General features: G+C 38.6%; 3 protein-coding genes across 3 annotated transcripts in view; 2 read left to right on the forward strand and 1 right to left on the reverse strand.

The window, feature by feature from the left end:
* Positions 1 to 10,672: 10,672 nt before the first annotated feature.
* On the reverse strand, positions 10,673 to 43,068 carry LOC121868849 (ribonuclease Oy-like). The gene is made up of 7 exons (XM_042369838.1): positions 43,019 to 43,068; positions 36,512 to 36,587; positions 31,556 to 31,699; positions 27,961 to 28,181; positions 20,472 to 20,626; positions 14,921 to 15,066; positions 10,673 to 11,807 (listed from the first exon to the last, which is right to left on the reverse strand). The coding sequence occupies exons 2-7, from the start codon at positions 36,562 to 36,564 to the stop codon at positions 11,759 to 11,761; spliced, it is 768 nt and encodes a 255-aa protein (XP_042225772.1). The 5' UTR covers positions 36,565 to 36,587; positions 43,019 to 43,068; the 3' UTR covers positions 10,673 to 11,758.
* Positions 43,069 to 49,327: 6,259 nt separating this feature from the next.
* LOC121870335 lies at positions 49,328 to 52,419 on the forward strand. The gene is made up of 3 exons (XM_042372121.1): positions 49,328 to 50,050; positions 50,773 to 50,900; positions 51,667 to 52,419. Exons 1-3 carry the CDS (start codon positions 49,328 to 49,330, stop codon positions 52,274 to 52,276), a joined length of 1,461 nt encoding a protein of 486 aa, XP_042228055.1. The 3' UTR covers positions 52,277 to 52,419.
* Positions 52,420 to 63,100: 10,681 nt separating this feature from the next.
* The window catches only part of LOC121870345 (sericin-2-like), an 11,930-nt gene continuing 2,941 nt past the window's right edge, over positions 63,101 to 72,089 (forward strand). Inside the window, exon 1 of the mRNA XM_042372132.1 lies at positions 63,101 to 63,280. Coding sequence (XP_042228066.1) covers positions 63,101 to 63,280 — 180 coding nt within the window. The remainder of the gene's footprint in view (positions 63,281 to 72,089) is intronic.

The following is a 72,089-nucleotide window of genomic DNA, read 5'->3' on the forward strand; positions in this document are numbered from 1 at the left end:
TAAATACCATGCAACTCCATTATCTCCTTGGTGACTCTTAGATCCTTGTCCACACCTCGGACATAAATCGTCTGCTGTTTGACAGAGATGATTTTCTTGTTGCTCTCCAGAGCAAGAAAATGAAGAAAAAAAAACAGCATTGTGTCTTTGAGTTGCAGGTGAACATCTTTAGCTAGTGATTCAACATGCTGAATAACAGTAACAGTGTCACCTGCCTAAAAAATTTGTATACTATTGATGGTACTACAGGGTATATGGAAAGAACTTAGAATTCAATCCATAAACTTTAGCCTTGTGAAATAAGTCCAAAACATTGAGGATTAAAAAAATATAAAATTCTACAAATACTGTAATACTGTACACATGTAATGAGGTGAACAGGTAAATAGTAAGGGTGTTTTAAGTCAGGTTACAATGAAACTGATAGTTGTAAGAGTATACAGTATAATACAGGTAATTACAATGGCAGTGCATACATAGCACCAGAGTTATAATGCAATATCCATGGGGTGCATATAAAGTGAATAAATTTGATGTATTTAAACCTATTGAAATATACAAATAATAATAATAACAAATATACTATGATTACTACATCTCTTAATACCCTTAACTGGAATTTAGTAACAATGGAAAAAAAGTATTGTTTGAATTAAAATAATTTTGGACCAACCCATCAGTGTAATACGGTACCATAACCAAATACTGTACATACAATGCCGTATTACCGACTACATTATAGCAGTTGCTATGCATAGGTGTTGAAAATAAAGTAAACTAACATATGTAAACTTGGTTGGGTGATTGTGGCAATTGTTTTGTCCCACTGGACTTGAGTGACTGACCTAATACAGTAGGGTCGGGATATATACAGGTTGACAATCCCTTATCCGAAATCCTTGGGACCAGAGGAATTTCGGATTTCTGAATTTTTCGGTTTTCAGAATTTTTTTTTTTTTTTTTTTATATTAGCCCACCCGGGCATAGATCACTGACCCACATCAGGACCAGGGGATATAATAAAAATTATAATAATAATAATTCATAGGTCTGGGTCGTGTTTCTCACTTTTGATCTTTTTTTCATTCTTGTATTTCTTTATTATTATTATTATTATTAATATTATTAATGTTATCATATTTTATTTTGGTGTATTTTTATTAAAATTTTTATTTACTATGAATAATTATTATTATTATTATTATAATTATTATTACAATTACATTTTCGCCCCCCAGGCCCTGATGTGGGTCAGTGATCTATGCCCGGGTGGGCTAATCCCTGTTTAAAAAAAAAAAAAATTGCCCCACAATAAAAACTTTCGGTTTTCGGAATTTCGGATAAAGGGTTGTCAACCTGTAGCGATTTTTTACTTAAAACAAATTGTATCGCGACTACCAATATTATCGACATTTTCCAATACATAGCGATAAATCTATTTATTTCGCGAGGGAAATCGGGCAAGAAACATTTGAAATTTACCGCCATGGTAAACAAATGCGTTATTTGCTCACCAGAGGTGCCACCGTGGCTGCTCACTCACTCATTCACGTTCGCCCGCACAGTCTTTCTGAGTTAGTGACAAGTAAGCAGCCGACTCTGCTGCAGATTCCGACTTCTAAGGTGAGTGTAAATGGGTAGCTAGTGACATGAAAAGTGAAGTGAAGAGATTGGAAAGCTAAATAGGAAAGATTTAATACCTTTACTAATATTTTTGGTTTGTTCGTTAATGTAGGTGTAGGATTGTCAAGTGAGGGTTGCAGTGTGGCGTCTGGTTTTCCCGGGATGGTGCGTCAGCTGCCGAGTCTGGTGTTCCTTGATATTGATATTGAAACAATCTGGTGTTCCCGAGTCTGGTTTTCATTGGTGCTTTAGTTAGTAAGAAAATAAACTCATTAAGTCAAGTTTAGTCACTTTTATTGGCCTCCAGAACCTAACCCCATTTTCCCCATTGGTTACATGTAATTATATATCGCGATTTAGTACAGTATATGGCAAATATCCTTGGACCCTATCTCGCGATATATCCCGACCCTACTGTATTATGTATGTATCTTGTTACAATGCCAGTTGTTAAAATATTTAAATTATATGCATGATCAGATTTAGTTCAGGTAGGTTGTAGCACTTATTACCATTAAGTATATGAAGATATTGCCACTTGTACTAATGCCATCCACCACCTGCTGGAATACCAATTAGCCCATGGTTTCATACCTTTCCTAAAGACGGGTACATTTGGAGTTCAGGGTGCCATTTTTTATATATATATATATATATATATATATATATATATATATATATATATATATATATATATATATATATATATATATATATATATATATATATATATATATATATATATATATATATATATAATCAGAAGGTAATCTATTCCCTGTCAGTGGTGATAGGACTATGTGTTGTAGTGTTCACGTTCGATTTTATTTATTCATTGTACAGTACAAGTATTTTCATGTGATCAGCCTCTTATGGTGTATAATTCATTATTAATAATATAAAATATTAAATACAGTATAGTCTGGATTTACGCGGTTTTTGTTTATGCGTTTGGTCATTTACACGGTGCCTTGCCAGAATGGAATGTTTTAATACGCGGTAAATTTCATCATTCACGCGGCGAGCGGCTGGAGAGGTCCAGACGCGCCATTTTTTATTCACGCGGTCCATTCTTGACCATACGCGGGAAGCGGCCCGGGGAGGGGTGCGCAGTATGTCGCTGTTGCGTTATCGCTGACGTCATATGATGTATCGGACTGTGATTGGGCCACTTATCCTTACATCCCTCCGCCACTAGCTGTGATTGGTCTAATGTTATATGACGTGGCCTGGCATGGGAGAGAAGCTACTGACCTAGTCGCGCCAGTCTCATTGTTCTCAGTCACCGCGTATACTGTTCTCTCTTGTGCCCGCTATTCTGTTCAACAATGGCTTCCGCTGGACCCTCACCACCCCAGAAAAACCTTGCATTACCTGGACCAAGCCGCCCCAAGCCCAAGAAGATACGACGCGCCCTAAGTTACGAAGTAACGTACAAAATTGTACAAGAGTTGGAGAAAGGAACGAGACAAGTTGATTTGGCGCGCCAGCAAGGCGTGAACGAATCTACGATCTGGATGATCAAGAAGGATGCTGCCAAGATTAAAGAACACATGAACATCACAAAGTTTGCAGGTGCTTCAATGGTGAAGTATTGTCAGAATAAGGTGCTGCTCAAGACTTGAGAACTTACTGGTGAGCTACTTAATTCGTCAGGCAAGACGTAACATGGCTGTGGACACGCGGGCAATGCAGGACTACGCTCGTGAACTGTACTCATCAGTGGCGCACAAGATGGGAATTGCAGAGCCCAAATCCTTCACTGCTTCCTCTGGGTGGCTGCAAGGGTTTAAGAAACAGAACAAGATTACCAACATTAACACTGTTGGTGAAGGAGCCAGTGCTGACCGTGCTGCCGCCATGGATTTTCCTCCATTCTTACGAGAAGTTATGGAGGAAGGACAGTACACCGACGGCCAGGTGTTCAACATGGATGAATCTGGTCTGTTTTGGAAAAAATTACCTTACAAGATCTTCGTTGTCAAGTCTGCCAGCAAGTGTCGGGGCCGAAAGTTGCAGAAGGAGCGCATCACCGTCCTGTTTACCACCAATGCCTCCGGTACCTGTAAGCTCAAGTTGTCGGTGATCCACACAGCCCGCAAGCCGCATGCCTACAAGAACATGGACATGACCAAGCTAAATGTCCACTGGCTAACCTCACGTAAGGCGTGGATGTTCACTGGTCTGTCCCTCTCCTGGTTTGACGACTGTTTCATTCCTGACGTGAAGAAATTCTGCGCGCAAAATAGTGTGGCATTCAACATTTTGTTGCTGCTTGACAACGCACCAGGACACTCGCCCCTACTGTTGGATCGTCACCCCGGTGTAAAAGTGGTCTTCCTTCCTCCCAACACTACGTCGTTAATCCAGCCCATGGACCAGGAGTTGATATGCAATGTGAAGGCTGCATTCTTCGCAAAGAAGTTTTAGCTCCTGAACGACTACACCAACACCTAGGATGAGTTGCGTAACCTTCTGAGTGGCACAGATAGAGAGAGCGACGATGACGAGGATCCAGAACAAGAGTTGGCGGAGCATGAAGTGCGAGTTGAACAGTTTTGGAAAATGTTTAACGTAAAGAAAGCTGTTGATTTCTTGGTGGAGGAATGGGGGGCAGCTGTCTGTGGCAATGATTCATCACCTGTGGCGGCATGTGTTGCAAGGTATCCCAGGTGGGAAGCAGAGGCGACCTGTGGCTGGTGAGGTTCAGTCTGTTGCAGTGGACCTTGCAAGAGAAGCTGCACAGAGTGTTACAGCTGCAGGCTTCTCCGAGACCACCAACGAAGACATCATGGAGGTAATCAGGGATCCTGAGGTGACTGCCGACGAGATGTTGGAAGACGATGACGTCAGTGAGGAGGCAGGTGGTGCGGCAGCACGAGAACAGAAGTTAACACATAGTGATGTAAAGGATGCCATCGAGTTTGCCGAGAAACTCAAGCTCACCCTTTCCAAAGACCCTGTCAATCACCGGTATGAAGTCTTCAATAACCTTCTAGACCAAAGTATGGAGCAGTACATCAAGATGTATCACGACCACATCAACACTAGCCGTCAACGTAGCATCACCGACTTCTTCGCCCGCAACCCACTACAGCCAGCCCAAGTCAGTGATAGTGATGGTGATGGTGACTTTGAGGGGTTTGTCAGGGAGGCCCTGACATCTGTGGTGGATAGTGATTCACCTGAGGGCCACTAATCTGCCCTCTGCCTCGGAACCAGCCCCCATCCTCGTATACCGACCCATCTCTTCTACTAACGTAAGTGTTAAACCTTGATTTTTCTTTTACCTGGTACAGTATATTATTCTCTTATTGATATTTCTCTTCTAATTATGTGTGTGTGCATACCATCATAAAATTAAGATACTATTTTTACTACAACGTAGGTATTGTGTTGGAAAAAGTGGAGTTTGGGGGTTGGCCCAGTCTCTATTTCAATTAATTCCATGTTCTGTTATTTCGTTTACGCGTTTCTCGTTTTACGCGGACCTCTACGGGTTCAATTGACCGCGTAAATGCAGAATATACTGTATTAGAAAAAATAGGATATAGAATTTGAAATTTGACTTGAAAATAATGGAAACAGATGGACTGCGCCAGGTTTGTGTATGCGCACACATGTAACATGGATGATGCAATACGAGCTTGTCTTCTGTTGTTCTCTTCCTAGGAGGATTACCATCACTATTGTTTGAATTATTTTACCTAAATTCTTAAAAAAATTTATGTCAGTGAATGTGTGCTGAACTTATAGCTAACCATTATGGACAAGTCCATTCTAAAAGTGGGGGAATAAAGTGTTCACTCACAGGTCCAAGAGGAGGAAAAAAGTTGAGAGATTGCTCGCTGGTGGGAATTTCAAATGATCACGCACAGTGGCAATTTCAAATGACATTATTTAAAAGTTTGGAAAATTTTTATTGCCCAGAAAAGGTCTGGACTATCTGAAATTCGGACTTATGGGGTCCGGACTTTCGAGGGATTACTGTACTGTTACGGTCGTCTCCCCTTTCCCTCAATATTTGTTTCAGTTACCAATTGTATTTAGTTTCTGTTGTTTCCCATTTTTCTTTAGAATCAAATTTCCAAGCTTATGGTAGACTTTGAAAAATGTCTTGATTATTTTATATAAGTATGTATACTGTATTAGTATTTGTTTCATTATGTAAACTTTGTAGAATGTATTCTTATTTTTATACAGTTATGAAAGACTGTAAGAAGCAGGTGTGAAGTATAAAAAGACTTAGAAATTATATGTTGATGAAACAAGAAAGAATTGGAACATTGTTTTGGTTTTGGTACATATTTATCTATTATTATCTGGGCAATCATGGATAATTATGGTGTTAACTAAAGTGTAATATGTTCATTATAGTCTAAAGTAGTGAGAGAGCATTGTATTTGGTGGAGATAACATTATTCAGAGTGAATTGATTTGTGGCCTTTTGTATGCACATGGACAAAGAGCACACATTAATTATATTTTGTCATTAAATATATTTTTATTGTAATTTTAAAGCTGTGTTTTGATTAAACGAGTTTCAATGGGACAGTGGTAATGAAATAAACACCTGTCAGCTGTCAGGAGGTCATTAGCCAGAAATAAGGTAAGGGTCTGTGTTTAACATTTAATCTCTGTTAACAGAAGCTGTTATTACAGTTTCCTCTGATATAATGGGCCTATGTGAAGGTTGTAACAGTACATTGTATGTTTATAACATCCCATCACACAAAAAATTGTGAATACTGTATATGAAGCAAAGTGATAACAAATTACACCATTACCCCATTATCAATTTTATTAACAAATAAAATATACTTTAGAAAAAAGAGAATTGATGGTGACAGCAGCTGACAAGACTAGAGTTTCCTGATAACAAATGATGAGCATTGCCAGGTTTTCACACAAAGCCATCACCAGCACTGTATTTGCATTTACTGCTATATTTATATATGAGACATATAGAACACAAAGGGTGAACGCACCACTTTCCCAATTTTCTCACCACCTGGTAGCCTCTATCGTATCCTTGGGAACCTACAGGAAAGGGGAAATTGGGAAAGAGGCGAGTTCGCCCTTTGTGTTCTATATGCCTCATATTTCCTTAACTGTCATTATTTTTATGAGTGATATTACAGTGGTCCCTCGGTTAACGAGCACAATCCGTTCCAGCAGGTTGCTCGTCAACCGAAAAACTCGTTAACCGAAACCATTGTTTCAATGGGCTTTTGGGTAATTGGTTCCAGCTCACCGAAAATTGCCTAAATTCAACAAAAAAGGTAGAAAAGTACACTTACTTTGAGGTGTGTATGTAGAAGGCTCCTGGATGATGATGATGATGGGAATTAGAATGGGGGTGGAGGAGAAGGAAGAAGAGAAGGCATTGGGGTGGAAGAGAAGTCACCCCATGGCACCATTTCACCCATAAAATTTTAGTTCTCTTGGTGTATTTCAAGATTATTTTCTTTAAATCAACACTGCACTGCATTATATATTGTCAATATGTAAAATATATTTCAAAATGACCAATAATTTGCTTGGAAACACAGAAAAAAAGCGTTTAGTTGAAGAGTCTCAAGCAAGATGTTACCTCCACTGAAAACAGAGAGAGACTAACGCCTGTCTGGTGTGTTAACAGGCTGGATGGCACGCCAGAAACTAGTTTCTTTACCTTCAATTATGTTCAATAATTGTTAAAATGACTAAAAAAGTTAATATTAAACTTTTAAAATTATTGAATAGTATAAACTTCTTGATATTTACTAAAATAGTAAGGAATTTAAGCCCTAAAACCGATTACTGTATTAGCGGACTAATACTACAGCTGGTGGACCGCCAAATACAAGCGAAAACACGTTGAAGTCGGCTCATAAAAAACTCGTTAATCGAGGGATTGCTCGTTAACCTTAGTTAAGAATCTTATGGAAGGTAAATCGTTAACCGAAATCTCGTTAACCAAGGCGCTCGTTAACTGAGGGACCACTGTATACGACAAACACCCAGAATGTATAATCCTCTTACCATGCCCAAGTCCTCTTTAAATAAATTTGCATACTTTCAGTCTTCATATGATGTACTACAGTACATGCTACAGTACGGTATAAAAATTTCTACTGTCCTGGCAATAGTCATCACTTAACACTCTCAATGTCAGGGGGCTGGGGAGGCAACCATACCCCTTGTTGTCAAGTTGTAGCCAGGCTACTCACCGAGTCATTATTACTCAATAGAATTTATATCCTTGTTTTTAAAATTCTTGAACATTCTAAATTAGGTAAAACCCTTTTTTAAACAAATTGAAGGAATCTAGTTCATCTAGAATGTTATGTTATTTATTTATATATATATATATATATCATACAATCAACACCTCAACCGCCATTGACGTTCTCATGACTGTATTCAAGGAACACTACCTCTGGACCACCAGGTGGTCCAGAGGTAGTGTTCATTGGTCAAGTCATGATGTATCCGTGCTTTATTGATAATATATATATATATATATATATATATATATATATATATATATATATATATATATATATATATATATATATATATATATATATATATATATATATATATATATATATATATATATATATATATATATATATATATATATATATATATATATATATATATATATATATATATATATATATATATATATATATATATATATATATATATATATATATATATATATATATATATATATATATATATATATATATATATATATATATATATATATATATATATATATATATATATATATATATATATATATATATATATATATATATATATATATATATATATATATATATATATATATATATATATATATATATATATATATATATATATATATATATATATATATATATATGTTGATAACACAAAAGGACGAGTCAGCGCTGTGGTCTCACATCTTCAGGGTGAGTACAGACTGTATTCACCCCTGAAGATGTGGAATTACACGAAAGCGCTTTGGGAACTTCGTGGTTTTCTTTTCCTTGTGGTTATCAGCATATACCTAGATCACGTGCACCTACAGTGATTTATTTGCATATATATATATATATAATATATATATATATATATATATATATATATATATATATATATATATATATATATATATATATATATATATATATATATATATATATATATATATATATATATATATATATTTCATTAGCCCAATAAAGCACGGATTTCTACATTGAGCTTTGTCACATCTCGCTAGATTAATCCCACGGCATTGGTTGCCATGATGTGACCGGGAACGCTAACCGCTGGACTGGTCACAGTCATAGGTTTGTGCCGTGGGTTCAATCCCATGGTTGAGGTGTTGAAAATATATATAAATATATATATATATATATATATATATATATATATATATATATATATATATATATATATATATATATATATATATATATATATATATATATATATATATATATATATATATATATATATATATATATATATATATATATATATATATATTTTTTTTAATTAATATTTATATTTGAAAATGTGATGAATAATATAATTCTGTTTTGAAGCTTTTACATTTTTCTATGGAATAAAAAAAAATTATTTTAATACAAGCATAAATATAGGTATGAGAGTAAATCAATCAAATAAAATAAAGACAGAAAGAGAAAAAATAGTACAAAGGCATGTGCTACTTTCATGAGTGTGCTTTAGCATGAATGAGAAGTGCAGCTGTCAAACAGACACAAAGATAATCATTCCAATACTGTACTTTGCAAACCCCTTTGGGGGCGAGAGAAAACGATTTCTAACCTTTTGCAGCAATGAATGCATAGTCTCTCCTCATTTAGAGTCATTGCTGTAAGGATGGCTGGTATATCTAAATAAATTAACAAATTAAATCTGGCAGACACTGGGGGACCTGTCATAAGGCAGAATCACATTAGCACTTTTTTCATAATTTTCTTGCATAAATTTTCCTAGGGACTGTCATTTCTCTGAGTGCGACTTGTCACACATGCCTCTAGAACCAGAATGCCAGTCATTCTGTGCTTATCAACTGTAAACCCAGGCACTCTTAATGTAAACAAACATACCTGTATCTGATGTATTTAGGAATATCAACATTAGTAAAAATATATACAGTCAGCCTAAGATGCACCGACCCCACCCTGGGTCTCGTGCTCGCAATTTTACCTGGCAATACTTGGTAAAGTAAGGCTGTATGTAAAGGTGATTGTGATTGGTGGATCTGTTTTTGGCTGTATCACTGTCAGGATAATTATAAAACAAACCAAAGGTAGAATTTTTATAATAATAAACTATTCATTGTTATTTAAGGTCATGAGAAGTTTCAAAATGTTCGTATACTTGCTTAAATAATGAAGAAAATTATATTAATGAATTGGCAACTCAACTACAACTACAGCTGTCACAAATTTCACATCAATTTTTTTTCATTATTTAAGCAAATATACGAACATTTGGAAACTTCTCATGACCTTAAATAACAATTAATAGTTTATTATTATAAAAATTCTACCTTTGGTTTGTTTTATAATTATCCTGACAGTGATACAGCCAAAAACAGATCCACCAATCGCAATCACCTTTACATACAGCCTTACTTTACCAAGTATTGCCAGGTAAAATTGCGAGCACGAGACCCAGGGTGGGGTCGTTGCATCTTTGGCTGACTGTCCATTTAAGCAATTAAAAATGTGATGCTGAATAATTTTAAAATTAAATTGAGTTACTTTATGTGGCTCAATGTTTAATTTAACATAACTTTCCAATTATTGAGTATGGATTTTGATTTGACCATGGAAATTTGGTGCAAGCCAATCGGGTGGAAATGATATGTATCATCTGAATGATACTGCATCTATGACAAAAAATAGAAGTGTTGATGCAAAACGTGTTAGTGAAACTGCCTTTAGTAAGTTACCCTAAATCATGAGAAAGATTCTCATGAAAGTGCAAAATTATTATTTACAATGAGAATTGTCAATTATGAGAGAATACTGTATATATTAATTCTTTTATTTTACGACAAGAAATGTGGATCTGGATGGATATAAGAACCTGTTTTAGTGTAGAGAATCCTTGAGTGTTAAGTTAAACTCTTGACTTGAAACCTCTCTAGCTAATAAAACCACCTGTAGATCTGGCAATAGTTAAGAGTTATGGGAAAAAATTATATATTGACTCTGGTTAACAGAAAAACATTATCTAAAAGATGGTTTACTTGGCCATTAAGGAAATAAACCTGTAGGAGTTTACCAGATTCTACCTTATGGTACTTACTGGCTGGATTTCACCTAGTCACTAATGAGGTCCCTTAGGTCATAAAATAAAGCCATTGTTAATAAAAAAATGACAGAAGATTGTAAGTCAACAAGTGACAAGTACCATTAGCATCCTTGCAACTATCATAACTTCAGTCATTATTTCCTACCATTTACCTAGTAAACTACATGACTGAGATAAGTTTGTCTTTACTAACACATTTTCTATCCTACTGATATACAGTAGCCACTACCTATGCGTCTAGCTTTAATACTGGTACAGTACTTGAAAATTTAATTGAAATAGAAATGAAAAAGTTCTATTTGTAAAATGTACATGTTAATATTTCAACAACCCTATCATTCATAGTCTTTATAATGCTGAACCAACATTAAATAATAATAATAATAAATTAGCTATTAAATTAAGTGGCTAAGATAACTCTAGCTTAAAAATGAATTTACAGGTATTGTATTTCATCTTAAGATTACTGTATAATGGTTTATGAACACAGTCTTTACATGATATTGTCTGAAAGACAATTTAACAAATAAATTTTAGAAGTTTCCTGTTATTGTATAAGCAGTACAAGTTCATAACATGTCATTATTTATCAGTATTAAATAAATTGAAATGTTTAAGAAATCTGTCCTAAATTGTAAAAATAAAAAATAAAAAATCTGACAGTTATTAAAGATGGAAGAAAAGTTTTTACTAAAAGTCAAATTCCTGTCTAGAGAGTAATCCACATGAGAGAATAGACCATCATCAGAGCATGACACGGCCAGGAAACACAAGTTGCTTGTGCATCCTCCCAACGCTGGGTTCAGAACTTTGCCAACTTGCGGGAGTAACTGTATTCCTTTCCCCCTGTCCTAGTGGTAGGAAAAATATATATTAGTGAAGTATATTTCTAAAGTAGTTTTTAAGATCATCTTCTGAGAATTTTGAAGTTCAATGTGATTTCAAATAATTTTTACTAAAAATAAAACAGCATCATGAATCTGTAGGAAGTGTGGTATTTAACACTTACACACCGCCTTCTTTGTAACATCATTCCCTCCCACATATGGGGCTAGTTGTGACCCTTAAACACGTAAGAGCCACGCTGAATCTTTTTCCTTCCGATTGATTTTTTGGCAACCGGCAAATTTTTTTGCATACACTGTACTATCAACTATGGTGATCTCCCCGTTAGCCAGAATCCCCAGTCCCCAGAACTCTCTAATAGCTGGAATTGATTTTGAACCGGAAAAATTCCAGGAAAACTCTCTCCATTCCGGGCATGGGAACGAGTTTCCAAGGATGAAAATCACGTGCATTTTCAATAAAAATTCTGATAAAATCTGCTCTGGTCATGGGAAAATTTTTTCCAGGAGTTCTGAGAGACTGCATCATGCTTCGATGCATCCCCATATGCCGGTGAGCAGGTGGGCTAGTTGCTTGGGTAACTCATGTGGTTAGTTCATAATCTGCCACTGTACAAGGCTGATTCCCCCTTTGCTGCTTTTTTATGTACAATTTGTGTTGTGCAATATTGTACATTACTGTACCTGGACATCAACTAAGAATACAGAGTTAAAGCATTGTTAAGACATAAAAAGTGATTACATTTACAAATAATGTAATGTACATTAAGCAGAGTGGACAGTGAATGCCTACTGTAGGCTCAAGACCACAGCATCTGCTGGTGATTACAGTATATGAGGCACTTGTAAAGGATTGCCAACAAGGTTTTATGCCGGGGCACTCCTGTTTAACACAATTACTCAAGGTACTGGATATTTCGACCCATATTCTGGAACAGGGTGGTAATATTGACAATATATACCTAGATTTTGCAAAGACTTTTGACATTGTACCCCATGAAAGGCTAAAAATTAAACTGGAAGGATATGGGATTCAGGGAAATGTCCTAGCGTGAATCGAAGACTTTCTAAATTACCGGAAGCAGTGTGTGGTGATAATGGCACGAAATCATCATCCGTACCTGTCACAAGCGGGGTACCACAGGGCAGTGTATTGGCCCTGTTGTTTGTTTGCTTCATAAATGATATGCTTGATGCTGTACATTCCTCCATACAAATGTTTGTGGATGATGCCAAGTTATTTCGGGAAATTAAGAACCAAGCGGACTGTGAAGAGCTGCAGAAGGATCTCTGTGAGCTCCAAGAAAGGTCGAAGAAATGGCTGCTAAGATTCAATGTCACAAAGTATAAGAGGATGCACCTGGGACGTACCAACAGTAAGGAGATGTATCGTATGTCCCAACGGGATGAAGAAACTGCATTAATTGAGACTCAATGAAAAAAGACCTAGGTGTGTATGTTTGAAAATGAGCTGAAGTTATTGGGCCATTGTGAGAAGAAGGTAAATCAGGCAACTAAATTGTTAGGTCTTATATGAAGGTCGTTCAGATATCTAGACGGTCCATCCCTTGTAACAATCTTCAAGAGTGAAGTGCTTCCCCGTCTGGAGTACTGTCACCCTCTCTGGTCCCCAAGATATGCAAGGGACTGTCAGTTGATTGAAAATGTCCAAAGGAGGGCCACCAGACTGGTGCCTGCACTACGGCACCTGAGCTACCATGAGATTGAGCGCCTGAACTTGCCTACAGACGGGCAAGGTGGAGACCTAATTGAGGTGTATAAGCATCTCAAAGGGCGCTAATCAGTCTCGAGTGCCCTTACCTGGAGCTGGCGGATGCTCACCCCACAAGGGGTCACAGACCAAGTTTGAAGAAGCCACAAGCCCAGAAAACTGTGAGGTGTAACTTTTTTGAAATGAGAGTTGTGAACTCTTGGAACAATCTGCCAGAGAGTGTTGTGACGGCACGGAGTGTGAGCTCTTTCAAGATAATACTTGACAAACACCGGAGCAGGTTCAGATACATTCAAGAGCCAGTGCATGCCCAGTATTTGCCAACAGTGCATAACAGACGTGACCGATCGCCCAAGCAGCTACGAGCCGATCAGTGGTGAAGAGGATAAAAGTAAAATAAGTAAATAACCTGCTAAGAGCCATATACTGTACTGTATTGCAGAAACCAGTTATGTATAGCATTGTATTCCCCAACCTTTCCTCTGTCCCAAGGGTAAGTTAACAAGCTGACTGAGAACCTGTTAGATGAATCCACATTAGAGAAACTTGACATCTTAGAAGATTAATAGGGATAGAGGAACATGGCCATGGAAATTCACAAATTATTATAAAGATTTGTAGATTTTTTATATGGTATTATAAAAAACTGTACCTATATTGTATTGCATAAAAAAAAATATATATATACATATATAATAAAATCAAACAAAGACAATCACATAAAGAGAAACATGTACAGTACTGTACACATAAATGAAAAAACTTACCATTATTGAAAAAAACAATTGTAAAAGCAATTATAAAGACTTTCACATTCGATAAAATAAAATAAATGGAATACTGTTTAAGAGTACCTTCAAAAAAATCAACTTGGACAGCACAGTTCTTAGCAATACTACAGCTTATATGACTGTTATATGAGACTGAGGGTAAGAGAGTGGTGTGGAGAGGGAGAGGAAAGTGGAGACCAACTGATCCAGAAAGTACAACTGGCTTACTGTAAAAACCCAAACGATTCACAAATACGCAGACACTATGGGGATATAGATCAACTACTATATCTCAATCTGTCTCTAATGTAACATCCTGCCCATGTGAGAGACACCTTGGGCCAATTCATCAAGTTCATTGTAATTCCATTGTATATTAGGCAAGCCTAGCTTGAGAAGTCACAATGTCAGAGTACACACTGATGTGTACCTTCTAGTCCTTAAAAAAAAAAGTAATATTTAATGTTGCTTATAGTTTGGAATGTGTAATGTAGATAGGATGTTATACTCTTAGCATAGGCAAATTATTTTGGGTAGTTTAAGTCAAGGAAAGTTGACATCATAATGTCAGACTATTAACATTAACACTCAATTGCATGCCCTATTATAATACATACCTAACTGATGCAGGATATGTAATTCCAAGCTGTGGGCAGTTTCCAATAATTTCTTCATTATAACCAATAATTCCATCACAGTCCACCAAGTGTAAAGATTGGTCAAAGCATAACTTGATCTGTGACAATTCATGTTGTTTGGTTTTCTGAAAATAAATAACAGGAAGTAAAGTAGCAGTTTTGAATGGAAAAGCTTAAATAGTTGCTAAAGAAAAACCTCTCAAGTCTGGCATGCCAAAGTATAGTTATACCTGAAAAGTGTTTTTGTTTTGTTTTAACGAATATTACATTTAAAAGATACTTAGCTATGTGAAATCTTGGCAGTCCAACCAAAATGTGGAACTTCTGCTACCTCCTGCTTTCAATTTCTTCGACTTAATTCATAATTTTACCTAAAACATTTTTGCTCTCAACTATAGATTGTGGAAGTACTGTAATGTGCATACTTGGTGGTGGTGGTGGCTTACGTTTCTGAAAACTGGAAATTTCCCAAATCTGGCAACTGCTAAATCCTAAGGGTGATGACTTTGGGAGACTTTACTGTACTCGAAATTTCAACACTTCCTAAGTGCTACTGTTTAACTGATATACAGTAGTAGTGTCTAATGAATCCCAAATAATCATTAGCAAATTAAGAATGTATTTTTTTTTTACTATAGTACAGTATAGCTGGTATAAAGCAGTTCAAGTTTTGCTGTTAAGTGATGTCAGATCTAGCAGGGGTGAATTAGGTTTGGTGAATTCCCTTTTTATACAATTAAGAAATTACAGTACAGTACTCTGCAATAGCTTAAACAAACAAAACCATAAATCTATAGAAAAGGTATATTTCCATAAGTTTTGAAAAGCACAAAATCTAAGAACTGTATTCATTAAGATTCATATACAGTAATTTATGTTTTAAAACATTGTAAGATACAATACAGTCACTGTAATTACTACATGGTTTGATAGGATGTGTTTTTTGCCAATACAACAAATAAAGAAAAATTTTTAATACTGGCATCTCTGAATCATTGTGGTTTCTGTCCCATTTTTATATTTTTTTGGAGGGGTGGGGGGAAACGGTATAGTACTGATATCTACCATCATTATTATAGATGGACTCTATAAGAGTATTGAGTAGTCCTTATTTGTGACAGAAACTGCCAGCCACCCAGCCTGTCTGTAGCACCATGTTTGAATATCAGAACACTATAAATCCCCGTTTCCCAACCCTAGGTCTTGGGGTCGCGAAGCACTTCTGCCACTTCATGGAAAATTCCCACAAATCTGTAAGAGAAATAGGCCTATGTGGGAGGTGTTGAATGAAATTAACGTCAACCAGTGGAGTCGCGGTCATGGCTAGAGGTGCGTGATTGGGGTCGCTAGAAAAAAAGGTTGGGAACCACTGCTATAAATATTCAAATTCAGCACAGAAGTAATTTAATACTAAATACTATGCTGTACTCATAAACAACATTCCCTGCATTGTGACATGAATTATATGTAACATCTAGAAAGTGATTCCCTACCACAACAGTTGAGTGTCAAATGAGGTATGTGTAATGTATGGTGGAGGTGTGAAATGTTGTCCTCGAGTTGAATTGGTTGCTGAGCAGTTGAAAGATCCCATTATTTAGATACAATTTAATCTAAATCAAATTATGAAAACTACAGCATAAATAAACAGTACTGTACAGTCAACACAATCCACATTTAAGTACAAACTCATACAGGTATACGTCTATACACAAAAAACATTCTTACATTTATATACTGATACATATCATCATCAATGTTTATATCAATTATTATCCATGCTTGCATAGGTTAGCAGTGATTACCTGATAGCAACTTTCTATGCTACAGAGTCACTTGCAGCCTATTTTGTCAGGTTCTTAATTCTGATGTCTTTTGTTAAAATCTCTCCCCCCACATAATATTTTGGCCTACCCCTAGCTCTCCTCTCTTCCACATTTAGATCCATGCACCTCTTGATCCAATTGGTCTCCTCCATTCTTTCCACATGCCCAAACCATCTCAGTCTACTTACAGTGTCACATTACATATCCACCTCACCATTCTCATTTCAGCTAGCTCAGGCCTGCATATGTCATCTTCTTTAACCGCCCATGTCTCACTAACATATACTATCAAATGTCTTATGCCAATTCCATACATTTTTCTTTTCACATGAAGGGAAGGTCCTCTTGCTGTCAATAAAGGCAGCAACTCCTTCAACTTTCTCCAGGCACTTTTGAATCTTGAAAATGAGCTAGCTTCAGTACTATTTCAGGCACAGATCGTGTCAACCATGTACCAGAACTCAATGACAATTAAGGGGATACGTCCCCAATATTGAGTTTCTCCAGCCTAAGGCCACACACTACCAGCACATATAAACACTTAAAGTCAGGCCATCCTGTAGTCTACCATTTACACCAATGAACCTCTTGTGTATCCCCCTTCCACTCTATCTGAACATCACTGAGTTGCTGCCAACACCTTCAGAGAGCACATGGCCATTTTCCACTTTCCACCATAGGTCCTTCACCCATTCTACTAATTAATGCTTTTGTTTTCCCTATATTCCTTCTCAAGCCCTTTAACTCTATTCCAACCTAATACAGGGTATTTCTTAAATCACACACCATCTAATACCTAGACATATACACTCTTAAACACACACATGGATTCCTATACATATACATAGATTTATACATATACAGTATACTCTAGCACTTGCAGATTTAAATTCTGGCAGTGGCCCAGGTACAACCAAATCTACATTAAATCATTTAGGCTACAGCATAAAAATGTCCAAGTTTTATTAAGTGAATTTCAATTGGTAATTTCACTGTTCACAACCCCAACACCACTTTGGTAATAAGACAGGTTAATCATTTACTGTTGAGTTGCTCTTAATAACAAGGAATGTTGAGTGATTGGAAGTTCCAGTTGATTTTTGACAGGTATAATCATTTGACTGTTTTGTACTTTAATAACTACGAATCCCTGCTGTTATAGTACAAATGAATACTTCTCCTTTTCAGACTGGGTTAAACCTATCATTTCCTGTCTGGCAGAATGATACATCAACACCAAATGGAAGGTAAGTAACTACTGTAGCATGTGTACAGGAATGGAAACATCAACTGCATGAAATTTTTCCAAGTACAGAACTTGATCCAACATTATCCGTAAACTTATCACAAACCACTATTGTAGGCAGTGCACAGCATTGATTTTTAGCTCGGCTGGTAGAACCAGTGTGAGCTTTAGTCATGATCTACTTGTCTATTGAGGCCTTAGTATAGTGCTGTATATACACAGGCCCTAATAGATTTGCCGGTTAGTTGTGTCTCACTCTTAGGATCCCCAATAAATCGTGCTACAGGATGACCTCACAATTTCCACTCTATATAAATGATGTGGCTTAGAAATACAAGTAAAGAAAAAATGTATATAAAACATAAAATAAGAAAAATTAAGAGCATAGCTGTGTATGTGTTGAAAGTGAATATGTGTGGAGGCGGTGGGCTATAATTGCATCGCTGACTAGCCAGCCCAGCTGCTGCATATATTTTACTGTACAGTACATGTAATGAAACTATGAAAGTTCTCGAAAAATCATTAAAATACTTAAAATGTGGCTTAAAAATAAAGAAAATATAATATAAAACTATAAAATAAGAAAAATTATGAGCATGGTTGTGTATGTGTGTGTAGGCGGTGGATTACTGCATGGCTGTGCTCCCTCCCAATGTGACATCACGGTATATACACAGCCAGCGCAGCAGCCACACGTCAGTGGGTCGACTGGGATATTGACTGCCTGAACTGTGTCGTGTTGCCTAGAGAATGGTTTGAGCGTGGAAGGGTTTATTTTTTTAACATAAAATGTGTTACAGTAAACGTTCAAAAGTCTGAACAATTTGGGGCTTAAGGGATTCCAGACTTGCTGATTGTCTGGACTTTTACCAAGTGGGGGTTCTGAGCCACTGTGCATTAAGCAGCCACACATCCCCCAATGACCCTTAAAATTCAAATTTAATGTGCAATAAATGTCATGTGTGTTTCCTTTTATATTTTTCTTTATGTATATGTAGTACAGCTCATTAAAAAGTAATTACTTCATATAAAATATATTACCTTATTTATTATTAAAATATATGGGGACATTGTATAGTGATCTAATCAAATTTGATATAGGACCAACGAGATTAATAGGTACGAGAGATAACACTTCATGTGTAAACGTGCTGGAGATGGGAGGGGTTGGACTGGCCGTTGCCGTGTTCGCCAGTTTGTTTTTATTTATTCATTATTATATTTTCATTTGAACAGCCACTTATGGTGTATATTTCATCATTAATAATAATACAACATATTAAAGAATACAAAAAATATGATATACAATTTGTAATTTAACTTCAAAATAAAAGGGCATGCACAGAAGGCAATCTCTTCCCTGACCTGCTTGAAGGCCAGCTTTTGACCTGATTCATTATTATTATATTTCTATGTGATCAACCTCTTATGGTGTAACTATCTATCATAAATAATATAGTCTTCAATAACAGAAAAAATAAATAAATAATTTGTGTTTTGACTTGAGAATAAAAGGATATGTTGTATTGAAGGTGATGATGTCTCCTTCCTCCCTTGCACAATGTAGTAACCTAACCCCCCAAAAAAAAAAAAATATCATTATGATAGAAGCTATTTATTATGATGAGAAATAAAAGAAAACAAGGTATTAAGATGAAGTCATTTATCGTATTGTATATTTTATCATTTTCATTTTAAAATATTGTGATGGAAACAGATTGAATGAAGGTGTGCGTGTGACATATGGATGATGCAATACGCGCTCGTCTTCTGCTCTCTTCCTGGGAGGATTACCATCACCATTGTCTGATTGAGTTTACGTAAACTCATACCATTTTTCAGTGGCTGAATGCGTTGTACTTAATGCCTGGGATGACTTTGTGTGATAATTTATTGTGTAACCAATACAAATTTGACACAGGGCTAGTGGGGGAAGCGTGTTCTAGTGCTTAGGGGAGGAGCTAACCAATCACAGTGCAGCATTACGGGATAGTCCATTCTAAGAATGGGGGAAAACCCTGCTCACTCACAGGTCCGAGAGGACAGGCTAGAGGAGAAGAGAGGCCTCAAGGAATTGCTAGATGGTAGGAATTTCATACAACAAATATTTAAGGGTTAAGACAAATGTTTCTTGCCTGGACAGAGACCAGGCATTGTATCTTATGATTTTATGATACGCTATGTATCAATTTTATTGTTTATCATAGCAATAAATATAAGAGCTCATCCCTGTTGCACACCAACTTATGATTCTACCTGATTTTGGAGGAAATTGTATTTTTATTATTATTATTATTATTATTTCAATTTGTGCTGGTTAGTTGAATATGTCAGTTGCATGGATTCTGGATAACCGGGATTCTACTGTAGTTAAAATCACTCACCAGAAAATAAACAACATTTATAAGAATTTATGGCCCGAGTGAAGAGAGAGAGAGAGAGAGAGACAATACAGTACCTTGTTATAAATGCAGTTAATGGCTGGTTCAACTCCAAACATATCTTTGATAGCAATATAGATATCATTACGGCTATAGGTCTTGACATCATCAGGGAATATGTTATGCTTGCTCAAAACAGCCACATAATCATAATGGGTAACCCACTCTAAACCTGGAAGATGAACAATTATTAATTTTAACATCATAACAATGGCAGGGTGGGGAAAAGTGGTATCGCTTGTACATATATATAGTCCATAATTAAGGTTGTGTATAATTTCAGTTGAGTTTTTGTTATCTGCTACTATAGTAAAAACATTAACTAAAGAACAAAAATTATCTTACTTCATGTGCATAACCAGTGACTAGAACATCAGTGTATTTACAAGTTTATCTATAAAAATTAATTCATAAGTCAATAGATAACATCTTAACAGATCTGTATGGTAAAGTGTAGACAATGAATTGCTGTATCAAGGTACAGTACTATTCCCCAAAGTACTCTTTCATGTCAACATTGACCTGCTTTGCTATTCTTCAAAATGATTAAGTTTCCTTTAACACATTTTAATATTTAATAAAGTATAATAGAATACAGGTATCTCTCGCTTTACAAACATTATTTTTTAGAAGTTTCACCTCTTTCTTATTGAATGAAAGTTACTCTCACTTATACAAATTTTGGTTTGAGCAAAAATTAAAATTACAGCAGAACCTCGATAAATCGGACTAATTAGGCAGGCCCCACCCCGAAAAATGAGAATATATGGGGGAGTTGGAGATAACACTGCTTATTTGAACTGTTTAAAGAAAATCAGTTGTTGTTATGTTATTACTGCACTTCAGCAACTAAGGTTTTTAAGTGTATAACAAGGTTATTAAAAGAATATTACATCAACAATAAAAAAAAATATGAAACAGAACTCTCTGGGTTGAAAATCAGACATGTAAATCTGGTTGTCAACAATTGTTTTCACCGAGATGATTGTTATTTACTGGAAAGTGTTATATGTAAGTAACCACAGAATTTGTCTTATGAATAAATAAAATACTGTATACTGTAGAGTACAATAAAGATAAAAATAAGAACAAATAAGTATTGGAGTACAGGTACAGTAATATATTGTACAGTATGTGGAAGACGAATGTTTATCTGGGAGCAGCTGGTGAAGGGGGGAGTAGTATGGGTGGGTGGCTCCTTCCCCTCTCCCACAAGACTTTTAACTTATAATTGCACCACAATTCTCATATAATTTAGGATCATTTGGTGCCAGGTTGTTAAATATTATCCTAAAAGAATCGGCTTTCCTGAAAAAAAGAATCCCACACTGAAAACCATGAGTCATTTCATACTTACAGTGGGGTATGCTATAACGAACGGATCCTACTACTTAATATTCCTATAACGAATCTAAGTTTACCTATAAAATTGAGAATGCTATAACGAACGCAACTCCTACAACGAACGTGGATGAATACCGACTATTTCGTTGCGCATGAATATATATTGTTGTCCCGCACCCACAACAAGAGCGGCCAGGCCATCTTTGTCTCATTGTGTAGCCAGTGCACCACTGTTATTGTTGAAATTTCGTCTTTTGATGTGAAATTGCGTTATTTGTATAACTATTTTGTTATACAAGTATACAATTGTAACAATGAGTCGTCCAAAGCAGTGAGAAAGCTAATAACCCTTGAAACTAAGAAAGAAATTATAAAGAAACGTGAGAATGAAGAAGCATTAAGTAACTTAGTGATGAATATGGGATGGCTAAATCGACTATATGTACGATTTTGAAGAATAAAGAGGAGTTAAAAAACTGTGCAAGTGGCTAAAATCTTTAGACTTAGCAAAGCAAGGTGTAATGTGATTGAAGAGATGGAAAATTTACTCTTAGTGTGGATAAAGGAGAAAAGAAATGGCAGGTGGTAACATTAGTGAAGCTAATTTTAGAGAAGGCTAAACAATTGTTTGAGGACCTTGCCAAGACTCCCAGTGGAAGTGATAGTGATGCCAGTGTTTAGGGTACCTGCATGCTGAATAACACTAAGGTAAGATAAAGTACCGTATTTTTTACATTTTCCACAGAATTTTTTCAGTGTTAAGCGGTTGTATTTGGGGGCCTGGAACGGATTAATCCTATAACGAACGAATGCTATAACGAACGAGGTTCTGGAACCAATTACGTTCGTTATAGCATACCCCACTGTATTTGTTTACAATCTGTAAACAGCTGACTGGCTTACCACAATGTCTATCTTCAATACTTTAGTAAATTAGTTCAGTACAGTTGTGTATTATCATCACTTAATAAATACTAATGTAGTGTGTTTATCATCACTTAAGTAATATTGTAGTGTAAAGTATTAATCCCCAGCCTGCTTACATACTCAAGTGTCTTAGTTCTCAGTAGACCTATTGCAAATATGATTTGACCACTGTACAGTATTCAGTAAGTGTTGTTCATTTCATAAGATTAATTATTTAATCTTCCCCATTTCTTAAAGCTGTTTTTTTTTCTTAGTATTTCTGGTGACAAGAGCATCTCAGAGTCTGAAAAAAGCGAATCTCGATGAATTGAAGTGCGATTTATCGAGGTTTTACTGTACATGCCCCTAAAACATATCCTCTCTTACTGTATGAATCGGGTTATGGTTATTTTTCAACACATAATTTCTGGCCAATATATGTAACTTTCTAAATTTTTTTTTACTCAGTTACATACACACATAATCCTACATACAGAATGTGCAAAAATACATGAAATAATAATTATCTTAAGGTAAGAAAACATACAGGGAATAAACATATCTTCATGCACCAGTGAGAGTTTGCAGACTGAGCTGGGGGAGTTATGTTATGGTCATTTTTCAATTCGTAATCGTGGATAAACTTAAATTTTCTTCACTTTTTTTTTTTTACTCAATTCCATGCACACACAATGTTTAAATTACAATGTGCAAAAAAGTAAAAGAAATACCCAGTAACTGTCACAAGGAAAAAACATAAAGGAAATAAAAATTCTTTTGAGTATGAGAGTTAGCACACTGAGGGGAAGGGGGGAGCCGAGAGTTAGCACACTGAGGAAGGGAGCCGAGTGTGGGAGCCCTGTTACTCAGGGTCGGCAGAGGCAGTGTCTCAGTTGGGCTGTGTTGCTATGGTGAGCATTGAGGCCACATGGCTTCTGCTTAGAGGTTTTAGCTGTACTATATTTTATTAATGTTATAATGTTAGGTAGTAGTAAGTTACAGTAGTTGGGTACCACTTTTCACTAATTATGTAGGTCTTGTTGTATGCAAGTCAATAATTGTTTTAGGGGTATAATATTGGGATTTTCTTTGTCTTTGGTAACCAAACCCCATTTTCCCATTTGTTCCATTATTTGATATACTGCATACAAAAATTCACCTCATGAATACTTTTCCAGGAACCTAACCAATTCGTTAAGTGGTCGATACCTGTATTTTGAAAAACAGTTTTCTTTTGGCAGACATACCAATGTCAAAGTTAAGAATAATAATAGAATATAAAAATAGAACCTCTCACACCTTCCATAAAGGAATTCTGAAAAGGGCCAAAATTCATCAAAGATTTTCCAGGAACAAGCATTTTAGGGAAGTGTGTGTTGCTGCTCTGCGAAGCAACAGGATAAAGCAAATAGATATTTGGGGTCTTATTGTAGAAGGGGAGTGCCAGAGCAGATTGCATCTATTACAATAGAATATGAAAGAATAAATGACAAGGGATAAATGTTTCTATGTACTGTATTTGCTCTCAATTTCCAGCCACCTTGCAATACAATAAGAGGCTGGGAGGAGGGGGGAGGTAATATCCTTAACAAGAGTTCAACCTACAGGTCTGGGTCTCAAAGACCCATGCCAAGTAACTCAGCATATTGTTTAAGTAGTGTAACTATTTTGTATACACCTCTTTAGTCCATAGTGCAGTGAAACATAAATGACCAAGACATAAACGCTTACTGCCTTCTGCAATCAAAATCCTTAATAGCCTCCAATATCAGTCAGTAACACACCCATTGCATCATTAATAGCCTCCAATATCAGTCAGTAACACACCCATTGCATCATTAATAGCCTCCAATATCAATCAGTAACGCACCCATTGCATCATTAATAGCCTCCAATATCAGTCAGTAACACACCCATTGCATCATTAATAGCCTCCAATATCAGTCAGTAACACCCATTGCATCATTAGTAAGTCGATATCCTTGATCTTATTTGATTTAGTAGCTTCTCCTGGAACCTCCACATTTCCATATCATTAGGAATGTATCCAAAACACTAGGCTCTTCATAACAGCTGTGTCTGCCCCTACATGTTGGGGTAATTCTTCACAGTCGTACTTACGACTTAGATAAAATTTAAAGTAATTTGCTTCATCTATGATGAGAACTTTACTTCTTCCAAATTTTCCTTCCATATCAAACAATCTATCTTAACTTTTTCTTTTCTTGAAACATTTTCATGGTCAGTGTGCTAGTGAAATTCATCCATCTTCTTTTTACCTCTAGTTGCAATACATACCACTCCCTTATGATGCCACCCTTACTCTGTGAAAGTTCCCTTCATCACCATCATTCCTCACACTTTTCAGTTATAGAATTACCTGTACTTGTACATTCCTAATCACATTTTTCACAAATATAAAACCTAAGCCTCTTTAGACATAGGGCATATACCCACCTTTTATCATATACGGTAACTATTTTTTTCCCTCTCATATCTATGGTCTACTCGGCTAAACTTACTTGAATGTAAGTAACTTAGTCAACAAATTGCTCTTCTGCATACACAGTGTCATATGTACAGTTGTGAACAAAAAGATTTCAACAGGGAGTGTAAGCTGCACCTGCCTCATACTTAAACTAAAAAAAATCAATTTGTGGGGTAGAAAGAAAATTGCAAACTTTTAATGGCTACCTCTATGTGATGGTGCCAAGTCTCCACCTACCCCTACCCTCCCATACACCACATCCCTCCCTTCCTCCCTGACTGCCAAATTATTTTTGTCTCCAACTATACTTCCCCTTGTTCACCCCCCCAAAAAAGAAGAGAAAGATATGTACTCTCCTTCACTGACTTATTCATTTATATGGTACATACTGTACAAGGTCACAAAGGTTAAAAGAAAAATATTTGACTTTCACAGTAGTGGCGTGACCACCCAAGGGGACACACGTACCCATAGGTGCTCTCGTCTTCCCGATCGTCCCACCAAGGTCCCCCTCAGCTGGCCCGTTTTGCCAGCATGGGGGGTCGACATAAACGTCCCAGAAGAGGCTCTCTCATAGACGCAGACGCAGACATCTCTGATACTGATGCCATTACCAACTCGCCTGGTCATAGTGAATCCAACACCCTTCAAGAGTCAGACCCCAGTGATTATGATAGTGACGGTAATGTTTCTATGGGAAACGCTAGCCACAGTGGAAACACCAATGCCATGGACCCTATCACCCTGCCCTCTGCCAAACAAACAAGTAAGCTGAATCTCCACTTCCCCAAGGACTCTCTGAAAACTGTAGAGGAACGCTTTAATTGGATGATGAAGTACTGCAGACAGCATGGTTTCAACATTGAATTCCGACATGGTAAGAACCGGAACTTTATCAAGTGTCAGACTCCTGAGGTCTATGAAACACTTAGTACTGTTGACTTTGACGGGGTCGTCCTGCTGCCCCCCCCTGTAGACGCGGATGAATGTTGCCACATCCTAGTGAAACGTTTCCCCTTATACGCTGACATCGAAGATGCGCGTGACTTTAACTCTAGTATACTGAGTATACGTCGCCATTACCGGGGGAGAGTTCCACAACCCGCTGTCATTGTCAAGTGGAAGGGAAGGGAGTGCCCAACCACTGTGAATGCCCACCCACTCTTACCCCCACTGTATGCAGAAGCCTATCATCCTGAGCCTGCATTTTGTGTTGTCTGTTCTCATTGGGGTCACAACTTCACTGCCTGCTGTCGTCGTGATCGGCCGAGATGTCGCTTCTGTTCACGTAACCACAACTCCGCCGCCTGTGCCCAGAAAATCAAAGACCACCTTAATAGTGGTGGGGTGGGCTATGTAATTAATCCCAGATGTTGTAACTGTGGCGGCCGGCACAATGCTGACTCACGGCAATGCCCCAATCGCCCGTCTGTCCCAGGGGAAAAGCCTCCCCGAAGGCCAAGTCTACCACAACGCCCCCCCCAGTCTTCCGGGCCACACCCCCCTGTGTACCCTGTGTCTCCAGCAATGCCTTCTTCAACAACACCTGCCTCTGCCTGGCCTCATCTGGCTACAACACAGCAGTCCCGGCCGTCTCCTAACTCAACTACTACTGGGCCTCCTCCTCGTCTCTACTCTGAGGCTGTCAGGCCTTGCGCTCCCACCGGTGCCCCCCCACAACCCCCCGCCAGTGACATGACACAGATCATATCCCTCTTCCAAGAATTTACCAACCGTATTGAAAAACTCTTCGCTACACTCTGTACCACCATCTCCCACCTACTCCTGCCCTCTGTTGCCACCCAGTCACTCCTCTCTGCTGGTTTGACACAAGCTGTTGGTCCCCCTGTGAGCCCCCCCTGCTCACGGCCTACTCCACCGCCGGCGGCCTTCACTACTGGTGTAGTGCCTACCGGGCCTGCCCTGGTGTGTCCTGCTGCCCCCGAGCGAAGTCCTGCCCCATCCTCACAACACTTGGTGCCTCAACCTGTCCACCACCCACCGCAAGCCGCGCCCGTGTCTGAGCTGTCTCCACCAGGGCTACCTGGACCTGAGGACACCACCCCCGGCTACCTGTACCCCACCGACATGTCGACGAACACACCTTCACAATCACACTAAAAGGTGTGTCCCTCAATGTTGTCAATGCCTATGTGCCTCCCTCCACCCCTACTGTACCTGCCCCACCACACCATATCACCTCCACCCCCACTGTACTTCGCCACGCCTAGTACATTGGCAACCCTGAGCCTGGCCGCACTGTTTGTAAACTTTGTGGTCAACAGACTCTCACACCCTCTTTCACCACATCCTCATTTGCCCTATGACCTCCCCCTACAGGGGTGGCACCTCTTCCCTCCCTGACCAGATATCCCTCCTCTTAGTGACAGGCCTGGCACTTGACATTATTAGGGACCTGCCACACTTTGCCATAAACAGATAAATTGTACCGGGAATTTTCCCCCCACACACTCATCATTGTCACTTTATGTAACTTGCTGACAAAACCCATGACCCTTCAGGCCTTTTACGCCCTTAATGCGTGAGTCATAAAGGCAAGCATGAACTCCGCATGCTTCCCAGTTGGGCACTGTAAACGCTTCTGCGCTTCACCTTGCACAGGATGTAAGGGGGTGCCCAATAAACTAGTCCCCTCCGGGGTAATCTGTAATCAAGTTAGAAATTCCTTTTTTTTAAAGCTGTAATATCTATAGGCCCTAAAATCAAAATCTGCCATAAATGTTAAACCTGCTTCATAACAATTTTACCTTTCTCAAAATATTTCTTCTCAGAATTTAGAGAAGGAAGTTGAGCTGCACATGTGCCATGCTTTGTCCATTCATGTTTCCAGAGAGATGTGCGAGTTTCACCACCATATATGTTGCCCCAATACTTAATTAAATATGGCTCCATATCTATAATCTGTGCCTCTTCAAAACTCCATGATTTGTTACAATAATTTGGGCCAATGGTTCCAAGTTTGGTGGGCCTGAAATTTATAATTATGTCATTAGTATACAATATGCAGAACTTTCTTTTTTATTCAATTATGGTTTCAGTTATTTGGTTGATAAATCCTTACCTAATTAGAGGAAGTAAACATAGAATTATTATATGTCAAACATACCATCAATTAAATCAGTACTGTACCTGTACATGAGATTCTTATATAATTTACATTGGCAAATCAATTAAAAATGAGGTTTGGTAAAAAAGTTTTCTAGGCAGACAAGGGTATATACATAGCACTTGCCTTTTGTCGTAATAATAACCCTAAGTCCACCCAACGGTTAATGGATATTTAACTTTACAGGGTAGACAGGTAGTCTTTGATTTCCTCAGGGAGTTGTGACATTGCCCTACCAGCTAAGAGGGCACTTGGAAGTCTTACATTTAATACCCGATTTCTATTCTTTAAAACTGGGTTGGTGATGAAAAAGTGAAAGAGGGTCCCATAGGCATGACTGCCCGTTAGGGACAGTATGAATACGCCACACTGTATACTAAGCCTTTCAGTACACAAGGAGGCAGCATGGCCTTCACTTCCCCAAGTTGTAAAAGGCACCCACTTACATGAACTGGGAGCACCCAAGAATCGAACCATTGACCCCCAGAACAGGAGGCGAGTGTTGTATCCACTCGACCGCTATGTTCCGGGTTGGCAACAGGAAGGGCATATAGCCATAAAGCTTGCTTCAAATTTACTTGATGGCAATCAGGACACCATGCTATCAAACAGTTATCATAGGTAAACTACACAAGCCTAGAAAACCTAAAAATGGTGATGATGGTTTTGAGATTAACCAACTCTTAAAATCATTTATTGAATGAATGGCTCCCTAACATTTAAAATTCTATATTGAATGAATGGCTCCCTGACATAAGACATGAATAAATATGTACTGAATTAAAAAAAAAGTTCCAGCTGCATAATTTTCCAGGTCCATTCTTCTTTAAAAGCAAAAAAAAATGGAAGCTTTATTTAAAAATTCAGTCAATGAAGATTTAGAAAACCTTAAAAATCACCTTAAAAATCAATGCACCTGCCATCCATCACAAATGAGAGAAATTTCAATATAATCGTACTCTACTGTTAAATTTGTATTGATTTAAAGAACATCTTGATATGAAAGTATGGAAAATATGAACTTTGCATCTGTAAGTCATGAGCAGCATGTTTATCAGAGTGAACGTTGGACTATATAGACAAAATGCAATTTTGTCTGAGGACCATTTTTCTACTGCTCACTCTGTGACCAATGTAGTTGTGTGTGCACTTTACTATGCAGTTGGGGTGCATGAGGCCTTGTGGGAGCAGATAGAGCAGGGTGTGAGTGGCTATGGGAGGCAGACCAATTGCTTCCTTACTTACTCAAGTACAGTACTCATTGTACATCCATTGTTGCATGTGGCCTACACTACACATACCTCAATTAGTATTTGTAGATTTGCCAATACTGCTGATTAGTGTAATGTGTCTAAGCAACCATCTAGCACATCTCCTAATCTGCCTATTTATCCATTGAAGAAGAAAAAGTGGGCTGCTGTAACATTGGAAATAAAGTTAGACATACTAAGGCAAGCTGAAACAAGTGACAGAGTGTCTGCACTAGGTCATGCATTTGGCCTTGAGGAGAGGGCAACATGCACCTACCAACTCATTCTGCAAAGATAATGATAAAAATAAATTCCTCAGTTGGCAAAAAGAGACACTTGGAATGAAGATTGAGGACCAGACCCAAAAGAAAATACTGTACTGTAGCATATCTTAAGTACAGTGAACCCTCGAAGATCCGGACTAAAAGGGGGGACCACTTGTCCAGAAAAGTCGATTATCCGAATCTTCCGCCGAATGTACTAAATGTATAAAAAACGATAAATGATGATAAAAAAAAAACACCAAAAATACAGTACATATTATCCTGACTACTAGGGTTAGTTATACAGGTAGTCCCTGACTTACGACCGACTCGACTTACGTCCACCCTCACTTATGACCGCCTCAGTCGTACCAATATGTGGTCAAATTATGTATTTTTGAGTCCCAAAGTCAATACACAGACAAAATTTTCATCTGTAATTCACTTTAAAATGGCTGGCAAACTTAAAAGTGAGTGTTTTGTGGTGCTGAAAAGAAAAAGAGACCCAAATTTTCGATTTTCTATGTGTTATTTAAGCATTTCCGGCTTACAACCATTTCGACTTACGGCCTGGATGTCGGTCCCTAACCCCGTCGTAAGTCAGGGAGTACCTTACAGACTTTTTCCTGTGAATGAGCCATAATTTTGAACAACATATTACTGTAATCACTTTTTACTCAAATGTACTACTGTTGTAGTGAATTCCTCCCCTACAAGCGCCGTTTGTCGCTGAGTAGCCGAACCTTCTCGAATTCCCCAGCCTACGCCTCCAGTGCCGCCTATCGGAGCGGGGGTCAGCTTTCTACCCACGCCTACCCCGGCCCTATAAGACCTGACACCGCTGTGACCAGTCTCTTTCTACCCACTGCCACCAGCGAGCAACACCTCCTCCTCCACGCCAGCCTGGCGGCTCCCGCTCCCGCCGGCGACCTTGGCGTCCCTCAAGCTGCGTGTCCTCCTCTGGGCACCCTCACCAACCAGCTCTCTCTACTCAACGCTTGTTACCATGCTGCCTACCCAGCAACAAGCTGCACTGTACATCCAATACAATATGTATACAGTGAGCACATTGTGAGTTTCCTTTCTCCATCCCATCCTGAGTGTGAACACATATCTCATAACCCCACACTGTACACTAAAGGACTAAAATTTATATTTCTTGTGCAAAATATACGATGTCTATATTCAAATTATTCGCTATCTTACAAGGATTCCAGCAATACAAGTTATATTCTGCTAAGTTTAGAATGTGACATTTCATAAGATAAAAACTTTAAGCCTAAAACTACCTTCACCCTGTTTTGGGAATGCTTCTTAGGGAAGCTTCTTAGCCCAGAACCCCCAATTTTTTCCAAATCTTACGAAATCCGGATGTTTGAGGGCTTACTGTACAGTAGTTCCGAATTTCTGTTCACAGTAAATTACTTATTGAAGTACGGTAATTCCTGCATAATGTACCTGTAATTTACATTCTTCATACAATTTTAGGGGGGTTATTTTACTCAACGTATAATATTGTTACTGTATACTATAAATATTTTTTGTCTTTGGGTGAGGGTCAGTGGAGGTCCTGGAATGTATCCCAATTAAATATTTGTAATAAATGATTCTGTAATGTAGAAGTGTTTTATGAAAACTATTTGGTAAAATATCTGCTGCATAAAGTGAGAGCCATGACAAAAGAGAGCATTGAGATGATCATAAAAACCTGTTGAAACTTTACCATATGCCATGAATTGTCCAAGAAGTCATGTTTGGGTAAAGATTGCATGTTGCTTTAGAACTTTGTTCTAAATGACTGATGCAGCTGGTTATTGGCCACTGCTGTGTAAATATTAGCACATCCCATCCAACGATCCATGAAGATCTGAAGAGACAATAATTGTTAACAGTGAGGAGAGAAACATACTGTATATACTACACATATATTTTTGGTATATAGGTCCTGTGTATTATATATATATATATATATATATATATATATATATATATATATATATATATATATATATATATATATATATATATATATATATATATATATATATATATATATATATATATATATATATATATATATATATATATATATATATATATATATATATATATATATATATATATATATATATATATATATTTCATGTAAATCCACAATGAAAACGTGGATAAGATAAATCTTGATAAAATCACATGGGAAAATGGAAACAACGGAGTACCTTAGCTTTCGTCTTTATTCAAGACATCTTCAGAGGCAACTGGATTACATGGACAGAGAGAGGCTTAAATATACAGGGTGACCTTAAAAACAGGAGGTCAGGTCATAATGATGACATCCACTAATCCACACACCAACACACACGTAGAGGAGCTTAAGAGAAGGGTGGTGACGTGAATAACCAGGTCAGGTCAGAAAAAAGGACCCACAAAATAACTATCCTACATCTAGATCAAAGGTTTTCAAAGCATTTTTAACCTTGGGCCACTGACAAATAAATTTATGTAACATATTATCAGTTTTGAACTGACCATCACTAAGGTTTATTGATTTTAATTCCTTAATCAAACTAGCTTCAACCAGAAGTCTTTCTGTGACACAAGATGATTTGAATACTTCTAAGCTTTTTTCCCAGTTGCCTCTGAAGATGTCTTGAATAAAGACGAAAGCTAAGGTACTCCGTTGTTTCCATTTTCCCGTGTGATTTTATCAAGATATATATATATATATATATATATATATATATATATATATATATATATATATATATATATATATATATATATATATATATATATATATATATATATATATATATATATATATATATATATATATATATATATATATGCAAGTAAATCACTGTAGGTGCGCATGATCTAGGTATAGGCAGGTTGTTCGTTAACCAAAAAATTCGTTAACCGAAACCATTGTTTCAATGGGTTTTTGGGTAATTGGTTCCAGCTCACCGAAAATTGCCTAAATTCAACTAAAATGGTAGAAAAGTTCACTTACTTTGAGGTGTGTATGTAGAAGGCTCCTGGACGATGATGATGGGAATTAGAATGGGGGTGGAGGAGAAGGAAGAAGAGAAGGCATTGGGGTGGAAGAGAAGTCACCCCATGGCACCATTTCACCCATAAAATTTTAGTTCACTTGGTGTATTTCAAGATTATTTTCTTTAAATCAACACTGCACTGCATTATATATTGTCAATATGTAAAATATATTTCAAAATGACCAATAATTTGCTTGGAAACACAGAAAAAAAGCATTTAGTTGAAGAGAGTCTCAAGCAAGATGTTACCTCCAATGAAAACAGAGAGAGACTAACGCCTGTTTGCTGTGTTAAGAGGCTGGATGCCGCGCATTAAACTAGTCCCTTTACCTTCAATTATGTTCAATAATTGTTAAAATGACTATAAAATTGAATATTAAACTTTTAAAATCATTGAATAGTATAAACTTCTTGATATTTACTAAAATAGTAAGGAATTTAAGCCCTAGAACCGATTAATGTATTAGCGGACTAATACTAAAGCTGGTTGACCGGCCAGTGCAAGCGAAAACATGTTGAGGTCGGTTCGTAAGAAATTCGTTAACCGAATTTTTGTTCGTTAACCGAATTTATGAATCTTATGGGAGGCAGTTCGTTAACCGAAATTTCGTTAACCGAGGGACCACTGTATATATATATATATATATATATATATATATATATATATATATATATATATATATATATATATATATATATATATATATATATATATATATATATATATACTGTATATATATATATATATATATATATATATATATATATATATATATATATATATATATATATATATATATATATATATATATATATATATATATATATATATATATATATATATATATATATATATATATATATATATATATATATATATATATATATATATATATATATATATATATATATATATATATATTTCATGTAGATCCACAATGAAAACGTGGATAAGATAAATCTTGATAAAAACACACGGGAAAAGGGAAACAACGGAGCACCTTAGCTTTCGTTTTTATTCAATACATCTTCAGAGGCAACTGGATTACATGGACAGAGATAGGCTTAAATATACAGGGTGACCTTATAAAACATGAGGTCAGGTCATAATGATGTCATCCACTAATCCCCACACCAACACACACGTAGAGGAGCTTAAGAGAAGGGGGTGACATGACTAGTCAAGTCAGGTCACAAATAAGGGACCCACTAAATAACTATCCTACATCTAGATCAAAGGTTTTCAAAGCATTTTTAAAACCAGCGGTTAGCATTCCCTGGTCACAGTCATGGGCTCGTGGGCCGTGGGTTCGAATCCTGGCGGGTTGAGGTGTTGATTGTATGTAGAAGTCCGCGTGGAATGTAGGACCGCGTAAAGTGAGGGTTAACTGTATATATATATATATATATATATATATATATATATATATATATATATATATATATATATATATATATATATATATATATATATATATATATATATATATATATATATATATATATATATATATATATATATATATATATATATATATATATATATATATATATATATATATATATATATACAGTTAACCCTCACTTTACGCGGTCCTACATTCCATGTTTACGCGGTGCCCTGCCGGAATCCAGGATGCTCACATTCCGCGGTGCGTGTACCCCTTTACGCGGAGAGCGGCTGGCAAGCCGCGCCATTTTTGGATCCAAACCTCCCGCCATCTGTCCCGCCATCCGCCATGCTGTGTTAGCGGCGCGAGCATAGTGCGCACAAGGTCGCCCAGTAATCAAAACATTACCAGTTCTTCACACGCCACCCACCACAGCCGGCCCAAGTCAGTGATAGTGATAATTATAGTGAGGATATGGACTTATATGGACTTTGGGGGGTTTGACAACGAGGCCCTGCAAGCCTCTGTGGTGGATAGTGATACAGGTGAGGGCCAATAATCTGCCCTCTGCCTCGGAACCAACCGCCCATCCCCGTGTGCCCAGCCATCTTTTCTGCTAATGTAAGTGTTAAAAAACTTAATATTATTGATATTTCTCTTAATTATTAATTGTGTGTGCATACCATTATAAAGTTAAGATAATATTTTTACTACAACATACAGTAGTTGTGTGTCGTCAAAAAGTGGAGTTTGGGGGTCGGCCCGGTCTCTTATTTCAATTAATCCCATATGTTATGTTGTTCACTTTACGCGTTTCTCACTTTCCGCGGTACCCTGCGGGTTATATTAACCGCGTAAAGTGAGACCCAACTGTGTGTGTGTATATACTGTATATATATATATATATCTTGATAAAATCACACATTGTTTTCCTTTTCCCGTGTGATTTTATCAAGATTTATCTTATCCACGTTTTCATTGTGGATCTACATGAAATATAATATACTGTATATATATATATATATATATATATATATATATATATATATATATATATATATATATATATATATATATATATATATATATATATATATATATATATATATATATATATATAAATATATATATATATAAATAATGTACGTTGTGTTGTCAATAGTAAGAGAAATAATTGAGAACCTGCAATTGTGTGTAAATGAGGCAGAAAGTCAGATCAGCAACCTGGGACTTGGTCCAAATTTTCGTGATGCCATATGTTCTTTGACTTTTCCATTTTTTATTCACGGTTTCTGTGCTGGTTCATATTTATTTACTAAAGTGGTTAATGTTTTAAAGTGCACAGCACAATCACTAACGTCGGGACTCGAAAATACGTACAGGGACTCCCCGACTTACGCCCTACTCGACTTATGACCACCCGGACATACAACCGCCGCAGTCGTATAAAATATTTTTCAAATTCCATATTTTCGAGTCCCAATGTTAGTGATAGCGCTGTGTACTGAACATTTTTTTGTTTGTAATTCCCTTTAAAATGGTAAATCATTGTAACTGCGTGTGATCCATGTGTATGCTGATAACCATATAGGAAAAAAAGAAAATGCAAAGTTCCGAAACACTTAGATGACTGAATGACTGATGATAAAGAATAGAGGGATCTGTTTAGGGTGAAAGCTATTTACAGAGAATACATATCACAAGGGTAGGCTTGTGATGTCACGAACAAAACATGACACCAGGTTCTTTTTTAATAGTGCTATATGTGGGCCAAATTACAAGCAACCTATACTTCAGAAAACCCCAAAATATATACTATTTTTTGTTGGGAGTTTATATGGGTACAGTACTACACTGTACAGGTATATCGTATTTAGAATACAGTACCATGAAAGTGTTGAGCCATGGAGGAGAAAATACATGTAAAATAACTTTGCTATCACTATACTGTAGACATGATTCTAGGTCCAAAGTTTATGTTCATTAAAGAACATTGAAATGGGTTATAGCCATGATACCAGTGACTTTAATGCATCAGCTACTGTATGTTCTAATCTACACTTTATCACAGGAAGAATGAAGTTGAAATTTAATTTATCACTTAAATAGTGTTTCAGAATTTTTCAAAGACATTTCCATGACTTTTATAGTATTTTCAATGTCCGGGAACATGCATGCAAACACATGAAAAAAATACTGGTTCCTTGTTGAATATAGAGCAGAAGCACCAACCTGGCATGTACAAGAAGAGCTCGAACCAGCGCTAAAGTTAACACTAACTTCATGGTGGACTGCAGCAAGTAAAGGGCTGGGGAAAGAAGAGGAAAAACAAGATATACCAAGTATTAATTTTATAACAGGTGTCAGAGATCAGTAATATAGCTCAGCTGCAGTGCATAATGATGTTACAGTACTGTACAGCACCTGTATATATCATACTGTATATTTAATGAATTGAGTAAAAGGTTACTGTAATGAGACCAATTAAATAGGTTTGATATGAAAGGTTATCATTTGTTAGTGAAAACAATGAATATCATGTCATAGGTATTATATATAGAGTACTGTATATGCCCTTGTGAAGATAATGACTGAAAAAAGGGATAAAAGAGAACAATTCACTCTCATTTATCTCATGTTTCCCTCATAAGCTTGTTTAAATAATAATAAACAAATAGATACTAACCAATTTGAAATAGAGTTATAAGGAAATATTTTTTTATTCCCTGGTAGTTATACAGTATCATGTCTTCAGTTATCAATATTACTGTACAGTCCTGTACTGTATAAGCTAAATCCCAAGATAAATTATTTATACAGTATAAGATTGAACTGTATAAATTAAATGTTTTACAGGAATTTAACATTAAAAGTGTTAATATATAAACTAATGTTAATTCTTAAAAATCTAGTACTGTATACAGAATGAGATGCAGCATGTTGAACTAGCAACTGCACTTGTGTCAACGAATGGCAGTAAACAAATACATTCTGTATTGTTTTGCATACCTATTAATAAATATTATCTATTTTTCCCACACTGTTTACATTGGAACAGATACACTTGTGTCAGGACAGTAGTATATCAAAGATTATTGCCATAACAAAGCAAACTAAAAACTTCTTTATTTTTATTGAAGATATTTATTAGGCATAGACTCTCTTACATTACCAGTAACACATCAACATATAACTGATAGCTTTGTACATAAATACAGAAACATCCCAGGAAGAGTGAAATTATAAGTTACTGTACTGTATTGGCTATGTTACTCTCAATTGAAAGGTGGATATTTTAGTAATTTTTAAAATGGTTTATTAAAACAAAAACACCAACTGATGTATAAATACTAAATAAAAAGACCCAGCAAGGAAAATGAGTCCCCCTTACTGGACAATGAGATGGAACATGATAATAAAGAAAATAAATTTGTAATTACATTTATTATATCAAACTTGTACTTATATTGATACACTTAAATTTTAGCAAATTCGATAATATACATCCTTCCCCCCTGATTAGGAAAGACATTACAATAACTAGTGACACACAGAGGATTACAAAGTAACATCCACTGTAATTACAGTAATGTTTCCAGTATACTGTTTCAGTACAGTATTGTAATGTAATCATTTGGTATTTATTTACACCTGTTGCATTCATGAACCAGCAACTGGAAGGCATTTAACAATAGAAGAAGCAGTGATATAACAAAGGTAGGTACTTAAATTATATTAGCCAACCAGGAACGAACTCGTAGCAATGGTTTTAAATTAGACAAATTTAGATTTAGGCGCAAGATAATTAAACACTGGTTTGGAAATAGAGTTGTGGATGAGAGGAACAAGTTATCAAACATCATTAACTCGAATACGCTGTGTCGCTTCAAACATAGGTTGGACGGACATATGAGCGATAGAGGTTGGGCGTAAATGGGACTGCCCAATATGGGCCAATAGACCTGCTGCAGTTTCCTCCATTCTTATGTTCTTAACTGCTTTTTTACCTCATGAAAAGGCCATAAATGGTATAAAGAATTTTTGGTTAATATTCGTTTAATGGCTGCGGCAAGATTTTCGTATTTGGTAGGCTAGGTTAGGTTAGGTGATTCGGAAGTTGAAATTGTTAAGAGAATAGATTTTTTTGTGTATTCTCATCACAAAAAGGGAGCCACAGCCATTAAACGAATATTTGCTTCTTTTTTTGGCTTCATATCCTTTTTACAATTTTTTCCATCCTGAGGCCATGGCTGTGACATTTGAGCTTTATTCACCATGTTTGTTTGATCCATAGGGATGTTTCCTGAATTATTATTATTTTTTAACAATAATAGAAGATAACTAGTATATCAGGTTAGGTAGGTTAAGTTTGGTTTGTTTTATACAGTATATGGTACAGTACTGCACAGTATATGATAAATTACCTGGTACAGTATCATAAAATTATTTTACACAAAATGATTTCCTGGTACAATTTTGGACTTTTTATGAGATAAGAAAACTTTTATCTTCTATGATGAAATATCTTCAAGTTGCTGGCTCTATTGTGAAACAAGTGTACACAATTATCAAACATTTACGGTATACAGTCCAGTACAGTATTTTACTTTACTTTTTCCTCATTCTATCTAAACCCAAATCTAACCTGCTTAAGTATTTTGACTATGGGAAGATAACAACATTAAATGGTAATACTGTACTGGAACAGAGAGCTAACACCAGAAGGAGTTGTTTGATTTTGTAATTGTTTCCACAGATGTTCTTTGGATGATAGCAAGTAATAAAAATGATAAGACAACTTATTTTAATTATAAGTATAAGAGCTGTAACAGCACTTTTGCTTTATTTAAATACACCCAAATGAATAACCCCAAGTTATTCACAAAGTGACTCACTATGTTATTCACGACTATATCACTTGGCATGAATCTTTCTCAAAGGGTTAAGCCAGAGTCAGCTGATTTAGCAAAGACCCAGGAAAATGTTCTGTAAAATAGAATAAAAAATTTAAAATTAGCTGGATAACCGAAACGATAATTTTACCTTATTTGGTTTGTTAGGTCAGGTTCTATTAGGCTCTAGTAAATGTAGGGGTTAGTATTTAATAGTTGCCACCACCTAACTGAATATTGAGTAATATATGGGGAGATAGAGAAAAAAAATATTCTATAATGTTCTGTCAGAAATACTGTATATAGTTTTGAATTATTTAAACTTTTATTTTACAATATATGACCAATCAGCTTGAGTGTTGATGTCTTGTCATAGTAGTGCACGCCAATCAGCATGCGTGCCGATCTGATGTAATACTGTACTCGTGCGCTAATCAGCACAAGTCTCTATTTGCGGGCAGTTGGAAGATGGCATCTGTGTGAGAACGATGTACATTGGTTGGTTGGCGCATTATTCAGCACCCGTTGACATTTTTAGGGCTTACGGTGTTCTTGTTTCATCTGTAAAATGTCCGAGATGTACGTAATTCAAAGTGACGGTACCTTGTAAATCGCCAAGCATGGTACTGTAGTAAGAGACGGACACTGACGAAGACACCACTTCCTCATTCAAGTCACATTACTTCATCCTCCTGTAAGTTTCTTACACACTAGGGGTTAGGGTTGGGTTAGGTTAGGTTAGGTAGGTAGGTTAGCATATCCCTGAGATATGCTAGGGACTGTCAGATGATTTAAAAATGTCCAAAGGAGGGCCACCAAACTGGTGCTTGCACTACGGCACCTCAGCTACCCTGAGATATTAAAGTGCCTGCAATTGCCTAGCTTATACTACAGACAGACAAAGGGGGACCTAATTGAGGTGTATTAACATCTCAAAGGGCACTTCTCAGTCGAGTGTCCAAATCTGGATCTGGCAGACGCTTGCCCCACAAGGGGACACAGCTCAAGGTTAAGCAAGCTGCAAATCCAGAAAACTGTGAGGGGTAACTTTTTCGGAGTGGGAGTAGTGAACTCTTGGAACAATCTGCCAACGTGTTGTGACGGCACCGAGTGTGAGCTCTTTCAAGACCAAACTTGACAAGCACTGGAGCAGGTTCAGACACATTCAGGAGCTAGTACATGCCCCCTACTTGCCAACAGTGCGTAACAGAGGCATGACTGATCGCCAAAGCGGCCAACAAGCTGATCAGTGGTGAAGAGGATAAAAGGAAAAAAAAAAGTTAGGTAGGTTGGGTTAATTTTTTTTAGTTTCGAGGATTTTATGTTGTTTGACCTTCCACTTTTTTCAATATCTCAACTACAGCTCATTTCTAATGGTAGTGGAGGTCATATTTGTATTTAACATGATGATTTACACTATAAAAACCCATTTTCAAAAGTAAATTAGGTGGTGGTAACTATTAAATATTTAGTATTATTGCGTTTACACACCGTTCATTCCTACCACTAATCTATTATCATATTCGAATAAGACGTCTAATTATAAGATAATTTTCATCTATTACATTACCGGTGGAAATGTATAATAACGGAGATAGCATATCCAAAATTTTCTCTATTTTCTTCCACTAATCTTCCTCCATTATCGCCTGCCTCACCTCCAACACTGTGTGTCTCCTTCATAAATCATCACGTGCATGCGTTTCCATACACGTCACGCAGTCAATGAAAAGCGTTTTTGCTTTTGGAACCAATTAAAATGATTTTGGGTTTAATTTGCAGTATATTTGGCCCAATCAAATTCGAGTTTTATTTTGGGTCTCTCATATTTTGAAATTCAAGTTCAGTTCCGACCAAGGAAGTCTGCGATGGGTGTCACTTTAAAGTATATGGAGCCAATTGTGAGTTTGTGGAAAAAAAAAACGTAGAAACTATAGTATTTTTTCGATCGCATGGTGTTCTTCCAACCTCAGTAAAGTGTACAAAGAGCAAGACTGAATGTAAATATCGCAAAGACCAACATATGTGGCGTTGGGTAAGAATCCCAGAATGCAACGACGAACAAGACCCAGGCCAATAAGGTAAGAAATAGGTGATTCCATCATATGGTGAGAGTCAGTTATGTTAGGAGGGGTTAGGTTAGGTTTGGTTTTTGTTTTTCTAGTGTTTTTTGGTGTATTTTGCCATGATTTTTTTTCGGAAAATGTCCAATGAAAAAAATTTCTAAAAAAAAAACGGCTAATTTTCGCCAGAAATGAAGGTCATATTCGGTCTAAACACACACACACAAATGGTCCGACTAATTACCCAAATGTAGCTGCAATGAAGTCAAATAATGGGCCTACATGAATAAATTGGACTGCCAATCACTTCTCGACTAGTATTTGGTGTCACAAAGTCACAAAAAATTGGAAAACTTACTTTAATCTGAGTTGATAGATCGCGTGCATGTACCGAAGGAGAGAGTAATTACCCAAATGTAGTCAAATGATGGTCCTACAAGCGTAAATCGGGCTGTGAATCACTTCTCGATTATTATTTGGTGTCATAAAGTCACAGAAAATTGGTAAACTTAATTTAATCTGAGGTGTGTTAGGTTAGGTTAGGTTAGGTACATGCACTCGATCTATTAACTCAGATTAAATTAAGTTTACCAATTTTTTGTGACTTCGTGCCACCAAATGCCAGTCGAGAAGTGATTGGCAGTCCGATTTATTCTTGTAGGACCATCATTTGACTTCATTGCGGCTACATTTGGGTAATTAGCTGGACCCCCACACAAATACACTAGCAAAATATATTTTTGACTTTCTAACGAAACGGTGTGACAATGCAAATTTACCAAATACTTACTAGTGTATAATGATAAGAACATATGTGGAAAAAATAAATGAAATCGAAAAACTCCTACAAGTGGCAATGTTGTTCTTAGACATTAATCACTCTTTAACCTTTACTGAAAATTAGTTACGACTACTACGTATAAGAGTTGTTGTTTATGATGAACAAATTTTGAGTTTAATAATCCATGTTTTCATAAGATTCGCAATGTTAAGAGCTTCAAAAGTAAAATATCAATTATTTTGCAACAACATACAGTACACCTTATAGTGATGACAACATAAATGAATTCTCGCTCAACAAAGGAGCTAAACTGGATATTCTCGGAATGGATTATTTTGTTCGTTCATAAGAAGTATTTAGTTTTGTCATCCTATTAACGTTTATTTATGCTTGCTGTTTATATCCTTCATTAGTGTTTAGTACAGTGCTACTCACCACCTGCAGACTGTACTGTAGTCCCAGGAAATAGGTTACTTGTCAAAACAACGGAGGTTTATCAACACGTCCCGTATACTTCTCAGGATGAAGGGCGAATACTTTACAACAAACTTTCACTGGTCAACGGTGGACGGGGAAAAGATTTTAAGTAATAGGATTATGCTAAGAGAGTGCTTAAAAAATTGTTTCATTGACTTATTTAATATTTTTACCCATGAACTATGTTTTGCAGGTAGTCTGGAATCTATTAGAGAAACAAATGGGATTGTATAAGAATATTTTTATCTGGACAAAGGCTCATACTGTATATCCGATCTTTAATTTGAAGCAACTTGTATTTTTTGCTTCTCATTTTATCAACATACTTGGTCATTTTACATTTAATGTCGCCCTCATCAACATTCATCGAGTGGAAACTTTCTTAAGTACAAAATTGTTACATTTTATAATTTATCGTTCATAAAATGAACCAAACACACCTACCTAATCAACCTAAACCTGAGCTTCACCTAAAATTGATACATAACTTACGCTAAATTAGGTTAGGTAGGTTAGTTTGGCTTACCAATACAATACTGCGTATCAGAGACGTAACCGACCGCCCAAGCGGCTAACTTGCCGATCAATGGCAAAGAGGATAAAAGTAATATCAAAAGGGGGAGGGTCCAAGAAGTTTTGGGTGGGGGAATAATGGCAAGCAAAGCGAGCCTACCTAGCTGGGGGGCTTGGGGGGGAGGCGCTTTATAAGTCCCCCAGATTTTATTTAAATTTTTTAAAGGGCATGGGCATTTGAGGCCATTTTGAAGCCATGTGCACTTGATATTGAGAGATAGTCTGAAGTCAATATTAGTTGCTTTTTACTATGCAAAAAGGCCTGAGTACAATAATGTATTAAAGAAAAAGAAATGGAATTTTCTGATGAAAAAGGGGGGTCCGGACCCCCAGGACTTCCCTCCCCCCTCACTCTGGATCCGCCCTTGAAAAGATACATTAGTTGATTCTCTTCGTCGCTGATCGACCTGTTAGTCGCTTGGGCGGTCGGTCACGTCTCTGTTACGCAATCTTGGCAAGTACCGGTGGTGATCGATGCATTGAATTGAATTGAAACAGTTTATTTCGCCAGAAAAACACAGATGCAGAGTGGATAATAATAACAATATTAACATGGCTCAGCCAGTTGAGAACCTGAGCTCTCTTTTAGGCACCTGATATATACTATACATTTATCTCAAGGAAGTATTTTGTAACATTTAGTATCATCTGGAATAGTACAATAGCATGGTGGTAATTAGAACATTTCATAATGTTATCACACCTGATCACAAATCTTCTTAATTCCAAAATTGTCCAGCTTGTACATGCCGTTACTCAAATTCTTATTAAACTCTTATTAAACATACCGAAGCATTCAACATGAATTTGAGTAACGGCATGTACAAGCTGGACAATTTTGTAATTAAGAAGATTTGTGATCAGGTGAGAAGGCCGGGTCACTTGACCATCTGACCTGACCACCAACCGTTGTGTGCTATTTAAAGATTAGTAGGGTCATTACCTAATACCTGACCATTGTGGACCTGGTCTCACCCTCCTCTGTACTGGGCATGCACCGGCTCCTGAGTGTACCTGAACCTGCTCCAGAGTTGGTCAAGCCTGGTCTTGAAAGAGCTCACACTCGGTGCCGTCACAACACTTTCTGGTAGATTGTTCCAAGAGTTCACAACTCTCACTCCGAAAACAATTTGCCCTTACAGTTTTTTGGACCTGCGGCTTCTTCAATCTTGAGCTGTGACCCCTTGTGGGGCGAGCGTCCGCCAGCTCCAAGTAAGGACACTCGACTGAGTAGTGCCCCTTGAGATGCTTATGCACCTCAATTAGGTCGCCCCTTGCCCGTCTGTAGTATGAGCTAGGCAAGTTAAGGTGCTCCAATCTCTCAGGGTAGTTGAGATGCCGAAGTGCAGGCACCAGTCTGGTGGCCCTCCTTTGAACATTACTCCAGATGGGGAAGCACTTCACTCTTGAAGATCGTTACGAGGGATATCTGAACGACCTTCTTTGAAGACTTTTATATTTTATGAATATACTTATTTGCTGCGTCTCTACATCGCACATTTTCTTGTCACTTAACCTGAACCTTCATCAATAGTCGTGATTTAAATAGCTCAATACTTGCATGACAGCATTACCTTAATCACCACCGTCTCCATGTTGTTCACCCGGACGAGAAAGGTGTGTGCGTGTCAAGATTAATCATAACAATGCTTGTTTGACTGTGTATGTGTTTGAATTATGATGAATCAGGTTGTCGGCTTATTAGTATTCGAGAAAAGATTGAGAACACAGTGGAGATAATTAAATGATGTGAAGAACTCTTGCGAGCATGTTTCTGTTTGTAGCAGCGCATACAACATTGTGTGTTTGGATTGTAGGTGTTTTGTTGTATTTTTATCAAGTCACAGATCTACAAATGCACGTATGCAGAGGGATAGGAAGATACAAGCGATCACACACATACATACACAAACACAGTGAGTATGCGGGAGGGCGGTACACATGCCAGGCACGCTAGCTGACACCATACCTCCCGCGACAGCCGAGCTGGGGTATTGTTGGTGTAAGGATACTGGGGTAATTGTCTGAGTGAGGATACTATCTCCAGTATGATAACTCTATCGGCTTGTGTAAGGGACCCTTGTACTGCACCCTAGCTGGTGCTGCACTACTACACTAAATACATGGAGTAAGAGCTGCGGGGATTTTACCAAGGGGCGACAGTCAGGGGAGGCTCCAGTTACCCCAGTCGACTGTGTCATCTCGCGCCGGTGCCATCTAAACGTCCAGCACCCAAATGAAAATATTTGTAGTGAAACAACGAAATTATACTTGCTTCGTGTTTTGAAAAAAAAATAATCTAAGAAAGGAAAAGCATAAATACGTTGCAATGTGATATTAATAACTGAGCGACGAAGTGGGGGATAAAGTAAATAACAATATTCAACAAAGGATTCCTAGTGAAAGACTACAGTTACGATATTCGCTGTGGATAAACAAGAAGCGTTAAGTTTCTCCTACAAATATGTTGGTTAAATGGTTAACGTGGATGGCGACACTGGTACTAGTGATGAGCGGGCGGCACAGTGCTGGCCTAGTCTCAGGTGGGTACTGGAGTGTTTCTGTGGTACTGGAAGTCATAGTGGGTCTAAACCGGTGTTACAGACATGTAAGTAAGGTGTGTAACATTGATTTCTGAGTGACTTGGGATTGCGTGAATATTGTCTGGTCTTTTTTAAAATTGACCAGTAAGATTAGCAGTTATTTTACAAAATTGCCAATATTCGTGTCTGTTTGCTAAATGGCCGAATATTTAGGGTCATTTTCCAAAACAACCAGGTTTTTTGGCCTGTTTGCAAAATTACCGATCCTTTTGCAAAATAACCTGGTTCGCAAAAAACGTAACACGCACACTCATATATATATATATATATATATATATATATATATATATATATATATATATATATATATATATATATATATATATATATATATATATATATAATATATATATATACAGTTTATGGATTGATCCCAAATTTGTAGATACGTCTCAGAAAGTCAATAAAAGTAAATATCACAAAGTTCAATAATCTAATAACAATTGAAAATTATTACTAATTTTAACAAGTATTTTAAAAAGATAATTTCACTTACGACTCACTCAATTGGAATTCATCGTTTAAATCCACGGTTATGCAACGCCACCTCACAGGCAATCTCAGTAACAATGTAGCTAGGCAAGCAGCAATAATTTGGACACCTTTGTATACAGTACACACACACACACACACACACACCCACTCTTACGACACCCTCTCCAGTTGCATCGTACAGGGTATTACACCGTAAAGAAGCAAAAGGTAATTGGAATTCGGTCATTTCTGATATAAAACTTGTAGAATTGTGTACAGTATAGGGAAATTTACTGAGGAAATCTTCCCCAGTGGTATTTTGTCGGGATGTGTCTGTAGCTTTCCCGTCTTAAGGGCTGGTGAACCACTAACTTGCCTTACCTCCCACAGCTACCACAGACCTGGATGTCATGGAGGAAGTGAGTCACGCCCTTCACCACGTCGCCGAGTCCCTTGCTGACCTCACCTCCCTCATTATCTCCATTACCTCCTCCTTCACCACCACCACTACCTCCTCCTCCACCACCACCACCACTACCTCCTCCTCCTCCACCACCACCACTACCTCCTCCTCCTCCTCCACCACCACCACTACCTCCTTCTCCTCTTTCACTACACTCAAACCTACAGCAAACACCACTAACATTACATTATCAGCCATCTCACCTACACCAACCACTATCATAATGTTAACCACCACAAGCACGCCAATCACCGCCACTATCGTAACCACACCAGCCAGTCCTTCTATATCAATTACCACACCAACCACCCCCACCACCCCCACCACTATACCAAACACCACCACTACACCAAACACCACCACTACACCAACTCCTAATATTACACCAACCACGACCACTACCACCCCCACCACTACACCAACCGCACCACTACACCAACCACCACCACCACTACACCAACCACCACCACCACTACACCAACCACTACCACCACTAAACCAACCACCACCATTTCGCCACCACCACCACTACACCAACCACCAACCACCACCACCCCACCACTACCACTACCACCACCTCTACACCAACCACCACTACAACACCAACCACCGCCACCATTACACCAACCAACACCACTACACCAACCACCACCACTACCTCAACCACCACCACCACTACCCCCACCACTACCAACGACCACTACAACACCAACCACCACCACTACACCAACCACCACTATTGCACCAACCACCACCACTACACCAATCCCCACCTCTACACCAACCACCACCACAACACCACCAGCACTACACCAACCATCACCACTACACCAACCACCACCACTACCTCAACCACCACCACCACACCAACCACCACTACCCCAACCTCTACACCAACCAGCCCCACCACTACACTAACCACCACCACTACACCAACCACCACCACTACACCAACCACCACCAATACACCAAACACCACCACTACACTAACCACCACCACCACACCAACCACCACCACTACACCACCACCACCACTACACCAAACACCACCACTACACCAACAACCACCACCACTTCACCAACTACCACCACTACACCAACCACCACCACTACACCAAGCACCACCACTACACCACACCAAGCACCACCACACCAAGCACCACCACTACACCAACCACCCACTCACCACCACTACACCAACAACCACCACCACTACCAAGCACCACCACTACCACCAACCACCACCACTACACCAACCACCACCACTACACCACTACACCACCACCACAACAACACCAAGCACCACCACCAACCACCACCATTACCACCAACACCACTACACCAACAACCACCACTACACCAAGCACCACCACTACACCAACAACCACCACTACACAAGTACCACCACTACACCAACCACCACAACCACCCAACCACCACCACTACACTAAGCACCACCACTACACGAAGCACCACCACTACAACAACAATCACCACTACACCAAGCACCACCACTACCAACAACCACCACTACACCAAGCACCACCACTACACCAAGCACCACCACTACACCAAGCACCACCACAACACTAAGCACCACCACTACACCAAGCACCACCACTACACCAAGCACCACCACTACACCAACAACCACCACTACACCAAGCACCACCACTACACCAAGCACCACCACAACACTAAACACCTTCACTACCAACCACCACCACAACACTAAGCACCACCACTACACCAAACACCACCACTACACCACACCACCACAACACCACACCACCACTACCACCAAGCACCACCACTACACCAACAACCACCCACCACTACACCAAACACCACCACTACACCAAGCACCACCACAACACTAAGCACCACCACTACACCAAGCACCACCACAACACTAAACACCACCACTACACCAAGCACCACCACAACACTAAGCACCACTACACCAAACACCACCACTACACCAACAACCACCACCACTACACCAAACACCAACACTACACCAAGCACCACCACAACACTAAACACCACCACTACACCAAGCACCACCACTACACCAACAACCACCACCACTACACCAAACACCACCACTACACCAAGCACCACCACAACACTAAGCACCACCACTACACCAAGCACCACCACTACACCAACAACCACCACCACTACACCAACACCACCACACCTAAGCACCACCACTACACTAAACACCACCACCACCACACCAAGCACCACCACAACACTAAGCATTACCACTACAACCACCACGACTACACCAACAACCACCACCACTACACCAAACACCACCACTACACCAAGCACCACCACCACTACACCACCAAGCACCACCACTACACAAGCACCACCACACCACTAAGCATTACCACTACACTAACCACCACGACTACACCAACAACCACCACCACTACACCAAACACCACCACTACACCAAGCACCACCACACTAAAGCACCACCACTACACCAACCACCACCACTACACCAAACACCACCACTACACTTAACACCACCACTACACTTAGCACCACCACTACACGAAACACCACCACTACACCAAACACCACCACTATACCAAGCACCACCACTACACCAACTACCACTACTACACCTACCACTACTACACGAAACACCACCACTACTATCACCACCACACCAATCTCCACCACTACAGCACCAAGCACCACTATGGCACCAACCACCATTATGGGACCAACCACCAACACGACACCAACCACCACCACAACACCAACTTCCACTACTACACCAACCACCACCACTACCCTAACCACCACCTCTATACCAACCACCACCACGACAGCCACCACCACTACTGACGCACTTCCAACAGCCGATACTGACGATGATGAAACTGCACAATATAAAGCTGGTGTGAAGCCATCAAGGAGTGGAATACGACAAAAGAGACACGGGTTATACCTCGATAATATCCTTACCCAAGTTGTTGAGTCCGTGGAGACCTCGGAGAACATCACGGCCTCGCGGGAAAGTGAAGTCTTGAAGGAGAGTGGTGTTTCAAGAGCCACGGAGGTCTCTGGAGAAATTGGGACCACTGGAGTTACGGAGACTCCACAGCCTTCACACGGACATGGGACCTCCAACATTTCATCAAGCAACACTTGGTGGGGTCAGGTGAACGCCTCGGTGGCCAGACTAAGAGATCTGGTGGAGGAGGTAGCAAGAGGCTCCGTGGACCACCAGCATGCCTCCCGCCTGGAGGAAGAGGCGGATACTATAGACGGTCTGGTGGTAGAGGGCAGGAATGATCCCCAACTGGTCCTGCAGGTTTCTGGTGACCATATGATCCATGTGATGGGCAGTATTAATGCCGTTAGCGAGGGAGTAAACAACACCACCGAGATTGTTAACAACGATATTGATCTCATAAAGGTATTTTAATAACATATATATATATATATATATATATATATATATATATATATATATATATATATATATATATATATATATATATATATATATATATATATATAGTATATATATATATATATATATATATATATATATATATGTATATATATATATATATATATATATATATATATATATATATATATGTATATATATATATATATATATATATATATATATATATATATATATATATATATATATATATATATATATATATATATATATATATATATATATATATATATATATATATATATATATATATATATATATATATATATATATATATCATGTAGATCCACAATGAAAACGTGGATAAGATAAATCTTGATGAAGGATCTTAGCTTTCGTCTTGAATAAAGACGAAAGCTAAGGTGCGTTGTTTCTTTTCCCGTGTGATTTTATCAAGATATATATATATATATATATATATATATATATATATATATATATATATATATATATATATATATATATATATATATATATATATATATATATATGCCCCCTATATTTATATACGAGTATACACCTCAATCCAGGAGAGGTATCACGCTCTGTTTATATAATATTTTGTGTTTTTCTTGTTCTCACTTACATCTCTTCCTCTGAAGATGTGAATACCAGAGATTGCTCGCATTAATTTTTCTTGTGGTTATCTGTGGTGTGTTCTTCAGAGCTGGCGGGTGAGCGTGGTGGTGGGTAGCAGTGTGGTGGCGGCACTGGTGGTGTTTGTGGTGGCAGGCCTCCTCTTCGCTTCCTCTCGCTGCTTTCACTCTAATGTGCTCTACATCAACCACAAAAAGTAAGTATACTGATTTCCATGTTGGTCTAGTTTTCTGGAAGGTCTCAGGGAATTTTATAGAGACGTCCAAGGCAGGAAATTCATAGATGTTTAAGGACTTTAAGGTAGGAACTTCATAGACATTTGAGGCAGAAATTTTATGAAGATGTCTAAGACAGAGTTAAGAGAGGTGCTTAAGGGAGGAGCTTAACATTAGGTGAACTAACGTAAACTATAACCTGAGACGAATATGCTTTATGAAAAAAATATATGGTAAAATAATCTGGAGTGGGGATTCTTCATGTGATCCAAAAATATATATATCGTGATCTGTGTTTTGAACACAGGAGGATGGTTTAACCCTTTCATGACGGTATCTTTAATTATATATATTTTCAGAAGCAGAAAGAAGTATCAAATAGTCGATCAGTAGTGTAAGGGTCAGGAAGTAGGGTATGAGTTATACCCAATATGAGTTATGCACAATATGGGTGTATAAATTTCAGTAACCCATATTGTGTGTTCATTCCATTGAAAAAGTTTTGTGACGAAACGTCAGGAATAATGCTCCATCTCTTAGTCGTGTTTCCTTCACTACCAAGCTACCATTTGTCTACTATGAACAATGTTCAACTTCATTTGATTAATATAATGGGAACGTAAAATATATAGACGTAAACATATATTTTTGGAGGATTAAAAAAGTGAGGTCTGAAATGAGGTGCATATTATAACAGGAACAGAGAGGGTGAAGGTAATGTGAATGCTTTACGTGTCTGTGTTGCAGGCGGCGTCGCAGGAGCCTCACCCATGTCTATCTTGATGACCACCACTCCTGCATCACCAATGCATCATACATCAGCTACTCCGAGGTAGACGCTCAGGTCAGGGAAATGAATATCCTGGGTAGGGAGATGAATGCCCAGAGCAAGGAGATGAACAATCTTGGGAGAGAGATGAACATCCAGGGCATGGAAATGAACGTCCAGGGCAAGGAGATGAACGTCGGGGGCAAGGAGATGAACGTCCGGGGCAAGGAGATGAACGACCAGGGCAAGGAGATGGACCTCCAGGGCAAGAAGATGAACGTTCAGGGCAAGGAGATGAACGACCATGGCAAGGAGATGGACCTTCAGGACAAGGTGATGAACGTTCATGGCAAGGAGATGAATGTCCAGGGCAAGGAGATGAACGACCAGGGCAAGGAGATGAACGTCCAGGGCAAGGAGATGAACGTCCAGGGCAAGGATATGAACGTTCAGGGCAAGGAGATGAACGTCCAGGGCAAGGAGATGAACGTCCAGGGCAGGGAAATGAATGTCCAGGGGAGAGAGATGAATAGCGGCAGCGTCCACCTAACTCTAACCACCTTCAATAAGGAGGAGGAAGAAGCATGAGTCCTTGCCTGCTCCGGGAGGCCATCACCACTGGACGCTGTCTCCTCTTCAACTATTTTCTCACTTAAACAGCTCACACATTGTTTTCTCCTTATTATTTCAACAAGATAATCAACTTAACCTCCAATAAAAGTCATTATATATATATTTATATTATTTTTCTTACAAAATTTTTATTAAAGTGAGTTATTGTGTTCCTGGTTGCGCGTTGAAGGGAGCAGCTTGGACAAAGGAAGAACCTTATAAGGCATGTGAGATGATTACGTGACTGTAATGTACCGAAATCAGATTACCTTGTAGCCTACTTTATTATAACATTTTAGTTCAAATTGGTCCAGGCTACAGTAAAACCAAAACAATTATCAAATTTGTATTGTGTAAAGTTAAGATCAAACAAACCATATAAATACACATATCAATTTAACTCAATTAAGTATAATGGACAATCCACTAGTAATTAAGAAATACTGACACAGAAGCAACACATGCCAAGATACAAATGTGTCACGTCTTGAATTTCTTAGAACAGGGACCAGTGATGTTACAGTAAATACAACTAAAAAGTGGTTATTGTGGTGAGTCAAATAAACAATGGTAGTAATCTACATAAACACACCAATGAATATATGTCTGACTCCCAATAAAATAATCACGTCTCTCTTTGCAGTTGGATAGAGCCGTGTGCTAACATGTAATTGTATGATATAATACGTGAAACTGTGTACAGTACTCTGTAATGTACGTATTATAATTTGTACTCTCGCTCCAAAACGTATCTTTACGAGTTTGTGTGAGATATTATTACACAACCAAGAGCGGGGGTCATGGGGGGTCCGGACTCCCCCTTTTCATCAGAAAATTCCAATAAAAATTCTTTAATGCAGTATTGTTCTCAGGCATTTTTGTTTAGCAAAATTTAATACCTATTGACCTCAGCATATCTTCTAATATCGGGTGCACACTGCTTCAAAATGACCCCAAAATGACCATGATATTGGTCAGTTTAAAAAAAAAAGGGGGGGGGGTACAGCACCCGCCCGAACCCCCCAGCTGGATGGGCTCGCTGTGATTGCCATGTTCCCCCCACCCACAACTTCTTGGACCCCCCCCTTTTGATATTCCTGGATCAGTCCTTACCGAAAAACAAAAAAATAAAAACAGGAGTCGTGTTCATTTTGAAATTCATCGGATTCCCCACCACGAATTTAGTGAGTGTAACATAATTTGGCATATACAGAGCTGAATTTAGCCTCTTGTTTTATCTTACATAAAACATACAGTAGCTATGAAGCATCTGCAATTTATAAAACATTTAGCAGTTATGAAGTAATTAAATTTGACCCTTCGTTAAATGCCTGTGTGTTACTTATGAGGATGAATCATGCTCTCAACTACACAAGCAGTAGGCTACAGTACCTATTAAAAATAAACAAAACTAGGGTTAACATGATTCCTTAACGTCTTATTACACGTCTCCTTAAGTCATACTACACGTCTCCTGAACGCCATATTCTTCACGTCTAAATTTAAGAAATAAATTTGGTTCTCAAATTAAATTTTATATTTTGTCGATTAGAAAGGATGAAAACAAATATACTGTATATTAAAAATCGGAAAAAACTGCAGCAGCAATATGGTAAAAATGTGGAAAAATATCGGATGATAACCATTAGTGTTGTGAGCATGGCTCGCCTGGTGGGGTAAACTGTACTGCACACTGTACACAGCTGGGCTCACTCAACCTCCCTTCGTAAATATTCAACACAGCAACTCCACATACAGCTTTGTTTACTATTTCACTAACTCCTCAAATATTTCATTTTGATACGTGTGTGAGAATGGTTGGTGTGGGTTTGTTTCTAGGGCTGCACGACAATAAAATGCAGAACAACAGTACCACTTTTTATCACTGGAGTTGTTTCATCAACTGGCTCCCTAGCATTTCTTAGACGGCCTCTTGTGAGCTCGTGAAGCAAACAAAGATCCACTTTTCTCTTGTCACTGGTAGTATATTTTGTCAATCAGTGGAGCCTTAATATATTTTATAAGAAAAGATGAATGCCATTTCTTCTAGAAGAGCTCCATTAAGATTAAGCTAGAGACAAACTTAGTAATTTACACACTCTATTTTTCCCAGAGTTTTACCCATGATCTGACTTTTGTTCATAATGTTTCATCTGCTGGCTCTCCCCAGATGTTTTCTGTCCTGATTGTACTCAACGTTCCTTGACACCAAACTTGACACACTCACTCATTCATAGTGTGGTGAAATACAAGCATGTCGCACACACACACACACACACTGCGAGTGAGTGGAGGCAGCAGTCTTACATAAATGGAAGCATAGTTCACCCAAATTATGAATATGCTACAATATAAAAAATGGAATATCTAACTACTTCACCCTGTTTTTGGTGACAAACAGGTTGAAAACACCCTGCGTGAGTTAGCTTAGGTCTGTGGTATACCTGCAAATGTCACACTTACAGGAATAACTACACAATTACTTACACCTCAAATACTATAACTCCATGTTTGGGGATCTCGTGAACATACACATCTGTGGGAGACCTTTTGCTGGCAACTGTACAGCATTATACTATACAGTACATGCCAAACCAATTGTGAAATTGAATGGTGACTTTACCTAAACATTATTATTTTTTAAGAAATATGTCCAGATAGCAAACACGGAACACATTCATACTGATAAAAGCATTACTGGTAATAAAGTCAGCAATTCAGTAGTAAGGGGCCATTAAAAAATTACGTAACGCTCTTTTCTACCCAAATTTATACCCCCCCCCCACCCTCTGTAACATCAAGCCAACCCCCCCTAAAATATTACGTAACACAACCCTGAACAACCCCCCCTCCCGGACTCACAACACTGCTCCAGCTCACACCAATCAGAACTGTCAAGACTCTGGTTGACTTAACAGCTGCTTTACATACAAAGGGTTTTCATTTATCACGCAGCTCAGTTTATTTGCGACTACTGCCTAGAAATTCCTCAACTCGAGAGGGAAAACGACATGTGAAAACAGTTCCTGTTAAACTAATGAGGTCTGAAAATAGTGCACATTCTAGACATCCAGATATACTATTTGCTAGAACATCTCTCTTTCTTATCTGGAAGAGATTGCTTCTCTAGTTAGACCACTTGAAGTCACATTCCATTCACAGGATGACAAGGCAAGAGTTCCAATAGGTATTACCGCTGCAAACAAACAGGCTCCTCTGATAATGCATATGGAATATAAAGTTACTCTTAAGTGACCATGATTTTGTTGTTGCCCCTAAACACAAACTAATACCACCAGAATAGCTGGTATTTCAATGAAGGAAAATTGTATTGGAGAACAAGGGGTTACCTATTCTGGTCCAACATATATAGCCATACGAAGTGCCAAGCACACATCTTCAACTGCAATGGGACATCTGAGAGATAGGAAGAAAGTGCGTTCCTTACCACATTTTAATGAACAGGTGGTATGCCAAAACCAGTCATGATTGAAAACCCTAGGTATGAAAAACCACCAAGTGTGCTGTTGATTACTTTTGCAGATATGATCTAGATGCTTTCTTCATTGCAATAAATGCACCAGGTCGAAGTGCATTCAACAGAGTTGAACGACGTATGACCCCACGTAGGCCATGATCTAGATGGAGTCAACTTACCTCGGGATCATTTTGGAAGCCATCTAAATTCTAATGGAGAAACTGTAGATGAAGAATTGGAAGAGCAAAATTTTGCCCATGCAGGGAAAATTCTCGCAGACATTTGGTCAGCTACTGTTATTGATGGCTACCCAACAGATGCTGAATATGTTGATCCAGTGGAAGGAAATGAATCGGAAATCCTTGAAAAGAGTCCTTCCTGGTACGCAAAACATGTGCAAGAGAGTCAGTATTTTCTACAGGTCATCAAATCCCAAGATACAGCTTGCTGTAATGCACCAAGAAGTTCTTACTTTTCAGTTATTTCCAACAGATTCTTGCCATCACCACTCCCCCTTGTACAGACAGCAGCTGGCATATTATGTTGTCTTGATGATTTGAGTGCCAAATATCCACCGCTCGTTGTCAATTTAGCACTGGACAAATCTGTGCTACGAGCTCGGAAAGTTAAAAACTTTCCTAAAGGTCTACCATATGATTTGGCATGTCCTAGTCTGAAGAATGAGATACAGAAGCGCATCTGTGGAACATGTAGCGAATACTTTGCCTCAGTCAAGTCCATATAAAGAAACATTGCTCGAGTTGCAGTAGCCATTCAGTTGTGAGTGCTCCAACAGAAAAGCTTCGACCTCAAAGACTAGCTGTCAAGAGAAAGGGAATTCATGTGTGATGTCAAGTACCTGGGAAAAGAGGAGTATGAGTGGCACATGGAGGAAGAATTGGATACTGAGGGACTTGAAATGTCAACTGAGATCAGGGCTAACAAAGTAACACCAATCATGACTGTACAAAGTAGAGAACGAGTGTGGCAGGAAGACTGTTAGATCTGGGACAACACGCGTGAGCCACCCCCTGGACACTTAAATATTTAGACCGAGAACTGAGTTTTCAGAAGTATTTTGTTTTTTTTGACATGCAAACAATATATCAGGAAAATATTTCATAAAATATATATGCTTTCATTATTAAAGTTGCATTACTTGCTTTCACCATTATTTGAAAAAAAAACCAAGGAAAAGAATATGCATGCATTTGACAAGGTATAGAAGGACCTCAGTACATATATTTTCTTTGTAATTCTTAGTACACTTTTAGTATTAAAGACTTTCGAAGATTGCATCTGTATGATTTAGGCTTCATACCACCCACCACCCACCCCCTCTGCATTACGGAATTTTTGAATGACCCCTAATTTAGACAATTTGTTGAATCTGGATATCTTTTGATTTTAAGACACTTGTAATCTCATTATAAATACATTATTTTTGTCTATAAATGAACATTAATAAACTAATTATAAAGTCATTAATGCATCATCCAACGTTCTAAGAATATGTATTTAAGTTAGCCCTATAGGTTTATAGAAAAAGTTAAGTAAAAGAAAACTTAAATATTTAATCAGTAACTGCGTTAGATTTCCCAGACACCCCGGTTGACTCATTGCTTGCATGATGACCACTTTTTAGCTATTAATTTATAATTTGAATACATTACCTAAAGTGATTTATATATAAATATATATATATATATATATATATATATATATATATATATATATATATATATATATATATATATATATATATATATATATATATATATATATATATATATATATATATATATATATATATATATATATATATATATATATATATATAAGTTTGCCTTGCCACTGTGTAGAGGATTCTGGGCGAAATCGTTCATTTTCAAATGACAAAAATCAACCAAATAACGATATCAAGCTATTTTTGAATAGGTTAAATGAAATTAGGTTATATTCAGTTGTATTTACTTTAGCCACATCATCTGTAAGAAATAGTCGTGTACCCAATTACAATGGTCTATCTAAGTATTGGATAGCAATTGAGAATATGTGTGGTAGTACAGGGTAGGAATGTGGTAGTTGTTGGTTGGTAACTTGGTAAGTGGTAGTCTGTGGTGAAAGTGGGTCCCATAAGCATGACTGCCCGTTAGGAATAGTGTGGATACAGCACACTGTATACTAAGCCTTCGGTATACAAGGGGGCAGTATGACCGGTATTGCAGTCGACCCCATTCACTTTCCTAAGTTGTAAACTTAGGTACCCAGTTACAGCTGGGTGAACTGGGAGTGTCGGGGATCGAACCATCGACCCATGGAACAGTAGGCGAGAGCTGTGTCGCTGTTCTCCGAAAGTTAATTTTTTTTACATATAATTAAGCATACTATACAGATGCACGTGTCTTTGTTATTGAGTAAATGCATATCTTGGCATCTGAATATCTAGGCATTCATATCATTGTGACCAGAGAAGATGGATTAACTACTGATAATGTGCCCCAGGGCCCTTCAGGACCTTCCACAGACACCAGCCAATCAACACACTGACTCTTGTGTTTAACCCATCAGAGTTCGTCCTCTCTCTTCTGTTTCAAGTTCACCAGAAGTTACTTGTGCTCTCCCCTCTGCATTACTGTGTGATCTGGAGTTATGGAAGTGTTCTTAAATGTTGAATGCGGCCTCCCTGCTAAGTCTTTTTACCTGTAAAATACTACCCCATTTTTTTCCCTCATTCTCTCCTGTGGTCCTGAGGGGGCGTGGTTTATTTTCCTGCTTCCTCCCTGGCCTAACCATTTTGCATGGGACACCTGTCATATTCAGACCTTCTGCACTGATGTTCTGAAAACTCACCTTGTCGTGTGTTTTCATATTTTCAGCTTCGTCTGACTGATTCTCAGGGGACACACAATAATATTATTCTTGTGCTAGAGATAATCCTGGAGTACCTCCTCTCCTATATCATTACAGTACTCCACACTATTCTGGAGGACATCTAACTGTTCCATAACCTGTTCTGATCCTACATCGCTCTCCCCCATTTTGTGTCCGTTCCGTAACCTGAGTGCAGTTTTAATCGAATAATTTCTCTATGTTATCAACCGTTGCTTTAATTTTGTCAAGGATAAGTTTTTCAACTTGCTCTAATTTTTTGCCCACCAAGGATACAACAACATGTATTTTCGACTCTAAATTTCTCAGTCTTCATGGCTTGCAATAGCCTCATCGTCTTTGGTCTTACAGACAAAGCAGTAGAAGACGAAAAAATTTAGATTTCGCTTAATCCTCTTCTTACAATAATTGCATACCAGCAAACCCTTTGAGGTTGATGGGATCCTGCACTCAGGATCCCTGCTTCTTTGCATGTTGCCTACTCTATGCATATGCATATTATGTGCTGTGCGTATTTTATTAGTGCGATACGTAGTATGGACAGTTGTCATTAGATGGCACTAGTGACGAGCATAAGGCAGCGCCGTAGATAAACATCTATTGTATCTACGGCGCTGGCTTGATGGGGTGCTTCTGGGGGTCTCTTGGGGGAGTATTTAAAATTATGCAGAGTTATCCTTGAGTCAAGAATTTGCTTTCTTCAGGGACTATCTTCGTCGTGAACACAACTCACGAAGTAATATGATTTAATATTTTGTCTCTTAGCACCAAAATTCTTTAAAATGTACGACTTAGCTGCATTATCGTGACGTCATGTAGCGTTATAGGCCCCAGTACCTGTGCGTGATGTAACCAGAATTACACATTTTTATTTTATTTTTATTTTCTTACGGAAACGAGTATCTCCATGTGGTCTATTCAAATACTGTATATTTTACAACAGTCTCTGCGCTTCTTGTGAGTGGTAGAGAGACGGACCACTAAGGGGCACCATGTGCTTGGTGGTGGGGGAGGGGGGGTTAGGGATGATAATGTCAACTTCTCGGAAAATTTTTTGTTTTGTATTCTGAGGGAATAGTCTCCATGACACTGAGATTACCTTACTTATAACCACAGACCTCTCTGGTGCCTCGACTGTCCACCAGTGTTGTTCCCTACATTCACAATTGTTCACAATTTATTTTTCAAATACTCCGAGCAGTTACAGATATCACTACGTGCTGTCTTAGATATTTTCGCACTATACTTTCTGTATTTCCTATGCAAGACGGGTCTCAATCACAGACAGACACTTGATCTTTCTTTATATATCATGTTTTGTAGCAAAAAAAAAAAATCTTTCCGTTGTGAGCCATACAATGCTCGCTCCTCACACCTGAACAAGTTGATTCCCTTCAACTGTGAATTTCAACAAACCGCGGCACCTATTTGATGCATTTCCTTTACCAGGACAATCTTAATGACCATGAATTCGCTGCCCAATTTCTGTCGCTCAATAAACAAAAAAGTCGAAACTGCAAAAAGATCTTCATAAAGATACGACCTGGATGTTCGCTTCGTCACCTGTGTTGATGACCTGAATGTTCACTTCTGTACCTGTGTTGATGACCTGGATGTTCACTTCTGTACCTGTGTTGATGACCTGGATGTTCACTTCTGTACCTGTGTTGATGACCTGGATGTTCACTTCGTCACCTGTGTTGATGACCTGGATGTTCGCTTCGTCACCTGTGTTGATGACCTGGATGTTCACTTCGTCACCTGTGTTGATGACCTGGATGTTCACTTCATCACCTGTGTTGATGACCTGGATGTTCACTTCGTCACCTGTGTTGATGACCTGGATGTTCACTTCGTCACCTGTGTTGATGACCTGGATGTTCACTTCTGTACATGTGTTGATGACCTGGATGTTCACTTCTGTACCTGTGTTGATGACCTGGATGTTCACTTCTGTACCTGTGTTGATGACCTGGATGTTCACTTCGTCACCTGTGTTGATGACCTGGATGTTCACTTCTGTACTGTGTTGATGACCTGGATGTTCACTTCGTCACCTGTGTTGATGACCTGGATGTTCACTTCTGTACCTGTGTTGATGACCTGGATGTTCACTTCTGTACCTGTGTTGGTGACCTGGATGTTCACTTCTGTACCTGTGTTGATGACCTGGATGTTCACTTCGGTATCTGTGTTGGTGACCTGGATGTTCGCTTCGTCACCTGTGTTGATGACCTGGATGTTCACTTCTGTACCTGTGTTGATGACCTGGATGTTCACTTCTGTACCTGTGTTGGTGACCTGGATGTTCACTTCTGTACCTGTGTTGGTGACCTGGATGTTCGCTTCGTCACCTGTGTTGATGACCTGGATGTTCTTCGTCACCTGTGTTGATGACCTGGATGTTCACTTCGTCACCTGTGTTGATGACCTGGATGTTCACTTCTGTACCTGTGTTGGTGACCTGGATGTTCACTTCTGTACCTGTGTTGATGACCTGGATGTTCACTTCGTCACCTGTGTTGATGACCTGGATGTTCACTTCGTCACCTGTGTTGGTGACCTGGATGTTCGCTTCGTCACCTGTGTTGGTGACCTGGATGTTCACTTCGTCACCTGTGTTGGTGACCTGGATGTTCGCTTCGTCACCTGTGTTGGTGACCTGGATGTTCGCTTCGTCACCTGTGTTGGTGACCTGGATGTTCACTTCGGTATCTGTGTTCATAATCCGAATAATGATATTAAATGCTAATACTAAGAAAGCTTTATCCTGTAATTATGTGTGTGTCTGTGTGTGTGAGAGAGAGAGAGAGAGAGAGAGAGAGAGAGAGAGTACATAACCGTTAATCGAGGTTATATTATTTAATAATTTCCACCAAAATCACCGTATATGTCCAAGTCCAACGCGTCCACAATGACCATAAATCTCACTGAGTACACAAGTTTATCACCCCAGAACGCCGAAGCTAAATCCACATTATTAATAATAATCAAATATACGAAGATAACTTCCCACCCCGTAAAATTATAACTCTTTCACTACGGTCAACATCCCCTCACTCGGATTCGTTGCTTCTTCCCTGACGAAATTCAATCACGTTTTATATTAAGTTTCTCGACAAGGAATTTATATAACATTAACCTGGGCGGAGTAGCGCGGACACATTCTGGTACAGGAAGGAGTTAATAACATTCTCCACTGACTAATTTAAGCCTGAAGGGAAACAACACAAGGCGATGGGGCGTAGTACACAAAGGGGCACTCTTAACTCTCGCTTGATATCGTTCACCTGTTGTATTCCTCAATTGCGTTTTACGGCTCTTGTGTTGAGGATTTGATCGAGAATTTTTGGAATATTTTTTTTTAACCTCCGACGTCTTTGATATATGAGCACACGTGTTAATGGAGGAAGTACATGGGGAAGAATAATGGACGTGGAGATTAGTGTGTGATGCTGCATCTTTTGCTGGGTGTCAGTGAGGGATGGTGAGTGGTCCCGTCCACCAAGCCTTATCACCCTGGCTGGCCCTCGCCCAGAATTAAATACATGAATTGTGTACATGGCTTGTTGGATGGAGGCGCTAATGTTTTGTGTGTGTGTGTGTGTTTGTGTGTGTGTGTGTGTGTGTGTGTGTGTGTGTGTGTGTGTGATAATATTAATATTAATAACGATAATAATAATAACAATTAACGGTTTATTGAAAGATACAGCAGCCACAAGCTGAAAATATACAAGTTACATAAGTGGTACATATATTATAAGATAATTATACTGATGTGGGAGAGAGGATCATTTAACAAGGAATTTCAGTGCAGTTACAGTGCAAAAGTGAGTTTGGCAGGAGTGAACACACAAGTTATTCACGAGTTGTTGATTTATAAAAATGGTTTGAATGGGGCTGTTTTAACAGCAATCAATACGTGGTCGTAGGGGCTGGATGCAGTTGTGGTGTCGAACAGCAATTCGTAGGTGGTAGCAGGTGGCGGTGTCGAGGATGGCGAAGCAGCTTTGTCCCAAACCGACAGATGAGGTCACGATGATGATCAGATAGGGTTGAGAGGGCCAGTATACTGAGCACCCCTTGATGCACGCCTTCTTCTGCATTCTCTCTAGGAGTCCTAGGTGTATATCAATTAAGGAAGATCAGGCAGAGGAAGTATAGGTGAGTTTAGGAAATACGAATGCAGTGCAAAAATTCATGAGTTCAGGCGCGGGGACCCCAAGGGACTTGGGACGACGGAGGACGGAATATTTGATAATGATATTGACGTGTACTTTCCAGTTTAGTTTGTTATCTATACTGACACCAAGGAGCTTGGTGGAGTCCACAATTTGGAGTGTGGTGGGGCCCAGTTTGATGGAGGGAGGTGGGACAAGGTCGGAGGAGAGGTTAATGTGCGTAACCATGGTCTTGGTGGTGATGCTGACATGGTTAGCAGTAAACCAATCTTAGAGACTGTTCAATATATTCTGGAGGGCGTTGTAGTCAGGAGCAGAGTTGTTAACACTGATGCCAAAGGTGGAGTCGCCGACATGTTTCCAATGAGTGGGAGTATCTCTGTGGGGGCACCGTTCATGAGGATGAGGAAGCAAGGCAGTCCCATCCTAGTGTGTGTGTGTGTGTGTGTGTGTGGGTGTGTGTGTGTACGAAAGCGATTTCGTTTTTTAATAAGCTGCACAAGAGTCTGTTAGATATGCATCTATGAGCATTTGAGTGTTGATTGCAATTTCATGTAACACACACACACACACACACACACACAGGACAATACTACAGCATCACTCCGACGAGCTGCCCTAACAATAAATTTTTCCTTAACGACGAGGTTTTCATCGCAAAAAAATCGATGATAGTGATGTTGGTGTTCGAGACCCGGACGACCAGCGATCACGGGAGCTCCCAGACGACGCGCCTGTCAGCCACCACCTCGTAAACTGCCACACGACTGGAACTAAATCTTGGAACTTGTCTCAAAGGCGACAAAAAAGTAAACAGGGCTGTAGGACATCCTATAGCCACACATCATCCCAGGGTAGACGTGGAGTGAACAGGAGGTCCCGGTGAGGATGTGAGTTATAGTAGATTACTCTATATTTTATAAATTATCGCAGGAAGATACGGAAGATAAAGGCAATATGATGCGTTTTTTCGCTGATGTGTGTGACGGCCAGGAGGTGAAATGTTCCGGTGCCTGGAGCGATCACTGACGTGGTTTTCGTTGTGAAGAATGATGAGGGTACAGTATGTTTGTCTGTTTCAATGTTGGTCTGAGAGGAGAACTCTGGAGAAACAAAATGTATGTGTGAGAGCCTCTCCGCTGTCGCTGATGTACTAGAACGATACGACAACACACTCCTACAACTCTTGTGCTACGTTTAGGGAATTACTGAAGATAAAACACGATGAGTCATTCTTATTCGCTTAAAATTCATCAAAATACGCTTCAAGTTTATACACATTTTGATACTGAATAAAATATAGGCAAAATGCGAGTCTTTTATGAATAATGTTGAATAAAATACAGCGAATATATAATTATTGAATTGTATGATAAACTCAAGCAAACTTCAAACATTTTGTAAGGAATATATAAGAAATATTTCACAAACAATCACTAAAGCCTGACCATCACACCACCACCATCCTAACATTGCCATCACCCATCACAACAACACCACTACCACCGTCACAACATTACCATCACCCACCACCTCCTCTTAGTTACTCCCGACATACAGTGTTCATTGACTCAGTGTATGTTTTCCGACTAAGTGTCTGTCCTCATCTTCACAACAGTCTAGCTAAGGGAAAAATTAAAGTAACGAGGGTTCAATCACAAAATAGTTGGGTCATCGCCCTCAAAGGTGAAGCGAAGGTCATAAAAGGTTAAGTTGGGGGTAATTTATCGGTATTATTATTTACTTGGGACTCGAGGCCATTATTTGTGTTGTGGAGAAGTTATGCTAGGTCGAGGTGTATCTGTCTACAACTGAGATAAGTAGTAAAGTAAAGTATAAAAAAAAAAAAACGCACGCACAAGGTTTCAAAATTATGTAGATTCCGTATACCAGGTCGATTATTACACAAAGTTTACGCAGACTCACAAATCGTTAAGTACTCAAATTCAAGGTGAATAAACTTAACACGATGCCAATAACACAAACTTAACAGTGCATTAATATTAAATCACAGTATACAAACTTTTTATTTCAAGTTTGTTTACGAAAAGAATCGCAACTTGTGTATAAAACGAACACAATTTTACCAATGTATAATATCAAGCTGTAATATATCTATACCTACCTATGTTTAATGCCAACTCATTACTTTATATTTAATCGTGGAAACTAACTCACACATCCAGGCAGTTTCTTAACCATGAAATCTTTCAGGAGTGGATAACTGTAAGTCGAATGAGTTCCATTTATGGGTCCTACTCTAAACCTGAGGACCGAGACCTATTAGGATAGGGGGCCCTTTAGGGCTTGAATCCATTAAAACTGGGATCATTGGAACTTGGGGTCATTAGAACTGAGGCTTATTAAAACTGAAGCTCATTAGAACTGGGGCTCATTAGGACTGGGTTTCAATCTTAAGGATTAGGTTATGTTAGCTTAGGGTCTATTAGAACTGGGACCCAGCTGTTCAGACACTCAGGGGGTCCACTGGTGAGGGAGGCATAAGCTTGCAGGATTATATCGTGTTGACGCCTCTCGGACCCGGGCGGAGGCATCTCGCATGTAGTACAACGTGGAATAATTGGTAACTGACGAGTAACAAGGAACCGTGCTTGGCAGTATCACAGTACAGCATTAGCGCTTACTGAGGGTGAAATAATCTCTTATAAAACTGCGAGACAGTCTGGGTTAAGATGGTCACAGCACTGAATAAAAGTAGAGAAGTGCTAAAATTTAGTGTGATAAAATAATTATATTGAAATATACGAGAGAGAGATATCCTTCACAAATACATCAAACTGGAGATCCTATGTATCGTACAGGGTTTGGGCAGCACTAACTTGAGTGGGGCTGGAATTAACGATGTTTGTTGTCCAACACTCAGGTTTACAGCTGTTCCTGACACTAGTCATACTAATGGTGCCAGCCACTCTGGTCTGGCCTCTCAAAGCGGTGCTTATTCTGACGCCCACCAGATGCCACCACTGAGGTGACGATCGTAATGCAGTGCTGATTTTACGTTGTAGTATGGTAGATAAAGTAAGGCAGGGTGAAACTGAGGGAAAAATTCTTTACATCATTTGCCTCTGTCTACCTAGCAGTAATTGGGAGCCTGGATTTTAATCGATTTACGGATCGTGATCCTGGGTAATGGTTAGTCAGTGCAGTTGGTGAGTTGTCCGGTCTTCGTGGGTCATTACTTGACACTGGATCATATAGTTCGTTAACTTCTACACTTTAAGCAAATTCACGTGCCAAGGCGGCCCTAGGGTCGGCCATCCTCGAACACGAGATAACAATTATTATCATTACTACAGTGAGGTGTCACTGTGTAGTATGGTAGAGATAATGAGGTTTCAGAGTATAAGGTACTGTAGTATAGTCTAGTACATATTTTCATAATTTAGGGTTCGGTATGCTACAGTGTAAAGCACTGTACACGACCCTTCACTTCCTAAACTGTAGAGTCAGGTACACATCCACAGCTGGCTCGAGTGGGGGTGCCCCGGGCACAAACCGTAGGAAGGACAGAAGGCGAGCGTTGTATCCACTCAGCCGCCGCACTCTCAGAGGTACAGTAAGGTAAGGGATAGAGCAGATATTGATATTTCTTGCTAAAGTATGGTACAAAGTATAAGAAAAATGCATCAGCGTAGCGAGGCCAATCATGGTGGAGGAGATGAAAGGCGTCAAGTATAAAAGTGGTAATGAGTAGAGTGGGGGTGAGTAAGGCCGGGCACTGTGCCACATGAATATTCAACACTTCCCTTGGCGAAGCTAATTACGTTGGTTCGACTCCCTGGAGATAGCAAAGTGAGAGCCACTCTTATCAACTCTCCCAAATACACTCAAGACACCCACACATACACACTCACTAAGTCTCCTGAACACACTCAAGCGAGAGAAGCAATTGTAAATTCTCCGGAACACACTCACCCCACGCCAGCTAAACACACTTGAGACGCACACTCACATCACATGGCCACCTATACACACTCGAGAGAGATACACTAACCTCCCTGTAAACAAACAGTCTCTGCATCATAAAATTCTCTCTCCTTACATTTCAATTTTACCTGGAGCACTGTGTTGATACTCGTCTGATTTGATGTTTGAGAAGTACATTCAAAAGTCCGAGTAAAAGGGTTTACGTGCCCCTATGTTAACAAATATTACACACTTTTCTTCAAACGCTTGTGTTCGGATTCACAATTGTTCGTACCATGAATATTCCCGGTAACTAAAATTATAAAAAATGTAGCTAAATGGATAAATTAGGATTTTTTCTTTCTTTTCATTTCTAACTCATATTTTGTTCACGAGGGCGGTGTACATTGAGTGTATTAATAAATTTAGTATCAGAATATTCGAATTTAAGTCCTATGTGGTACCATAATTCACGTATGAGTATAAAAGAATTTAGAAAGTGCTTAATTTAGTTATTGTAACCAAGACCTGGCCAGCACAGTATCCGAGTAATAAGTGTTCTTATTAATAATATATATGTAAAGATAGAAAAAATAAATAAACTCAGTGCATGACCAAAATTTGACGTTCTGCAATACATTGGGTCAGTAATAGCGAGGGTTGGTAAAAGTTCAAGTACAAAAACAAGTTCCTTTACAAACTCGACTTGAGATCGAACTATACTGCTATGTCACAGCCTCTCGCTAACTGTTCCTTGTCCAATTTATTATCTTGATATTTCATTATAACCTCCATCAGTTATTTATCTGAGCGCTTATATGTTATTTATTACTCTTTTTATTCCGCACCACTTTATGATTTTCAAAAATTTCATATAATCTACACCTACAGTATATTATCTCCCTGCCTCCTCCCCTCTACACTCCTCCACCCACTTGGTCGCCGCCAGATCAACACAGCCGCCCGGGAGTGAGTCACTTGGGCTGCCAACACACCATACCCTCACTGCCACCTCCTATTCCCTCCTATAATTTCTAGGATAATTCTGATTCCAATTCTCGTTTGATCTTATAATTGGACAAACGGAGCGTGTTTACAAAGGAAGTGGAGGGGGAGGGCGGGAGGCGAGTAAGGAAGGGGGATTGGTATGTTAGTAAATATTAGTATTGTTGATTTTTTCTGTAATTCCTTTGAGGGGAATGAAATGTAGAATATAGAAAGTTACTACTACTACTACTACTACTATCATAAGGAATAGAGACGAATTCCATAAAATGATTGACAAGAAAATTATTTATTAAGTATATTTTTTAGTATGTAAATTGATCATAAAACAAGTACAGTACCTAGGATGGACGATAGCTCATTCAACTCACACTGTCTCACCAAATGGCTTTCTTGCTTGACGCCACATATTATTATAAGATTTTCAGTGTCCAAAAATAAATTTCTCTGGGTATAATATAACTGTTAAACAATTGTTCAGAATATCTGTTTAATGACAAATTTAACATAGGAAAAATATCTTGTTCACAGTGACACTCCGAATAACTCAGAACAGTAATCTCACAAATAATAAATGTTGTATACTGTACTTTGTTTTATAAAATCATCATCATCAAAGGGTTGAACCATCGTCTTCAAAGGGTAAAATCATAGTCCTCAAAGGGTTAAATCATAGTCCTCAAAGGGTTAATAAGATTGTTGTTATTTAACAAGTGCCAATTTATACTTCTTTTACATAAGTGCATCTGAACGACTCGTTATTAATGATGAAAAGATGTACCAAAAATACCTCGCACCTTAAATTGTAATTACTTAATGATTTTTTAATACAACTGATTTTACTGTACTTTTTCTGTTATTTCTTTAATGTATATAATAATTTTTTGATAATATATACTTGTTATGTGCTTTTTTAAATGGTTAGTTTTGATCCCTATTTCTATTCGAATTTGACAACTACTACTACTATTACACACACACACACACACACACACACACACACACACACACACACACACACACACACACACACACAATAAATCATAGACGACATCTGGAGAAGAAAATCAGGGAGTCTTAATTAAAGAGGAGAGGAGCCTATCTGGCATCTCCCATCTCCTGCGAGTTGCCAAAGAGGTATTTTTGAGGAGGGTGGTGGAGGCCGCTCTAAAACTGGCCACGCCGGAGATTGCTTGATGGATGTGTGGCGACGACAGAATTAAAATCCCCAGGTTTTTTACTACTCTGGCAACATCTTTTAATCGACGATGAGGAATTTCGAACTTGATGTTATTTAGTGGAATATAAAGCGGATATTTTTTTTATTTTTACTAACGTTATTATCTTTCGTTCTATTTATATATATACTACCTGTTATGTGGATTTCTATATAGTCACATCTGATGCAACTATTTATATAAGATCATCAGGGCATAGTTGGAATATCCATCTCCCATTAAATAAACACAGAAACATGTACGCAAATTAATCATAAGAAATAACTACACGGGTTATTAGAATGTTCTTTAGATCTGACAGTACTAATCATTAAACCAACGACGTATAGAACTGTATCTTAGGTGTGTTATTTAAACCTCTTACCACACCACAACAAACAAACATACATACATACATACATACATACATACATTCATACATACACAGACTCTACAAAGAACTGTAACAACTGGACTATTTAATTACTGTCATCATTTTATACATGTCTAATAATGAATTACACTTATTATCCATAGTTTGTTTCTAGTGACCTGTTGTGTGGCGAGGGTGGTGACCTGTTGTGTGACGAGGGTGGTGACCTGTTGTGTGGCGAGGGTGGTGACCTGTTGTGTGGCGAGGGTGGTGACCTGTTGTGTGACGAGGGTGGTGACCTGTTGTGTGACGAGGGTGGTGACCTGTTGTGTGACGAGGGTGGTGACCTGTTGTGTGACGAGGGTGGTGACCTGTTGTGTGACGAGGATGGTGACCTGTTGTGTGACGAGGAAGCTCACAGGTTAGGCGTGGGGACACATGACGGGCACTGAATAGCTGAAGTATCCGGTTCCCACATGCTAAGTGGCGCCGTTACTGTGGCGACTCTCGGTGACGGGTTTCAGTTCGGCTTGGACACCATGTGGTAGTTCTACAGGGTGGTCAACAAAAGTGAAGCCAAGGGGAGTAAGAGAACTTGAAAACCTTCTTTTATTTATTGATAATACATATATCTATGCATGTTCGCCATTATTGATAGTGCATTTTTGTAGTCTGGTTATCTATTGACGCTGAGCTGTAAGTACAACAAATTGAGAACAAACTTCTATAATGGTGTTTTTAAGCTCGTTCTCAAATCGACACCTTACAGTACAATGACGATGGGTAACCAAATTTGGAAATGCATTGACAATAATGGCGAACATGTCGAACACTTAAATATATATAACTCAGTTTCTCATTTTCTATTGCCCTCTATGGTTCAACTTTAATGGACCAGCCTCACAGCCTTTAGTTCAGGGAGAAGAGTTTCCCCATGTTTCAGGTGCAGAATTCATTCACCAATCTGGTGGGAGGAAAGTCGGCCTTTGGACGTTTTCCTTCCGTGGTGGAGCGGAGATGAGATGGCGCCTACCGGCTGGAGATGCAAGTAGAGCTTCCTGGACCGGGATGTCACTGATTGGAAATGGTGTGAGTGAGGCGGTATGGCCTTGTCGGAGATGAACTGAGTGGTCTAGGGCGAGAGGCAGGGTTTGTGTCGGCCCTGTACACTATCTGTATACTACAAGACACAGACACAACACAAAAACACAGATGCAGTATTGCCACCAACTGTGTCTCTCAATAAGGGTCTGAGCCACGAGTAACGAGCGAGTGAGGCAGTCAGCGGTGGTTAACTAGTTTAGTGGGGTGGGTGTCAACAAAGTCAGGAAGGGGGGGGGTGGTCTCACACCAACAGGCAAGGAAGAGCCATTTTGACCTTACAGTACTCTATCCATAAGGGCCATGAGTGTCCAAGCTAGAAAGGCATATGTAGCCAGCTCCACCCGGGATCAGCCAATAGAGAACTTAAAAAGATTTAATCGAAAATGCAAGCTGACGCTGGATACAGGCACCGCACTTTACACACGTGGTTACTGAATATCTCTGTACCACTATTCTCAGTCGCGGTACCACAAGAGTCATACAAACACCACAATAACCCATACAAGAACTGAGTACACAACTCTGAGGCAGCCAACATGGGCGCTGTCCTCTGTGTGGTGGCAAGTGGAAGGAGGTTCTGGGTGGAGTAAAGTGGTCACTTGAATAAAGTAGATTATGAAGTAAAATCATTAGTGGAATAAAGTAGTTTGAGAAATAATGTGGTTACTTTCACCCACGAAAATTTACAAAGGAATCATTTTTTACTTTAATTTGGTAAAGATGTGTTAATTACTCGATGACTATAGACCACACTTCTCTGCTGCCTTAGCTGATACCTTGGTAGTCGAAATCTACAATTCATTGTGATCGTTTGACAAGTAAAGAAGCAAAGTGAATTGATTTGATCACATTTCAACTTGAACTTTGATAAATTTTGGCCGATATTCTTCAGTAACTATGTATTCCCCGTTAAGTTTACGTAAATATCAGCTTATCATTGTGGACTCTGGAGAGGGGAGGAACAAAAAACAAAAGACAACGATCAATAGACATTTTACCATAGATATTACCATGTAAAAAACTACACACCAGAAAGAGAAGAGACAGTCAGTGAGGCGTGGACCGACTGTCATCCTGTTAAGTTACGACCACCAAGAACCCCCCTCATTCTCTTTCTCTACTCTTATTCCTCTTTCCTCCTCCTCCTCCTCTTTCTCCGTATCTCCATTCTCTCTCTCTCTCTCTCTAGCTTTAATCCCCGTCTTAGCCGCCTCTCAGCCCCCCTCCCCCCCTCCCGCCCTCAACATACCCACCCTCTCTCTCCCTTCCTCCTGCCCGGCTTCAATAATGTTGGTCTCTCCATAACTCACTACATGGTCTCCGGCTCTCACCTCCACACCGTGAAAAATGTTCCTCATACTACGATTTTATGTTCCTTCTCACCAGCTCTTGAAAACAAACCTCCGCAGCCTGCCACCCTTTATAGCCTGCCATCCTATACAGCCTGCCACTCATTATAGCCTGCCACCCTCTATAGCCTGCCACGTTCCACAGTCTGCCACCCTACACAGCCTGCCATCCTATACGGCCTGCCACCCTCCATGGCCTGCCACGCTCCATAGCCTGCCACCCTACACAGCCTGCCACACCACACAGCCTGCCACACCACACA

Source organism: Homarus americanus, unplaced genomic scaffold (genome assembly GCF_018991925.1).
Source record: "Homarus americanus isolate GMGI-L3 unplaced genomic scaffold, GMGI_Hamer_2.0 scaffold32583, whole genome shotgun sequence".
Classification (NCBI taxonomy): Eukaryota; Metazoa; Arthropoda; class Malacostraca; order Decapoda; family Nephropidae; genus Homarus; species Homarus americanus.

What these genes read in the sequence shown, in the direction of transcription:
- LOC121868849 (XM_042369838.1), bottom strand. Translation starts at nt 36,564, where the DNA reads ATGAAGTTAGTGTTAACTTTAGCGCTGGTTCGAGCTCTTCTTGTACAT. An exon ending in GCTCTTCTTGTACATGCCAG is followed by an intron (nt 31,700 to 36,511) that starts GTTGGTGCTTCT and finishes TTGTCTCTTCAG; the next exon opens with ATCTTCATGGATCGTTGGAT. An exon ending in TGGACAATTCATGGCATATG is followed by an intron (nt 28,182 to 31,555) that starts GTAAAGTTTCAA and finishes TATAAATTTCAG; the next exon opens with GCCCACCAAACTTGGAACCA.
- LOC121870335 (XM_042372121.1), top strand. Translation starts at nt 49,328, where the DNA reads ATGGCACCAACCACCATTATGGGACCAACCACCAACACGACACCAACC. An exon ending in ACGATATTGATCTCATAAAG is followed by an intron (nt 50,051 to 50,772) that starts GTATTTTAATAA and finishes TGTGTTCTTCAG; the next exon opens with AGCTGGCGGGTGAGCGTGGT. An exon ending in CTCTACATCAACCACAAAAA is followed by an intron (nt 50,901 to 51,666) that starts GTAAGTATACTG and finishes TCTGTGTTGCAG; the next exon opens with GCGGCGTCGCAGGAGCCTCA.